The 72,089-nt window shown below is 40.7% G+C and overlaps 1 protein-coding gene and 1 pseudogene across 1 annotated transcript; both read left to right on the forward strand.

Annotated features, from left to right (window-relative positions):
- Window positions 1-11,004: 11,004 nt before the first annotated feature.
- Window positions 11,005-12,600, forward strand: LOC136131267 (52 kDa repressor of the inhibitor of the protein kinase pseudogene; annotated as a pseudogene).
- Window positions 12,601-17,045: 4,445 nt separating this feature from the next.
- On the forward strand, window positions 17,046-35,085 carry IL26 (interleukin 26). Its single transcript, XM_065887767.1, has 5 exons — window positions 17,046-17,250; window positions 17,336-17,392; window positions 17,566-17,700; window positions 34,534-34,599; window positions 34,687-35,085. Exons 1-5 carry the CDS (start codon window positions 17,080-17,082, stop codon window positions 34,771-34,773), a joined length of 516 nt encoding a protein of 171 aa, XP_065743839.1. The 5' UTR covers window positions 17,046-17,079; the 3' UTR covers window positions 34,774-35,085.
- The last annotated feature ends 37,004 nt before the right edge of the window (window positions 35,086-72,089 follow it).

The raw sequence follows: 72,089 nt of genomic DNA on the forward strand, positions 1-72,089 counted from the left end.
GTTCTTTGCTCAGACAGGACGGGGTTAAAGGAGCCGCTGATTCGGAGGCTCTGGCTCACTCAAGGCCGCGGGGGAGGGAGGGGCACGAAATGCGGGGCGGGCCTGCCGCGGCAGAGGCCGGCGTGACGTTGCACCAGCCCGAGGCGCGCCCTGCGTTCTCCCGGGGGAGTTGTCCCTGGATCCCGGGACCCTGGCAGTGGCGGGCTGCACAGGCTCCCCGGAAGGGGGCATGGATAGTGACCTGTGCTCGCACACAGGCTTCTTGGTGGCGGTAGCAGCGGACTTAGCGTCTCATGTCTGTCTCTGGGGTCCGCACTTTTTGCCGCGGCTCGCGCCCGTCTCTGGAGCTCCTTCAAGCAGCGTTCTTAATCCCCTCTCCTCGCGCACCAGGAAATAAAGAGGTCAGAAAAAGTCTCTTGCCTCTTCGGCAGGTCCAGACTTTTCCCCGGACTCCTTCCCAGCTAGCCGCGGCGCACTAACGCCCTGCAGGCTGTGTTCACGCCGCCAACCCCAGTCCTCCTCCGGTGCTCCGACTGAAGCCCGAGCCTCAGCTCCCAGCCCCGCCCGCCCCGGCGGGTGAGAAGACAAGCCTCTCGGCTGGTGAGTGCCGGTCGGCCCTGATCCTCTGTGCTGGAATCTCTCCGCTTTTCTCTCCGCACCCCTCTTGCTGTGCTCTCCTCCGCGGCTACGAAGCTCCCCCGCTCCGCCACCCGCAGTCTCCGCCCGCGAAGGGGCTTCCTAGTGTGTGGACACTTTTCCTCCTTCACAGCTCCCTCCCGCTGGTGCAGGACCCGTCCCTATCCTTCCGTCTCTGTTTATTCTTTTTTCTTTTGCCCTACCCAGTTACGTGGGGGGTTTCTTGCGTTTTGGGAGGTCTGAGGTCTTCTGCCAGCGTTCAGTAGGTGTTCTGTAGGAGTTGTTCCACGTGTAGATGTATTTCTGGTGTATCTGTGGGGAGGAAGGTGATCTCTGCGTCTTACTCTTCCGCCATCTTCCCGGAAGTCCCCTATAGACTTGTTATGTTGATTCAGCATGTGATTCTGAAAGGAAAAAGGTAAGACATTGTAAAGAATCCATCTGCCTTACTAGCAGTTTGCTAAAAGGAAGGAGTAATGCTGCTGGGGGAGAGATATACGTCGCCTCTATTGCTGTAGATGAACTGCTTTTAGTTCTATGTTGAGCTTGTTAGGAAGGGCATCCTCCAGTTTTCCTGTAAGTCAGGGAGGTAAAGGGGAAGCTGACTGAGTCTGGGGAGTCTTATCTGCTAGTGGAGTTTAGCCCTGATAGAGAAGTCTGTGAGTGGAAGATGAGCAAGATATCATGAAGCACACATGAGGGGGGAAAGCTGGATGTCTTCAAGATTTGTACGGTGGTACAGAGAAGAGAGAGGAGAGATAGAGATAAAAGTTGGACTAGTTCTGTCTAGAATAATGGACAAATGACACCAGCACTGAAGCATGTATAGGTCTTTCCATAAAAGGCGAAAGCCAGTGGTCAGCTGTCTAAAGTGTTTCCTTCTCCATAAAATCAGGAACCCTGGGACTATTCTACAGGTCACTCACCAATTATTTGCCAAGTTCCTGCAGGATGAGGTCAAGACTGGTGATGATTAAGTTATAGAGAACAAACAAGTGGTAACCCGTGGGGAGGGGGAAGAGGGGAGGGGCAATGTAGGTGTAAGGGAGTAAGAGGTGCAGACTGTTAGGTATAAAATAAGCTACAAGGATATATTGTACAACATGGGAAACGGTGAATATTTTATAATAACTATAAATGGAGTATAACCTTTTAAAAATCCTGAATCACTAGATTGTACGTCTGTAATGTATATAATATTGCACAGCAACTATCCATCAATTAAAAAAGACTGGTGGTGATTGTGAGCACAAATGTAAATTGCAGATTCACTCGTGGATAAAGCGGAGTTAATACTTTTGGGTATGGGCTCCAAATGCTTAAAGGTACCAAAGCTAAGCTTCAGGGTTGATGGGATGAGAATTATTTCTGGGATAAGCTGAGGTTTAGGATTCTTTCCGCTCTTCTTCCAAATGAGTCTCAGTGTAATGATTTGAGAAAAATTTGGTATCGTACTTATTTTTGACCAGTCTTCTAGAAATCGAGCCATAAGTGGAAGAAGACCTTTAAAATTGGATTCACAAACACTTCCGTCCTAGGACAAGGAGTCTGAAATAAAGAGATTTAAAAGTTCCGAATGCCAATGGACATAAGTCATGAGGTGCCAGGATCCTCTTCAAGTCTGGAGGGAAGTGCTGATAAATTTGGCAGCGACATGAAATAGTTCAAATTCCTCATAGGGAGTCTCTACGTAATCATTGGCAGCTGTTTGGCATCCGTGGCAGTGGCTAGCATTTGGCTGGCACTGTCAGCACTGCTCTTGTTCTTGGCAGTGGCAGAAGCCTTGGATGCCTCCTCCCCCAGCGCCAGATGGTAACACCCAGGTATTTCAGAAGACTAATTTGTGAGCTTGTGTGAGACCCAAGCCCCCTGAGACACAAACCAGCATTTAGGACTGAAGAGAAGCCATTGGAGGGTTTCAAGTGTGGGAAAGACTTGATATGACTCATGTTCCATAAATATCACTCTGGCTGCTGGGTGGAGAATAGGTCTATAGAAGGGGTAAGAATAGAAGCAAGGCCAATGCAATCGTCCAAGGAGAAAGTGGTGATTGTACTGAAGTACATGGGGGTAGAGCCAGAGAAAACTCATTGTGACTATGACACTCGGCTTGGTTGCCTGGGACATATGAGCTACGTATGGAGCCGATTCACTAACAGGAAAAGTGTTAGTTTTTCTCCTGGTTTTTCATTTATACTATAGTATTCATTCATATACAGTGCTTCATATAGGAATGAAAGTAAAGACAGTGATTTTGCCCTGAAAGCAGGTTAAAATGTTAAGATTTGAGTGCAGACAGTTAAACGAGGAGAATGCAGTGATACCAAGGGTTGAAAGCTGAGGTCCTGTGTCCTAGAGGCAACCATCAATATAGTGACTTTATCTTTAAAATCGACTTCAAAGAATGTTTATTGTTGAAAAAAACAGGTAGGCAAGGCTGAGATGACTGATCCTAATTGCCTAATTGTATTACTGCTACACCCTGAGGGCTAGGTAGACTGTAACTGGACCAAAGGGGTTCACTGGATTGTCTTGTCAACTTGCTCAACAGTCTCATCAATGAAAAATTGCATCAACCCAAGAGAGACAGGATCCTCAAGAACTCCATTTCTATAGGAATGAGGTTTAGTCACTTTACCAGGTGAAGGACTCCATCCAGTGAAGGTGCAGGCAGGAGGTAAGAGGAAAACGGAATGGGTGGTGGAAGAAGGAATTCATGATTATTATTTTAGGTCCTGTGAACAGCTATAAAAATAGGAACTATAGCAGATATGGTTTCTGTTATTCATTCTTTGTCCTTGTTTCTCCTCCTCCTCCCTCCCCTCTTACATGAAGAGTGCTAATGGGGACTGATATTTCAGTTTTCAGGTGGAACTATGACCACATTTACATCATCCCTACAGTGTAGTTGATGAGATTCTGAGTAGTTCCTGTGCTGGAAACAAGCATTTTTCACCTGCACAAAGAAAAGAGTGGGTGCTGAGGACAGAAAGAACGGATTATGCCAATCTGGCCCTCTACATCCATCCTCTGTTCTTTCCCACTCTACTTTGTCCCCAGAGAAGCTGACATACACGAATTGCCCCCTATATGTGCTGGCTGTCTGGCTTTTGATTGCATTTGGCAAGTGAAAAGAAGTTAGCAGGAAATTGAAAGAAGAGAATAAAGTTAGGATATGTATTCCTCTGGAATCCTCTGGCTAAGTTGCCATGCAGGTTGGTTGTATATTCTACCCAAAACCTCAGCTCCTTGCAGACAGCCCTGTTCCATATAGTTCTCTTTCCTGGTTCCGGAAATTGCTCTCCACCCTGTTCACTAGCAGGCTTCCATCTATTCTTAGCTTCAGGGCATCCCATTACTTCTTTATAGGGTTCCTTAAACTCTTTCCACACCTTAAAAAAAGCCAATCCCTTATTAAACTTTTTCAAATGCAATATTGTAAATCAACTATACTTTAATAAAAAAAAATTTTAAACATAAGTTGGTGCAGCCACTATAGAAAACAGTATGAGGTTCCTTACAAAACTTAAAATAGAGCTGCCGTATGATCCAGCAATCCCACTCCTCGACATTTACCCAGAAGCGATGAAAACTCTAATTTGAAAAGATACATGCACCCCAATATTCATAGCAGCATTACTTACAATAGCCAAGACATGGAAACAACCCAAGTCCCCATCAACAGACGACTGGTTTAAGAAGATGCAGTATATACATACAATGGAATGTTACTCAGCCATAAAGAGAGTGAAATATTGCCATTTACACCAACATGGATGGACCTAGAGATTACCATATTAAGTGAAGTAAATCAGGCAGAGAAAGACAAACATTATATGATATCACTTATATGTGGAATGTAAAAAATAAAACAAATGAATCTGTATACAAAACAGAATCACAGACATAGAAAACACACTTTGGGTTACCGAAGGGGAAAGGGAGGGGGAGGAGGGACAAATTAGGAGCATGGGATTAACAGGTACACACTACTATACATAAAATAGATAAGCAAAAAGGATTTACTGTATAACTCAGGGAACTGTATCCAATATCTTATAATAACCTATAATGGAAAATAATCTGAAAAAATATATATATAACTGAATCACTTTGCTGTATACCTTAAACTAACACGATGTTGTAAATCAGCTATACTTCCATTAAAAAAACAACTCTTTTCCATTATCCAGTTTGAATGTAACTTATGTTTTCTGCTGGGATTCTGGCCTATATATCTCTGTTCTCTCTTCCATTCTCCTCCCAGCTCCCACCTAGTAGTGGGATGGAGTAGTAGGATGGAGTCTGCTAGTTTAGATATTGTTTACGGACAATAAATAAAGCCAGTTTTTGGCATATCTAAGTTGTGTGCAAATGTTTGACCCTGTAATGAAGCAAAATCAGTGGTATTTTGGTTTCTAAAATCAAAATAGTTTTCTTTTTGTTTGTTTGTTTTTTTTGCGGTATGCGGGCCTGTCACTGTTGTGGCCTCTCCCGTTGCGGAGCACAGGCTCCGGACGCGCAGGCTCAGCGCCCATGGCTCACGGGCCCGGCCGCTCCGCGGCATGTGGGATCTTCCCGGACCAGGGCACGAACCCGTGTCCCCTGCATCGGCAGGCGGACTCTCAACCACTGCGCCACCAGGGAAGCCCTGAAATGCTTTTTTGAGTTGTTGTTTCACCTGTGACATTTTCATCTTGCCATCGCTGCAGATGCTATTTTTTGGGCACCATGAGTGCGCAGGAACTTTATGAATCTCACATGGCTGCTTGACTCACTGACACCCTTAGGCATTTCAATTCAATGTAGTTAATTAAGCAACTATTTAAATCATAGGGTATGCAAGATCTTCTGCTCATACAGCTTAATATCAGAAAAGCAAATAACCCAATCAAAAAATGGGCAGAAGACCTAAATAGACATTTCTCTAAAGAAGACATACAGATGGCCAACAGGCACATGAAAAGATGCTCAATATCTCTAATTATTAGAGAAATGTAAATGAAAACTGCATTGAGGTATCACCTCACACCAGTCAGAATGGCCATCATTAAAAAGTCTACAAATAATAAACGCTGGAGAGGGTGTGGAGAAAAGGGAACCCTCTTGCACTGTTGGTGGGAATGTAAATTGATACAACCACTATGGAGAACAGTATGGAGGTTCCTTAAAAAACTAAAAATAGAGTTGCCGTATGATCCTGCAATCCCACTCCTGGGAATATATCTGGAGAAAGCTCTAATTTGAAAAGATACATGCATACCAATATTCATAACAACACTAATTACAATAGCCAAAACATGGAAGCAACCTAAATGTCCACCAACAGATGAATAGATAAAGAAGATGTGGTATATAAATACAGTGGAATATTACTCAACCATAAAAAAAGAATGAAATAATGTAATTTGTAGCAACATGGATGGACCTAGAGATTATAATACTAAGTGAAGTAAGTCAGACAGATAAAGACAAATACCATATATCATTTATATGTGGAATCTAAAAAAAAGAAACAAATGAACATATTTACAGAACAGAAAGAGACTCACAGACATAGAAAACAAACTTATGGTTACCAAAGGGGATAATGGTGGATGGGGGAGATAAATTAGGAGTTTGGGATTAACATATACACAATACTATGCATAAAACAGGTAAACAACAAGGACCTACTGTACAGCACAGGGAACTATACTCAACATGTTATAATAACCTATAATGGAAAAGAATCTGAAAAAAATATATAGATAGCTAGATATAGATATGTATAGATATAGATATATACATATATGTATGTATGTAACTGAATCAATTTGCTGTACACTTGAAACTAACACATTGTAAATTAACTATATTTCAATTTTTTAAAATGTCTTCTCTGTGAAATTTTCTCTTTTTCTTCCCTTTTACAACCTAGTCATAGTTAATTGCTCCATCTTCAGGACTGGCCAAGCATAATCTATATCTCTCTCTTAGCATTTATCACACCAAAGTTTAATTATTTACGTGTCTATGTTGAGAACGTTTCAAGGACAGGAACTATTGTTCATCTTTGTATTCCCGGAGCTAAAAATGCCTGGCACTTTACAGGTGCTTGGTAAATGTTTAGTACATGAATGCATAGAGGATGGGATAGGATTCTGGGCCCAAGGACCTGGAAAAGCAAAGGGTTGGAGACATGAAAGGGGACAGAGGGCTCAGGGGAAGGTCAGATGTCCAGTGTGGCTAGAACTTAGGTTGCGTGGGCAGATGTATGAGGCACCTGGGCTAAGGCAATTCCTTACTAGAATCTAAGCTCCGTGAGGTTAAGGGTTTTGGTTTGTTTTGCTTACCAACTGGAGTATTGCCTGGAACATAGGAGGTGCTCAATATATATAAGGTCTGCATATATGTATATATATCTCCTATCTTATTGATAAGATCTGCTATGAACAGTAGAATGGTGAGTGTGTGTGTGTGTATAATTTTGAAGGAATTAACAAATATACTGATTCAGAGCAGAATCACGGAAGACATTAGCACCAAAACAAATCTGTAAGAAGGATAAGAGACCTCTCATTAGCTGGTTCCTGTCATCAGAGAACACCCAGGCCTGTAATACAAAAACACGGATACATTTAAAAGCAGTAAAGTGAACAGCTGGTGTGTAGGAAGTTATGAGAGAAAGATACAGAACAAAAAGTAGCCAGCACTCCCTGACTGCCTTTTGGTCTTCTCTCACCTCACAGGGCATTCCATGGTGATGATGGAGGTGCAATCAGTAATCCAACAGTATTTACTGAGCACATACCATGGGCTAGTCTGTTTGGAACCATGGCAGCAGCAATGACCAAGCAGAAAAAAATTCCTGCCCTGATAGAGCTTAGATTTTAGCAAAGGGAGATAAGCAGTAAACAAAATGCATAAGTGAAAGATATGTAAGATAATGGTAAGGAGTTTGGAAAAATATAAAACAGAAAAAGGAAACAAAGGAGCAAGGAGTGAAGTTAATTCTCATTAGGGCACTGTATTAGTCTGCAAGGGCTGCCATAACAAAGTACCACACAGGCGGAGTGACATAGTTCTGGAGGCTAGAAGTCTGACATCAAGATGTCAGCAGGATTGGGTTTTTTTTTTGTTTGTTTTTTTGCGGTACGCAGGCCTCTCACTGCTGTGGCCTCTCCTGTTGCAGAGCACAGGCTCCAGACACCCAGGCTCAGCGGCCATGGCTCATGGGCCCAGCCGCTCTGCGGCATGTGGGATCTTCCCGGACTGGGGCACGAACCCGTGTCCCCTGCATCAGCAGGCGGACTCTCAACCACTGCGCCACCAGGGAAGCCCCAGCAGGATTGGTTTCTTCTGAGGCCTCCCTCCTTGGCTTATAGATGGCCACTTTCTCTCTGTGTCCTCACATGGTTTTTCCTCTGTGTATGTCTGTGTCCTAATCTCTTCTTATGAGGGCATCAGTCACATTGAATCAGGGCCTGCCCAGATAGGTAATTAACTTGATTACCTCTTTAAAGACCCTACACCTCCAAACACAGCCACCTTCTGGGGCGCTGGGGGTTAGGACTTCAACATATGAATTTTGGAGGGACAACCTTCAGCCCATTAACAGGTATCCTAGGAAAGCCTAGCTGGGAAGGTTGTATTTAAGCAAAGACTTGAAAGACTTAAAAGAGCTGGCCGTGCAGATATCTGGGGTGGGGTGGTGTGGGGTGGGGTGGAGTGGGGAAACATTTCAGGTAGAGGGAACAGCCAATGCAAAGGCTCTGAGCTACAGGCATCTTAGTGAGTTTGAAGAGCAACAAGGAGGTATTGTGGCTAGAGGAGGTGAGCAAAGGGGAGAGCATGAGGAAAAGCCAAAAGGCAAGGAGAATAGCAAAATCAGACAGGCCCTTAGGCCATTGAAAGGATTTGGCTTTTACTCTGAGTGTGACAGGAAGTCCTTAAGGGAGAAATCATGCTTCTAGTGGCTGCAAGTTCAGGTTCAAGTGCATTGCTTAGTCTGAGTAGAGTCTAACAGACACTTATGCTGACTGCCCCAGAACCACAGGGCTAAAGAGATGGACCAATGATTAATACATTTTGACAGAAAAGATACATCTATTTCTAGGACTCTTGCTATTGTGATTTCTAAACTCTGTCTCGATTCTTGCAGTTATTACTGCCAAACTTCTTTTTGATGCACTTAGAAAATGAGGTAAAAAGCTATTTTTAAGTCACGTACTTGGATAAAATTTTGGAGGATGCTTGGATTGATTTATCCATTGTGTATCCTTTTCTTCTGTGGGGCTAAGAGTGAGGGGGACAGCAGCAGAGGTCTATTTCTGTCATCCATTGTGGTGGTTACTATGGGAAATCTGCTTCTGACTTCTTATTTTTTATTTTGAAATCATGGTTAGGGTACCATATTCTTTGCAGTTTTTAGGGATGACATGCCTTTCGTTGCCGGAGAATAAATGGCCAGTATGTACACTACCATCATGTCAAAACTGAAAATGCTAAGATAACTAAAAATCTACAAAGCTATGAAGAAGATCGGTACTGCATAATAGCTATTGGAATGGATAATACTTTTTTTGTATTTGTGTGTTGGTTTATTCTCACACTGCCCATCAGAAGATCTTGGACTCATACATACATAATGTTTATTTATTAACCCAGAGTCAAAATGGTACAGTGGAAATACCACTGGATTTGCCGTTCGAAGACATGGGTCAAACCCAGGTGTGCTACTTCCTGTTTTTGTGCCTTCAGACAGCCATTTAACCTCTTTCAGTCTCAGCTCTCTTACCTGTGAACTGAGAAAAACAAGGCCTTCTTTACCTTTTATAGAAATGTTGGGAAGACCAAGTAAAGGAAAATCTTTATGAAGAATTACATAAAATTAGATATTCCTGTAGTGAATATACAAGGGCTAAAAAATATCACAAAAAATTTCATTTTACTATTCCTTAGGTTTTTTTCTTTTTGCTCCTTTTTCCTTAAGTCTCTGTTTTCTGTGATCTCCACCACAGCCTCAGACACTCCTTGTATCCTGCTCTCCAGTGTGGAGGGAGGCTGCACAGGGAGTGGGAAACACATGGGCCTGGAGTCTTAAACACATGGATGGAATCCTCTGCCTTTTTGAGCTGAGTGTCACTGGGCATGTGATTCAACTTCCCCAGACCTCAGATTCTTCGTCTGTAAAATGGAACAGTACCAGATGCTCTAAGCTTAACTATATTCTCAAGTATAATGGGAAGCATTTAGTTATACCTCGAACTTTAGGATATAAAAACATTCTCCTCCCAACAAGCTCCAGTAAGCCCGGGAGATGACAAGCACTCAGTTTAAGTACTTGGTGACTGAGTCAATTCATGATGAAGGGTGAAAACACAGAGTACCAGCCACCCAGCACAGGGCTGGGAGCACAGGCTGAGACTGTCAGTGCATTTCCACGCATGTTTCCTCTTCATGCTGCTCATGCATCCAACCTCAGTAGCTCCCTCTTTTCCCGTGCAGACCATTGACAGCACTCTTCTTTCCCTCTCTAACCTGTTCTCATCCATCCCTCTGAGGCTGTAAACATGAGATAAACAGGTTTCCTGGGTGGAAGTGTTCAATAGAATGGGATCTACCATTTCTCAGGGGTCAAAAACCAAAGCTATCATTGTACTGGACGTATTTATCTATCTATGACTATTTCTTATCTATATCTTCTGGATCTATCCTGGGAAAAACATTGGATTTCAGTGGGTTTTGGGGTTGTTTTTTTTTTGGATGAGTGGTTTAAATAGATCCATCTGCTTCTTATTTACATCTGTGTTGATTTTAGGATTTATGATCCTGAGGAATTATACCAATCACTGAGGTCGTTAAACATCGTATTTCAACAAATTTAAGATACAATATATTGGAAGTTGCAGCATTATTTCATTTACCACTAAGAAAGGAAAAAAATGTTGCTGAATAAACTATGATGCAACGCTTTCTTAACATTGAGCACTTGGCTGTTGCTTTGCAAGAAAACATGTATTTTTGGTCATTCTTCCAAAGACAAATATTTGCTTCTCTAAAAGCAGATTTGCAGTCCACTGCTGTTCTGTGCCTTTCTGTGAACACATTAACTTTAGTTTCAATGCCAAATCATAGGGTGTCTTTCCAAAGGCATTTGAACAGTATGAAAACTCAACACCCACAGTAACAACCATGCACGCAGTTCAGCGGAAGTGATGACGTCATTAGGGACCGCCCAGAACGGACTCCTGACACGGTGATATAATTGTAAGACTCCATGGATTATAAAACAGGCTGGGGTCCCCTCCCCGGCCCCCGACGGGCTGGCGGGCCGCCCTGAGGAGGCGGGGAGGGGAGGGCTGGGCCGCCGGCTGGCTGACGGCGATGCCGAACTTCTGCGAGGACCCCAATTGCACGTGGAAGCGCACGCAGTCGGACCTGGCTTTTTTCAGGTTCCCGCGGGCTCCAGCCAGTTGCCAGAAGTGGGTGGAGAATTGTAGGAGAGCAGACTTAGAAGATAAAACCCCCGATCAACTAAATAAACATTATCGATTGTGTGCCAAACACTTTGAGACTTCTATGATCTGTAGAGCTAGTCCTTATAGGACAGTTCTTCGAGATAATGCAATACCAACAATATTTGATCTTACCAGCCATTTGAATAATCCACACAGTAGACACAGAAAACGAATAAAAGAATTGAGTGAAGATGAAATCAGGACACTGAAACAGAAAAAATTGATGAAACTTCTGAACAGGAACGAAAACATGAGGAAATAAACAACAGCAATGCTCAGAACCCCAGTGCAGAGGGGGGTGAAGAGCAGGAGGAAGACATTTTACCTTTAACCCTTGAAGAGAAGGAAAACAAAGAATACTTAAAATCTTTATTTGAAATTTTGATTCTTATGGGAAAACAGAACACACCTCTGGATGAACATGAAGCTGATGAAATCCCAGAAGGTCTCTTTACTCCTGATAACTTTCAAGCACTGCTGGAGTGCCAGATCATTTCTGGCGAAGAGGTTCTGAGAAAGTGCTTTGGGACAACAGCAGTGAACACATTGTTCTGTTTGAAAACACAGCAGAAACGGATGCTAGAGGTCTGTGAGAGCTGCGGTAACAGATTTTGATTTCATTGTTACCATTGTTGTTCTTAAAAATGTTCTATCTTTTACAAGAGCCTTTGGGAAAAATCTTCAGGGGCAAACTTCTGATGTCTTCTTTGCAGCCAGTAATTTGACTGCAGTGCTGCATTCACTAAATGAAGTGATGGAAAATACCGGTTTATCATGAATTTTGGTTTGAGGAACTCACAAATTTGGCAACCAAACTTTATATTCTGATAAAACTCCCAGGGAAATTTCGCAGAGCTCAGCACAGCTGGAATCTCAGCTAACCTCTGAGAGTTACTATAAAGAAACTCTAAGTGTTCCAACAGTGGAGCACATTATTCAGGAACTGAAAGATATATTCTCAGAACAGCACCTTAAAGCTCTTAAATGCTTATCTCTGGTACTCTCTGTCAGGGGACAGCTCAAATTCAACACATCAGAGGAGCATAGTGCTGACATGTACAGAAGTGATTTACCTAATCCTGACACGCTCTCTGCTGAGCTGCATTGTTGCAGAATCAAGTGTAAACACAGAGGGAAAGATATAGAACTTCCGTCCACTAATTATGAAGCCCTTCATCTGCCAGGCAACAAGATTTTTCCTAAAGTTAATGCATTGCTGAAGGTCCTATGTATTCTTCCTGTGATGAAGGTTGAGAATGAACGCTATGAAAATGGGTGAATGGGTCTCAAAGCATACCTGAGGAACACTTTGACAGACCAAAGGTCAAGGAACTTGGCTTCACTTAACACAAATTTTGATATAAAACACAATTTGGATTTAATGGTGGATACATATATTAAACTCTATACAAGTAAGTCAGAGCTTCCTACAGATAATTCAGAAACCACTGAAAATACCTAAGAGACTTTTAAAATAGGCTTTCTCTTATATTTGATATTTGAAAAAAATCTGTAAGAAATTTGACACTATCTTACAGAAAAGTTATAAGGTGTACGTAGGCCACTTAATCACTGAATATCTTGACCTGTAGGCCTCCCATTGAGTACATTAGTCATTGATAATCTGCCTGTTTAAATGGTCCGTTTGAAGTCCCATGCTTTGGAGACCTAACTCTTCTTCCAGAAGATAGCGTTGAAAGTACCACGTTACACTCTGTGTGATCTCTGCTAATGGCACTTTGGACTTGTATTAGTTAAGTCATTTTACACATAACATTTATCACTGTGGATCCAGCTGTCAGGTACTGAATTATCAGTTCTTTGAAGAAATAAATTTTGAGGAGGTATGGGAGCAAGGAATACATTTTATAAAACATTACAATGAAGCTCATGACTGACCTTTGAATAGTAGGAGTTTTAAGTATGCTGTTAAAAATCTGTAAGGGACAGTTAAGAAAATTATCAGACTGTAAGAGAAACGTGTGAGTTCGCCAAACAAGGATTTCAGTGTAGATTTTGTCTTTATCAAATGGAGTTAAAGGAACAAGTTATAGTTAAAGTTTGAAAGGAAGAGCCTGCCATTGTTGTTCCACATCTTGTTGTTGCTGTTTACATTCCTTTGTTGAGCCTCATCTTCATAAGCTTTTTGGCAGGTATATGTTGAACACTTCTGTTTCATGGTCAAGACAGGATCAGAGGCCATGGATACTGACAACCGGTTTGTCTGTTTTCTTCTGTCTTTTTCCATGACTGTATCTACTGCCTCATCTTGATTTACAAGCAAAACCTAGAAACTACAAAAATAAATGTTTTGTGGTTTATCTAGGAATAATACAGAAAATATTGCCATTATTTTTGGTGAATAAAATCAATTTGGTATAGCTTATTTCAACCTAAATAAAATGTGAATTTTGTTTTTTAAAAAAAAGAAACAGGCTGGGGTTTCAGAGATACTAACGTGTGGAAGGAATGCATCTTAGAGTCAACAAAATGGTTTAGCAAATTAAAAATCCCCAATTGTTTTTTCCTCCAACAGTGGGGCATCTGCAAAGTTGTATCATCGAGGACTCAAAGTGAGCTGTGATTCTCTGCGTGAGCTGGTGTGCTCATTTTGCTTATTGGACGTGCTTGACCGTCAGAGAGGGCTGCTAGCATTCTTCTGGGTGGGAGGGCAATGGCTGTCATGCTGGCGTTTGGGAACGGGGGCAGTCGGTTGTGCTTTGGGGCAGATAAAGCGTTTGAATGTTTTCCTGTATATTACATAGGAGTCGCAGCCCTGAAATACCCACTTAATTGGTTCTAGTCTGCCTTCTGGATGTGTGTGGGATAAATGGAACTCCTCATGCCCACACACTGTGACATGTCAGATCGTTGTCCGTCCTTCCCTTTTCTTGCTTTCTTCAACCATTTCCCAAAGCTTCTCAAGGATTGTAATGAACTTGAATATTATACAGGTATTACACATGCATTTTGCTATGGTCTGAATGTTTGTGTTTTTCTCCCTTGCCCCCAATTCATATGTTGAAACCTAGACCCCAAGGTGATGGTGTTTTGGAGAGGTGATTAGGTCATGAAGGCAGAGCGCTTATGAATGGGATTCGTGCCATTATGAAAGAGGCCCGACCACGTCAGGATGCTGTGAGAGGCTGGTGGTCTGCAACCCAGAAGAGAACCCTTCCTAGAATGTGACCATGCTGACATGTTGATCTTGGACTTCCCAGCCTCAAGAACTGTGAGAAATAAATTTCTGTTATTTGAAAGCTACCCAGTCTGGTATTTTGTTATAGCACCTAAACAGACTAAGACACATTTATTGTTTAAAAAATAAGAATGAAATAGCTACCACTTGCAGAGTGCTACTATAGCTGCCATCGTGCTAAGTGTTCTATTTATATTGCTGTATTTTTTGCTCATGACAACCCTCTGCAGTAGGTATAATTATTGTCCTGTTTAATGATGACAAAAACTGAGGCTTAGAGAGGATTAGTAACTTTCCCAAGGCCATACAACTAATGAGAAGTGGATTTGAGTTTCAAAACCAAATCTCCTTGTAATTAACAGCATTTTTTATACAGTTCTGTATAAGAAACTTGTGAACGTGGTATAATAAAAATCGATCCAAATGAGCAGAAACTTCTCTTTTAAATTGGTGCCCGAAGGACATTATGGACTTATTCCAATAGTTCTGTTATTCAGGACACTTTTGGAACCCCCTTTTGGAATTGTCTTCAGGGCCTGTGCTTTGAGTATCCTATTCAAAAGGATAATCCCTATTCATCCTGTGAGCTGAGATTTGACTGTTTAAAGGACCCTAACGAGGCAGCTCTGCTGACTAAGGCGTGGGATGACTGTGATCAACGGGGCGACATACTTTTCAGTCATTTAAGAAAAGACCACGGTTTTCTTGAGTTGGGTGTAAACTAAAGCAGAAACATCCTTGGGATATGTATGATCTTCCTTGGATTATGAGGATTTGAGGGATATAAGACATTTATGGAAATGCAACTATCAGAGGTGAAAAAACAGCACCCACACTGACTTTCTTTATCAATATTAGCAATTTGAGTTGCACTTACATTTTGTTGGTACATATCAGGGGCCCCCAAATTTTAGTTGCTCAAGGCAGTATATGGCTCCTGGAAGTATTCTGTGTGGTGCTTTTATTGTACCCACACAGTGTGTTAATAGGCTGTATAATTGGGCAGATTTTAGGTTTGGTTGCCATATAAGCAGTTTAGTCTCAATTGTCCTATGTCTACCCACTCAGGGTGCTTATATTAATCCCACGCCCACTGAAGGCATTTGGACTTTTGATTCCTGATGTTCACATTCTTTTGTCTAAAAGAACTCTGAATGGTAAGTATTACTCTGCTCAAAACAAAACAAAACAAAACAAAAAACCTTAGGATATTTCATGTCCCAGTTCCAACACCCTTTAAGCTAATCCCAGCTAAAAATAATTCTTCCTTTTCCTGAATTTCTATAAAACTTCAGTGATCCTCACTTTGCAGTCTTGATCAGCTGTCTTCTGTCGTAGCTCTTTAGGAAGGGTTCCTATCTTATTTCAGAGGGAGTGTCCTTTATCAGCGGAGGTGCTCCTGTGGAAATGACGCTTGGGCTTGCCAAAGAGATCCACTTATTATCTGAAACAGCCAAAAATACTTCCATGTGTTTGGACCTTTTACTTTATACTTTCTCTTTGCTCCTTTGCCAGCCCTGGTTGCCTTGATTTAGAAATCAGTCTTGGGTTCTGATGCTTTATTGACGCTGCCTAGTTTTGATGAATCACTTACTCACAACCAGAGTCCTCGTGTTAACTTGCCTGGGATGATGTTGGCTCCATTCATTCCAGGCTTTGGTGACTTAGCTCTGCTTCTCAGTATATGATCCTGAGCTGTGTCCACGTCTTATCCTGGGGATGCTACACGAAAGGAACCATATTTATCACCATGGGAAGAATTGGGACAGAGCTGAGGATGGGAGTCCTGCTTTCGTACGTAGTCCCCTGGTACAAAGCACTGTTCTTTGTAGACAGATCCTTGATAAAAATTTGTTAATGGAATAAATGAAAAAGCAAAGCAGTTATAGTAGCATCTCATGATGTGGGAAGGGAAGTACAATCATCTAGTGCTGAATATGCTTCTTTACATGAGGCATCATGGTAGGCACTGAGAATTCAAAGATGAAAAGGTAAGGAGCTGGCACTCTCCTGGAAGTCTAGAGTTAAAGAAAAAGTGTGGGTGGTCAGCTAGGACAGAGATGATAGAGAACCTATTAAATTGTAGGTCTTAATCCTGGGTCCAGGTTCAAAAAAGTCTTGAATATGTTGGGGGGGTTGCAGTTTCCGAGCTGGAAAAATTCTTGAGGACTTGGGTCTTGATGCCAGGCTGCAGCACGATGGCTTCTGAGGGAAGAGGGGGGCAGGTGAAGGATCTGGCAAAGGATAAATGTCAAACCCATTTGAGGTCGTGAGCAGGTTTCCCAGGGCTGTTCATTCTACCTTTTGGTCAAATTTTCCTGGGCTACTTGTTAGAAAAGGAGATTCTTTTCATATTAAAAAAAAAAAAATCACATGGCATCCTGGAGAACAAGTTCTCTTACTAGCATGACGTGACTTTTAAAATACTGAAATCTGCTGTGAAGTGCAGTGGAGGTTCTGAATTCTTTTTGGAAACAGGGCCCCAACCTTACTGGTAAATTTGTGCTTTTACTTACGAGCACAGATAATGTGGTCAGCGTTTTTTGATTATGAAGCAAGCTCTAAGAAAATAGAACAACTGAAGTGATCTTCCTCTCTCTAAACTGTAAGTTATCTTTCACAGCATCTCATTGGAGAGGCAATCTTGAGGGCTAAAGTAACTAGGTTATCTTCTCATCTAACCAACACGAGTAACTGTCTGGCTTCCGTGAGTGACATGAGCCCAGAGTGGGGTGGAGGGAAATGTGGATGAATTGCGTTTTGAGGTCTGGGTTGCTGTTTGTCACTCTGTCTCTTGCCATTGCCAAGCACAAGCAATCTTCCTTCGCCACAAGTTGCTACCCAAGGGGAACACTGTCCCAAGCTGTTGATACGCTCTATGTCAAGGCAACAAGGCTCAAAGCAACAATTCCAGTAAGTATTAGGCTCTGCTTAGAATGATGACCAAAGGGACGTTTGAAATTCTGGATAAATCTTATTTCTCTTTGTTTTATTGTAGGAAGATCGCATTAAAAAAGTACAGTTATTAAAAAAGAAAACAAAAAAGCTATTTATGGTAAGCCAGAGGGTCTTTTTCTTTCTCACGTTTCTACTTGTTGGATGCTTTTATTTCCTTGCATTTTATTTTTTCCAGATGGTCATGAAGTAATAATCGGGGGATGCTTCAGTGTCATTTTACGAAAGCTACTCACAGTTTACCTTATGCAATTTATTCTATCTTATTTATAGAAAAACTGCAGACTTCAAGAACAACTACTGTCCTTTTTCATGGAAGATGTTTTTGGTCAACTCCAATTACAAGTTTGCAAGGAAATACACTTTGTGGAAGACTTTCACAGCCTTAGGCAGAAATTGAGCCACTGTGCAAGTATGCATAGCAAATAAGGTGAATTTGATCCTAGACATCTATCCAGAAAACAGCATGTAGGAAGTTGTCTTTACTCAAAGAGTGGGTAAAGGGGTTTTCTAATTGTTGGCTTGTAGTCCAAATGGAGAGTCCATCACCAGGGAAACAGTATCAAATAACTCTGTATAACTTGTAATGCCACTATGTATTATTTCTTAAGGGAAACACCAGGGAAACAGTATCAAATAACTCTGTATAACTTGTAATGCCACTATGTATTATTTCTTAAGGAATGGCACAGAAAACATGTTGAAGAGAGCTAAAGTGACAGGAGGTGCTTCTCAAATGAATGTCTGTTTTTTCAAATCATTCTCTCTTTATGTGACTCCTAACTAATTCATTCATTCATTTAACAAATATTTCTTAAGCACCAACTATGTGCCAAATGCTATTCTAGGATATTTTCTTTCTCTCTTTCTTTCTTTCTTTCTTTCTTTCTTTCTTTCTTTCTTTCTTTCTTTCTTTCTTTCTTTCTTTCTTCCTTTCTTTCTTTCTTTCTCTCTCTCTCTCTTTCTTTCTTTCTTTCTCCTCCCTTCCTTCCTCCGTCTGTCTTTCTTTTCTTCTCTCTTCCTGTCACCTCCTCTCTTTCCCATATTGATAAGAGCTTTTAGATTGATTTTTTAATCTTATTTTCATATAAGTTGTTAGAGTTGTACCCTGTATAAGGCAAAGTCTCAATCAAAACAAAATGAAAAAAAGAAATGTGTCTTCTTTGGTACCTAAATTATTTGATGCCGCAGTGTGGTTGCTCTCACCCTAAGCAATGGGGAATTAATTAAGAAGGTAAAAGTGAACACACTTTTCTGTAAAAGCATCCACAATATTAAAGATTGGTACAGAAAAACAAAACAAAGCAAAACAACCAGGCCAGGGTCTGTGCAGTATTAGTTGGCTTGCTTGTGGGAAGTGTTGAATCTTTTCTGTGACATTGTTTGGGCTCCAAGTATGCTTTCTCAAGCCTCCTGTGGTTGTACTTGAAGGTGGTACAAACTGGGCTGTGGGCTGCTGATGACTATCACAGTCCTGGGGTTGCCAGAAGGAAACGAGCTTTCTACCCTTGGGCATCAGGGCTACAAGAACTTGAACTCTGGGCAGTTGCGAGTGGAGTTTTAGTTTTTAAGAGTTAGGGCATCATTTTCTTGTGGTCCATGAAAGTACTCAGTAACCCAAATTCCAGTCTATAGTGCAGAGGCATTTTTGTGAGGGTGAGCTGCTCAGTTAGGTAAAAAAATTCAACAAATTTATATTCTCTTTGGTTAGTCTGTGTTTAAGTTATGTCCTTGTTTGGGACTTGGGTCGCATAGTTTTCCATGAACTCTCCTATTCCATTAAGATAACAACAAGCATAAAAATTACAAACTGGTACCTCTTGGCAGAACACGGAGAGAATGCTCTGGGCCAGTTCCCTTGCCTGAAATAATGGAAAGGTCACCACTTATCTTTGGTGTATTCTATACATAACTTATAAGGTCATCTTATTAAGACAGTGAATAGTATAGTCTCTCTTTTTTTTAAATAGATCTCTATCGGAGTATAATTGCTTCACAGTACTGTGTTAGTTTCTACTGCACAACAAAGCAAATCAGCCATACGCATACACACGTCCCCATATACCTTCCCTCTTGAGCCTCACTCCCACCCTCCCTATCCCACCCCTCTAGGTCATCACAAAGCACCGAGCTGATCTCCCTGCGCTATGCGGCTGCTTCCCACCAGCCAGCTATTTTACATTTGGCATTTGGTAGTGTATATATGTTGATGCTACTCTCACTTCGCCCCAGCTTCGCCCTCCCACCCCATGTCCTCAAGTCCATTCTCTATGTCTACCTCTTTATTCCTGCCCTGCAACTAGGTTCATCAGTACCATTTTTTTTCTTTTTAGATTCCATATATATGCATTAGCATACGGTATTTGTTTTTCTCTTTCTGACTTACTTCACTCTGTATGACAGATTCTAGGTCCATCCACCTCACTACAAATAACTCAATTTTGTTTCTTTTTATGGCTGAGTAATATTCCATTGTATATATGTGCCACATCTTCTCTATCCATTCATCTGTCAGTGGACATTTAGGTTGGTTCCATGTCCTGGCTATTGTAAATAGTACTGCAATGAACATTGTGGTACATGAGTCTTTTTATTTGTTTTTTTTTTGTGTGTGTGTGGTACACAGGCCTCTCACCATTGTGGCTTCTCCCGTTGTGGAGCACAGGCTCCAGACGCGCAGGCTCAGTGGCCATGGCTCTGGGCCCAGCTGCTCCATGGCATGTGGGATCTTCCCGGACCGGGGCATGAACCCATGTCCCCTGCATTGGCAGGCGGACTCTCAACCACTGCGCCACCAGGAAAGCCCCCCATGACTCTTTTTGAATTATGGTTTTCTCAGGGTATATGTCCAGTAGTGAGATTGCTGGGTCATATGGTAATTCTATTTTCAGTTTTTTAAGGAACCTCCATACTGTTCTCCATAGTGGCTCTATCAATTTACATTCCCACCAACAGTGCAGGAGGGTTCCCTTTTCACCACACCCTTTCCAGCACTTATTGTTTCTAAATTTTTTGATAATGGCCATTCTGACCGGCGTGAGGTGATACCTCATTGCAGTTTTGATTTGCATTTCTCTAATAATTAGTGATGTTGAGCATCTTTTCATGTGCCTCTTGGCCATCTGTATGTCTTCCTTGGTGAAATGTCTGTTTAGGTCTTCCACCCATTTTTAAACTGGATTGTTTGTTTTTTTGATATTGAGCTCCATGAGCTGTTTGTATATTTTGGAGATTAATCCTTTGTCTGTTGTTTCATTGGCAAATCTTTTCTCCTATTCTGAGGACTGTCTTTTTGTCTTGTTTAGGGTTTCCTTTGCTGTGCAAAAGCTTTTAAGTTTAATTCAGTCCCATTTGTTTATTTTTGTTTTTATTTCTGTTACTCTAGGAGGTGGGTCAAAAAAGATCTTACTGTGGTTTATGTCAAAGAGTGTTCTTCTTATGTTTTCCTATGTTTAGAGTTTTATAGTGTCTGGTCTTACATTTAAGTTTTAAATCCACTTGGAGTTTATTTTTGTGTATGGTGTTAGGTAGTGTTCTAATTTCATTCTTTTACATGTACCTGTCCAGTTTTCCCAGCACCACTTTTTGAAGAAGCTGTCTTTTCTCCATTGTATACTCTTGCCTCCTTTATTAAAGATAAGGTGACCATATATGCATAGGTTTGTCCCTGGGCATTCTATCCTGTACCATTGATCTGTATTTCTGTCTTTGTGCCAGTACCATACTGTCTTGATTACTGCAGCTTTATGGTATAGTTTGAAGTCGGGGAGCCTGATTCCTCCAACTCCGTTTTTCTTTCTCAGGATTGCTTTGGCTATTTGAGGTCTTTTGTGTTTCCATACAAATTGTAAATTTTTTTGTTCTAATTCTGCGAAGAATGCCATTGGTAGTTTGATAGGGATTGCATTGAATCTGTAGATTGCTTTGGGTAGTATAGTCATTTTCACAATATTGATTCTTCCAATCCAAGAACATGGTATATTTCTCCATCTGTTTATGTCATCTTTGATTTCTTTCAGCAGTGTTTTATAGTTTTCTGAGTACAAGTCTTTCGCCTCCTTAGCCAGGTTTACTCCTAGGTATTTTATTCTTTTTGATGCAGTGGTAAATGGGAGTGTTTCCTTAATTTCTCTTTCTGATTTTTCATTGTTAGTGTGTAGGAATGCCAGAGATTTCTGTGCATTAATTTTGTATCCTGCAACCTTACCAAATTCATTGACTAGTTCTAGTAGTTTTCTGGTGGCATCTTTAGGATTTTCTATGTATAGTATCATGTCATCAGCAAACAGTGACAGTTTTACTTCTTCTTTTCCAATTTGTATTCCTTTTATTTCTTTTTCTTCTCTGATTGCCATGGCTATCTGCACTTTTGGTTGGAATGTTCTATAAATATCAATTAGATCTATCTGGTCTGTTGTGTCATTTAAAGTTTGTGTTTCCTTATTTATCTTCTGTTTGAATGATCTTTCCATTGGTGTAAGTGGGGTGTTAAAGTCCCCTATTATTAATGTGTTACTGTTGATTTCTCCTTTCATGCTTGTTAGCATTTGCCTTATGTATTGAGGTGCTCCTGTGTTGGGTGCATAAACATTTATAATTGTTATATCTTCTTCTTGGGTTGATCCTTTCATCATTATGTAGTGTCCCTCCTTATCTCTTGTAACAGTCTTTATTTTAAAGTCTATTTTATCTGATATGAGTATTGCTACTCCACAGTAGCATTTCTACTGTGGCCTGAGGTTCTCTGTTAGTCCAGTGGTTCGGACTTGGAGCTCCCACCACAGGAGCTTGGGCCCGACCCTGGCTCATGAACCAAGATCCCACAAGCTGCGTGGGGTGTGAAAAAAAAGAAAAAGAACAATAACAAAGTAAAAAATAAAATTAGACTAGAAAACTAATGTTATATGTTAGAAAGAGTATAAAAATAAAAATATAGATGAATCAACAACTGGAAGGTACATCAGTACCACAATAGTAAAAAAAGAGTAGGAGGGAAAAGAAAAAAAGGCGGGAGGGAAGGCCTTGGCTGTGGAGGGCAGGGCCTAAGCAAGGGTGAGGTTTGGGTGGTGGGCGGGGCCAATGCTCAGGACCCACAGGGCTGGAAAAGGACCTGGGGGATGTGCAGGGTGGGGCTTAGGCTCAAGGAACAGAAGGGGCCCAGGCGTGCCCCCCAGCCCTGGTCTCAGAGGGCAAGGGACCTCACCTGGGAGCCCAGCAGGCTTCCTGGGCTCGAGTGGGTGAGGCAAACATCTTCCTCTCCTCTCCTGCTCCTCTGGTCTGGGAGGGCCCCTCCCACCTGCCTCTCCTGATCTCCCTGGCCTCCCTTCTATGCCCCCAGGACTAGTGCAGCCTGGAGGGGGCTTTGTAGGGCAGGGGACTGTCCTGGGAGCTCAGCAGACTCCCCCTCCCGCTCCTCCTGGATGGCTCTTCCCGCCTGCCTCTCCAGATCTCCCTGGCCTCCCTCCTATGCCCTCAAGGACCCACGTGGCCTGGAGGGAGCTTTGGAGGGCAGGGAACCGGCCTGGGAGCTCAGCAGGCTCCCGGTACCCAAATCAGTATAGTCTCTTTATTTAAGTTGAACGATTATGTAATTTTATATTTCATTTTACCACCAGCTGATTAGGTCATTATCATCCCCAGTAAGAGTTTTCACCATGAAAAGACTTGAAGAGGAGAATAATCCATTGAAGCACTTGATATTGGGGTAAATAATGAGACCTATGGCAGTCACTGTAGGCCAAAATGGAGTCTTCCTAAGGAACAGTGAGCTGGTCTTGTTTCAGTATCTGGAGACGAGGATTGTCTTCAGAGACCCCATCCTCCCACTTTTTAAAGCACCTTCTGTTTTTCTTTTTGCTAGTGTCCTTCGTTCCTCTGTGCAGGTGCTGTCTCTTGCACTAGCCATACAATTTAATGTAATATTATTCTAAATGAACTTTGGTAATGATGACAAGGCACTAGAAATCCTTGCCTGATACAGTACAATATATCTGGACACCTGGAACCAACAAAAGCCATGTCTGTTTTGACCATTGATTTGATTCTTCAGTTCAAATAGCTAGAAAACACATAATAGTTATAACCTAAACCAAGCAATGTTCTAGATGAAAAACTTAGAAAACATAGAGCTATCTAGGAACTCTGGTTTTCCTTGATTTGTTTTGGGAGAAGTTATTTCCTGAAGGGACCTTAATCTGTCAAGAGATGCTTTTTTCAATGCCTTGGACCACAGCGCGATGGGAGCAGGCAGTACCTCTCAGGCTGGTCATGGAAGCTTTCCAAAGCGGCTGGCTCCCCCTTGCGGCCAAATATGAGCACAACCACCCCCAGCGCCATCTAACTGGGCTTTCCTTCCTACCTTCTCCCACTCCAAGACAACCCTTGTAATCTTCAGTTACTTTGTCTTACAAGCTAAGGCATTTATGTGCTGGAGTAAACCAATCACCTCTGTGAAACTGTAAAAAAAGAAGTCTAGGATTAGCCTGAGCTTTAGAAAGTCTCCACAGACATTGCTTTAGGGAAATAGGTTTAATTTTAGGCCTTGCATTTAATCGTTCTGCCAATTATAAGTTTATATTTTTGGCCACAGAAGCTTGTATCTGTTTAATATAAATTAACCGAGCATTTGCTCTGTGTGGAATTCTAAATTAGTGGTTGGGGCGGAGTTTAGGAGGGAGAAGTTATAAAATGTGAAGTAGGTGACATTAATTTACATGTGATATTTTCTTTTCTTCTTTTTTGACCACTTGCTTTAATTTGGGGAGACAGGGATCCAGGCAGCTTTCCTAAGCAGAAGCAGCTGTGCCTTCCACCAGATGTGTAAATGTCATATTGTTTCTCTTTTCTTTCTTCATTCCAGGGACCTCAGGCTATAATTAATTCTTGAATATGGCAATGAATCAAAGCTTTGCAAGTTACAGGAAACTTTTCTCCCCCTTCCCAATGGTTCTACTGGTTGCTTTAAAGCTCTCCTCTCTCATACTGGTTATCTGAAACTTGGGTGGACTTTCTAGGAATGGATTCCGAGACTAAATCCATGTCTTGATCTATAGAATTTGGAGTTGAAAAATAAAAATAAAACCAGAAATAGCATCTATAACCCAATCTGGGTCATCTCATTTTTTACTGGATGCAGACACCCCCCTAGATGTGCTGATTCTGAGTCAAGAATAACTGCACCGCAAAAGGCAAACAGGTCGCTCTCAGCAGTGGCTGTCATTTCCATTTTTTTTTTTCAACCTCTTCCCTTTGTTCCCTCCATCCTGCAGATGGTAACTGCTTCCTGCAGTTACTGCCTCTATGATGTCTCTCTTTACCCTTTTAGTTGCCTAGTTAACAACTTTATATCTAATTAACTGTTCTTTAAAAAAATGAATATAGTCATTGAATATATTTATATTCATGAAGCATGTTTCCATAAACAATATGTCAGGAAAAATAACTTATGAAATAATTTGAAAGATGTGTCCATGAAGAGTTTTTGAAAAAGAACATCTTAATAAGAAAACACTAATGAGGAAAATATTTTAAAACGATTAATGATGAAGAAAATATTCATGAGAATGTTGCTCATCTTCCCTCTCTCTGCTGCTCTGGTTGGACTGTTCTGAGATGTGATATTTTCTTAGTCAAAAAGGGACACTAGGGTTTCCCTGGTGGCGCAGTGGTTGAAAGTCCGCCTGCCGATTCAGGGGACACGGGTTCGTGCCCCGGTCCGGGAAGATCCCACATGCCGCGGAGCGGCTAGGCCCGTGAGCCATGGCCGCTGAGCCCGCACGTCCGGAGCCTGTGCTCCGCAACGGGAGAGGCCACAACAGTGAGAGGCCCGCGTACCGCAAAAAAAAAAAAAAAAAAAAAAAAAAAGGGACACTAAATATAGTCAATATAGAAACAGCCAATACATAGAAAATAATTAACACTTTTTGTATCTCCCCTGTTGCCCTTGCTATTTGGGGTATTGTGGGAAAAATGAGACTTTACCCTCTAGGAGTTCTGCACTGTGTGTGTGTGTTGGTAGAAGGGTTCTAGGCAGAAGGAAGGGGATGGCAAGGTAACTTCACAAACAATTATAAGAGGAAGAAAGGAAAAGCACCATAATATTAGTGCTAACAAAGCCCTGGGGTTTCAGAGCAGAAATACTAGAGTCTGGATGGAGCAGGTAAGTTTTCAAGAAGGAGGGACTTTGAGAGGGGCCCCGAGTTCTGCAGGTTCTATTTCTGCAGAACCTCGACACGTTTCAAAACTGGTCCAAGGCTTCTTCCATGATCTGGAAACAGGAGGAAATGGCCCAGGCCCTGTTTCCAAGACCCAGAATTCTAGAATAATGCTTTGGTTATGTGAGGCTTTAGGATAAATAGGATTCTGAGGGGTTGATTAAAAAACCAGTGTTGCATTTATGATGTTGCTTCCAGAGCTCTAGACAGTTAAGTTACATACAGAATTTTGGCATATAGTAATTTGTTTAATGTGTTCACTTGGGATTTGAATTTATGCCCGCCATAAGCATTGGTGTTCCCTCTTCTGAAAACCGCCCCCCCCAAAAAAACTTGTAAATAGCAAAAAACAGCAAAATCTATGATACAAATTGCTTTCTATAACTTAGAGAATCCAACAATTATTTATTTTGTATCTTAGTAATTGAAGAAAATATTAAGGAGTAAGGATTACTACAGCCTCTTTATAAATTGTATATAGTATTTTTAAAATACTCTGATTCTATGTGGATGTTTTATTTTTGGGGATACTTTTTTTTTTTTTTTGCCATACGCAGGCCTCTCACTGCTGTGGCCTCTCCCATTGCGGAGCATAGGCTCTGGCCGTGCAGGCTCAGCGGCCATGGCTCACGGGTCCAGCCGCTCTGCGGCATGTGGGATCCTCCCGGACCGGGGCACGAACCCGTATCCCCTGCATAGGCAGGTGGACTCTCAACCACTGCACCACCAGGGAAGCCCATCTGAGCACTTTTAAGGTAGGCTAAGCTAAGCTATGATGTTTGGAAGGTTAGGAGTATTAAATGCATTTTTGACTTACAATATTTTCAACTAGCAATAAGTTTATCGGGACTTAACCCACGTGTAAATTGAGGAAAATCTATGTATGTGTTATACTCTTTAATGTCTGACTTCTTCCACCCAGCATAATTATTTTGAGATTCATTCATGTTATTGAATGTATCAATGACTTCTCCCTTTTCACTGCCAAGTAGTATTCCATTGTAATGATATACCACAATTTATCTATTCATCTATTGATGTCTATTTAGTTTTTTTTTCCCAGTTTTTCACTATCACAAATAAAGCTGCTATTAATATTTATATACAAGTCTGTGTTTGAAGAGATATTTTCATTTCTCTTGGGTGAACACCTAGGAGTGGAATGGCTGGATCATAGGTTAGGTGTAGGTTTAACTATGTAAGAAACAGCTAAACTGTTTTCCAAAGTGGTTGAATCATTTTAAATTTCTACCAGTAGTGTGTGGGAGTTAAAATTGCTCAGTATCCTTGCTATCACTTCATATGGTCAGTGTTTAAAAATGTCAGCCAATCTAGCTGGAGTGTAGTGGTATTACATTGTGTTTTCAATTTGCACTTCCCCAATCATTAATGAGGTTGACCATCTCTTGATTTACCTATTTACCATCTATATATTGTCTTTGGTGAAGCGTCTGTTCAAATATTTCGCCCATTAAAAAAAATGGATTGTTTCCATGTCTTGGTTATTGTGAATAGTGCTGCTATGAACATAGGGGTTTATGTAGCTTTTCAAATTAGAGTTTTCTCCAGATATATGCCCAGGAGTGGGATGGCTGGATCGTATGGTAGTTCTATTTTTAGTTTTTGAGGAACCTCCATACTGTTCTCTGTAGTGGCTGCACCAATCTACGTTCCCACCAGCAGTGTAGGAGGTTCCCTTCTCTCCACACCCTCTCCAGCATTTGTCCTTTAACAGATCTTGTAGTACAGTTCTACTGGTGATGAATACATTCCGTTTTTTATGGCAGAAAAAAGCCTTTATTTCCTCTTTCTTTTTTAAATACATTTTTTCTGAATATAGAATTTGGGGTTGATAGGTTTTTTTTCCAATACGTTAATGGTGTTGCTTCATTGTCTCCAGGCTTGTTTCTGACAAGAAATCTTCTCCCATGCTTATCTTTGTTCTTATGTCATATCTTTTTTTTTTCTGGCTTTCTTTCTTTTTAAAGATTTTTCTCTTTATTACTTGTTTAAAGCAATTTAATGATAATGTGCATTGGTTTGTTTTCTTCATGCTTTTTGTGCTTGGAGTCAATTGAAATTCTTCCGTCTGTGAGTTTATAGTTTTCATCAAATTTGGAAGTTTTGGGCCATTATTTTTTCAGAAAAAAATTTTTTTCTGTACCTCCTTCTAGCTCTTCTATTCTTGAAATTCTAATTTCATATACATTAGGCCATTGGCAATTGTCCCACAGCTCCCTGATTCTGTGTTGTTTTCCGTGTTTTTCTGTGTTTCATTGTGGATAGTTTCTATTGCTACATCATCAAGTTTATAAACCTTTTATTCTGTAGTATCTAATCTGCTTTAGTCCCATTCAGTATATTTTTCAACTCAGCCATTGTAGTTTTTATCTCTAGAAGTCTGAATTTGGTCTTTTTAATATTTTCCCTTTTCCTACATAACATGATCAATCTTTCTTTTAGCTTCTAGAATGCACTATATGGCCTGTATTTCTATGTTAGCAGTCATTGATAATTATTGTTTTGATCTATTAATTCATAAAACTGAAAAATGATGCTTTTAAGATTCTATTATGCCTACTTTATTTATAAGTGGGGATAATTCTGTAAAGAGAACTTACCCCTTACTATTTGGCTGTCCTGAGGAACTTATCATATAAGACAGGCAGAATAAACATGTAATTCTTTTTCTTTATTTCCCACTTTTGAATATAAGGAATTGATTTTCTAACATTCTTCCAGGGTGATCAATGAGTTGTTATTTTCTCTTAGTTTCATTATTAACTCATGGATTTAAATTATTTTTTATTTTTGAGAAGTCTTTCTGATTCTATAAGCTACCTGCCTTTGGGATTTCTTTATAAGTCCACTAAGACTGACATCTTTTCGAGCCACTCTTAAGATACAAAACTACAGTGATTTTCGTGATAGACCCCAAGGTCTGGAATCCCAGTACCACTGTATTTGAATGTCATCTTATTGTTTCTGAGAACATTCTAAGAATTTTGCAGCACCTAATAAAATATTACATATTTCCACACTCCTAATGCAGGGTGCACAGGTTCGATCCCTGATTGGGGAACTAAGATCCCACATGCCACAGGCAGGGAGCAGCCAAAAAAATAAATATATAAAGTCACACAGATCTGTGCTTAAATGCTGGAAAAAAAAAAAAGAATAAAATGGATAACCTGTATAGCACAGGGAACTCTGCTCAATATTCTATAACAACCTAATTGGGAAAAGAATTTGAAAAAGAATAGACACATGTATAAGTGAATCACTTTGTTGTACACCTGAAACTAACACAACATTGTTAATCAACTATACTCCAATATAAAAGAAAAATTTTTTTAAAAATTAGTCTGATTTGGGTAATTCAGGTGTATAACTGTTTAAAGAAAAAAGTTATGGATAACATAAATATATTTATTTTTAATCTTTGTTAACCACGGTATTTGCCCTAATGGTATTTGGAAAGTTGGTATATGTTAGAAGACATTTTAAAGATTCTTATAGAACTCAATACTCTCAGACTTGAAAGGGAACTTAATAGTTGCTTAGTTGAATTCATAAAATAATTGGACTAATTGCTAGTGATCAAAGTTGAAACTGAAAAAAATTACATTAGCTTTCAAGATTTCATCATTTACTTTAATTAACATTTTAAGAGCCTGAATAGTAATTGGTAATTAAAGAGCTCCATTTCTTTACATTAATTGTATGTAATTAATTTTAAAGTCTGGTAAGTCTTGGCAAATAGAATATTTGTGTCTCCAATTCCTGTAGGATGTTTGATAAGTAATTTGTATCCTCAGTTGCAACTAGCTTATCAAGCTGTGAAGCACTGCCAATTATTTAGCCTTATAATTTCAAATATTTTAAAAATTGCAGTTGATTGAACTGATAAACAGAAGTAGGAAGTGTGACAAACTCTGTTTTCTTTCATTAAGTGCAAAGTCCTAAACCTGTTTTCAACAATACCAATAATCTCATCTTGTTGTTGTTAGAAGAATTAAGTAAGGTAATATATCAAAGCACCTAACAAGTAGTAGTTCTGTAAAATTGTTACTGTCTTTTCTTATTGTTTTCCATACACAGAACACTCATTTTCTTCCAATTACATTTTCTCAACAATTTTCAATGGAGTGGTTCTCTTAAACAATCAAATACATTTTTAGTGCCTAATGTTAGAGTTTTATTTACAGTGTTACTTTAACTGAAAGATAAAGAGATCATTTATGAATCATTGGTTTTAATCTGGGTAAGTATATTTTCTAATTATAATATTATAGAATCTCTTTTCTGACAAATTCATTCCTTGGTTAATGATATATAACTTTTCTGTCAAAATTATGGGGCTCTACCATTTCATGTGAAAAATGGCATGGATTCATTCTTTTTTTAAATTGAGGTAGAATTGACATATAAGGTTGGGGTTGGGGTATAATTGACATATGAGGTTGGGGACCATATCATAGATAATTGAATCTGAGGATTTCAGCTGAGACCCAAAGGGTGTGTAAATCATCTCTGCTCTCTCCAGCCTTGGCACATTTTGCCTCCTCTGCCTACTTGTCCCTTCTTTCTGCTTCTCCCACTCCATCTTAGTCACCCTTCAAGATGCAACTCACTTGTTTTCTCCTTCTGGACGTCTTCTGGCATCCCACAGTTGGGTTGCCTCTGCTCTGTTGCCAGAGCAGTTTGTTTGTTTGTTTTAAATCACAGTATTTATCACTTAGTATTGTAATTTTGCTTCACTGTCAGTAGATTATGAGCCATCCCTTGCGCCCCAAGGCAATTTTCACCATGAAAGTTACTTTTATAAATTAAATAAATCTCTGCTATGTGGGCAGAGAGAGTATTTCATGCCTAGCGTATAGTAAGCATGCAATAAAAATGTATTGACTTAATGATGAATGATTAGCCTGTTGCCTTGTGTTTGTTGTTCCATGACTATCTCACACTTTTTTTATTTTTTTTTTTGAACCTGTCTCTGGTTATTCCAGCCCTACTAATACATTGCCTCTAGTCTAGATCGTATCTGCTTTGGTTGGGTTTGTCAAATCATTCAGCCGTTCTTAGAATAAAACTGCTGCCCTTTGGTTGTGCATTCTGCTTTCAGACAATGGAACTGTATACGCTGAAATATAAGGTAAAGGAAATCATTCTTTCGTAAATTCCTCCTTCCAAGCAAAGCAATCTAGATTACAGCAGTAAAATCAGGCTGTCCTACTGGGTCTGTAGACATATTTACAAAAGTGAGGAAAATGAAAACCTCTTGCATCAGATCTTTACTAGGAGTCATTTATAGTAAATGGAGCTCAAGGTGCTAGAAAGCATCCCATAAACCCATGGAGCTCTGGTGGCAACACTGGCACTGTTAAGTGATTTTTTTTGTTGTTTTGATTTTGTTTGTTTGTTTGTTTGTTTTTTTGCCCGACCTTGTTTTTCTCCTTTTCTACTCTCCTTGCTCTTCTTGGGGTAGCTTGTACCTTAGATGAAGTCAGAAGCCTTTCTTGTACTTCCCACCATGCTATGGGAGACACTGCAGACCCAAGTTCTCTGGGCAGAGGGCCTAGTCAGCAGGAATGCCTTAATGTATTCACCTTCTGTAACGTCCAGAATTTGGTTGACTTCTTTGGTATCCCATTTTCCGTGTGAAATCTTTAAACCCCAACACAAGCATGTTTGATATTGTGCCCTGTGACTTGCTTATTTGGTACTTTGTGATTGATCTTTGCATCTAAGAACTTTGATCGAGTGTATTGGAATCAGCAAATATTGATTCTCTTTGTGAAGTCCTCTTTGTTTTCCCAGTTGCAAGATTTGGGCCAATTACTTTTTTTTTTTAGTATTTGACAGTTTATTAAAATAAACCTTTTTCCTCCATACGGATTTTTTTTTTTTACATCTTTGTTGGAGTATAATTGCTTTACAATGGTGTGTTAGTTTCTGCTTTATAACAAAGTGAATCAGTTGTACATATACATATGTTCCCATATCTCTTCCCTCTTGTGTCTCCCTCCCTCCCACCCTCCCTATCCCACCCCTCCAGGCGGTCACAAAGCACCGAGCTGATCTCCCTGTGCTATGCGGCTGCTCCCCACTAGCTATCTACCTTACGTTTGGTAGTGTATATATGTCCATGCCAATTACTTTTATATTAGATAATTTCTGCTAGAAGGATTTAGCATCTAATCAAACTCTCCATTTAAAATATAATGGGCAGAATTCTCTAAATTTTTTCCATAGCTACTCTACTTGGTTGGAACTAGACTTGGTATTTCTAGAATTTGCTTTTGCAGTTCCAATCTGAAAAACAAATGAACAAAGGGAAACACACGCACACACACAAACGCACAGAGGATTTGTTCTTTTGTTTATTATCACATTGTCCATTTTCAGGTTGAAATCTCTCTCTCTCTCTCTCTCTCTCTCTCTCTCTCTCTGCCAATCAGCTTAGTCTTTTGGAGGCATTTCCAACATTTCCCCTGGACTCTGGAGTCAGAATACTTCAGATCTCAGCTCTGCCACTTACTATGTGAAAATAGGCAGAATTTTAACTTCTATGCTTCGCCTTCCTAATCTATAAAATGAGGATAAAAATAGTACTTACCTCATAGGGTTGTTGTGAGGACTGAATGAGTTAATATCACTAAAGCCTTCAGATCAGTGCCTGATACATAACAAAATACATGTTGACTGCTATTATTTTTATCTAACAATCTTCTTAGTAGTTCTGTCGTCACATGAAGGGGAATTGGGATAAAAAGGAAAGCTCCTGGAACTGCTGGATTTTTTATCTTCTAATATGGATCTTGTATTTTGTTGATTTTCCTGTCCACCACTGTTCTATTTACTAACTCTGTTTTGCTCATTGTTATGTCTTGAGTGCCTAGCACACGATCGGACACTTAGTAGGCACTTCATGAATGCTTGTTTAATGAAGGAATGAATTCCTTCTGAAAGTATGCTCTGACACTGGCTGCCTGCGTTGTTTTTGCCTCACAGGATCTGGTGTGGGAGGAAGTGTCCTCTTAATTCACGACTCTTCATAAAAAGGAACGAAAGTGAGTGATTTGTAGTGAGGCGGATGGACCTAGAGTCTGTTGTACAGAGCTAAGAAAGTCAGAAAGAGAAAAACAAATACCATATGCTAACGCATATATATGGAATCTAAAAAAAAAAAAATGGTTCTGAAGAACCTAGGGGAAGGACAGGAATAAAGATGCAGATGTAGAGAATGGACTTGAGGACCCGGGGACGGGGGTAGGGGAAGCTGGGACGAAATGAGAGAGTGGCATGGACATATATATACTACCACATGTGAAATGGATGGCTAGTGGGAAGCAGCCACATAGCACAGGGAGATCAGCTCGGTGCTTTGTGACCACCTAGAGGGGTGGGATGGGGGGTGGGGGTGGGAGGGAGATGCAAGAGGGAGGAGATATGGAGATATATGTATATGTATAGCTGATTCACCTTGTTATAAAGCAGAAACTAACACACCATTGTAAAGCAATTATACTCCAATAAAGATGTTAAAAAAAAATCCACGGCTCTTATCACAGGGAGGTCCAGCACTTGTGAGTCCTGCAGACTAAACCTTCACCCGAATATTCTGTGTCTGCAGCTCTTCTGTGCCTCGTCATGAAAGCCCCTTTCACAAGAAGAATCTCTTCCTACGCGGGGTCTGACCTGAAGGTAGAGTCTCCACTTGGGTAGAGTCATGACAACATCACCACCTTTAGGCCCCTGCAACAGCATTCAGGAGATAACTGTCAAATTGTTTCACTTATTTCCTCTTGATAAGAGAAAGACCTGAATGTTGCCCCTCCCCTGTCCCCTCTTCTCCTCTGTGTTCTGGTCTAAAGGGACCTGTGGGTTGATGTTGGCCATGTTTTATTTGTTTTAATAGGTGTTGTCATTTAGCTGCTTCCATTTCTCGAGTTTTGATTACGTATTATCTTTATTGATGCACCGACACTATTTCATCGCTAGGTCAGGACATCCTGGGACACCTTGGGCCTTGGTTTCCTTTTATGTAAATTGAGAACAATTGAACCATATGATGTCCTTGGTCAATTCCAGCGCTAAGGTTTTATGAGTAAAAGCTAGGTAGATAAAAGCTAGGTAGATAAATTAGACACTTTCACCTTTTTCTTCCCTTCCCTTTTCTCTATTTAACCTTATGGAAATTTGTGGAGTAAAAAGGATGATGAAGAATTTCCTCCTACTTGACTCCTAAGCAATTCTTGTGCTCAGATGGGGTTTGAAAATTCACCTCCTCAAAGGAGACTGGCAGTTCCCCCCATGCCGAGGTACAAGCCATCTTCTCCAGACATTAGTTTGCTCCTCCTCCTAATTTAGAAACTAATATTAATTTCCTGGTGCTTTCTCCTGACAATCAACAGCTGAATATTGTACCGTGCAATGTATATAACAGCCAGGGTGATTTTTCAAAAAATAATTTTTTTTCTTGTCATTCTCACATCTCCTATGCTTCCCATATCTCTCCTGCTCCAGCCATGCTTTCTTTCTTTCAGTTTCTGGAAAGCACTAGGTCTTTCCTGCCTCAGGACATTTGCACACTTTTCACTCAGGTTACCTGAGTTATTCTCTCCTTTGCATCCTCCCCAAACCCCTATTTTCTTGCTTCACTTCCTCATATAGCTGGCTCCTTCTCCTTTTCCAGATCTTAATTTAAATTTCATTCCTTGAAAGAACCATCTCTGACCACCCAATTGAAAGCAGCTGTAAATTCCTAGCATAGAATTTATGCATTACAAACACAGCTTTAATTGTAATTTGGAAATTCTAATTTTTCATTTGTTTTCTTATTTATCATCTCTCTCCCCCATGAAACTATAAGCTCTGTGAGGACAGAGACAAGGTACTATATATTTGCCAGTGTATATCATGCCCAGCACATTATACCTGCTCAAAAAATGTTGGTTGAGTGAATGGAAGAGTATTATTAGCCCCTTTTCAACAATATTTTCTGTATTTACTTCTGATTTCTTAGATTTCCTGTGTTTCATCAGCTAGAGAAATGAAATCCATTACCAGGATGAAAAGAAAATTTTATGAGGTAAGTATTCCAAATTCTTGTCTTTGAATGCTTTGTTTTTTAAAATGTGAAATATTTCTGCTTCTCATATTTCCACTTTATCCACAGATTGGAAAGAAAGGAATCTACAAAGCCATCAGTGAACTGGCTATTCTTCTTTCCTGGATTAAACAATTTCTGGAAAGCGTTAAGTAATGCAAGAAGCCAAGTGGATTGATTTGACTGTTATTTTGAAATATAATGAGAACAACCAGAAATCAATTTAAAGCAGTGTATTTCCTTTTTAAAATTTTGTACATAATACTAACAGCAAATCAGATGATTCGGAATAGACTAGAGGACTTTAATGTAATAAAATTTTGGAGGTAAGTAAATTGTCACTAATATGCACATTTTCTGTATTTTCAAAGAATGTTTTCATCCTGAACATGTTTTGTCATTCCCAAGTACATTGCATGAGTTTAATCTAAAGGTGTATAACCAGAATTAAATCATGCAATATTGGTGCATAGAAAACGACAGATTTCTGGGATACAATATAATGTTATTGAGACTTACATAGATGCCGTGTATATGATTACTGTCTACTTAAGGGCTTGATGATTATTAATTAAGCCCAGTGTGAACTTAGCCCCTGATAGATTTTGATTTTAATGAAATAAGCTGTGTTTCTTTCTCCTGGATGTCCTTTTTAGGACGGTATGCTAGAATTTCATTGAGTACAATGGGTAACTACCAGATCAGATCAAATAGGACACACATGTAAACTAACTTCTTGGAATGGTTTACTAGAAACACCTTTGACAGATAACCCAAGCTACACAGACTACAATGAACCAAGTTGAAATGATGCCGAAGCCTGATTATGTTCCTTCCGGGTGCCATACAATTAAGAAGGTTGGTAGAGGCCAAATAGAAGTCTGAATAGCAGCTCAGAGTTCACCACAGGAAACTTTCCTTACTATCTAAAAACCTTACCCACACAGCTAGCCCTTCAGCTGAATGAGTCATATTGCCTGACCATTGTTTTGCATTAAACGGATCCTGCCTCGGCATTGTAGGCATGGGCAGTTTCAGACAGCAATTTGTGTGATGGCCAGTTTGCTTCCACAAAGCACCCATTGTGCCTCTGCCGCGCACAGCCAACACCAGGACTTGGTGTTTTGTGATATGAGTAGGCGGGGCTTCCCGAAGGCCTTTGTGGATTTCATCCTTGGAACCTCCTCTCTACTTTGCTTTCCCACCATCCAGTTCTTTTCAATTACATGGTCATTAGTCTGTTCACCTGGGACTATCCTCTCTTGGTTTATCTCATAGTCCAAAATTACCTCTTTGTTCTCTGCCCCTTCTCCATTCTGCCTTCCCCAGTAACACTCCGTGGCCCCATGTCTTATCCTACTGAGGACCTCATTGTTACACAAATCCACAGGCAGGGAAACGTGTGGTGAGTGGAGGGGATTGGCGGTGGGGAGACTGGGGGACTCTGTCTTCTTTTCGTACTGTTGATTTAGGGCTTCCCAGTGCAGGCTCCTAGGCCATCAGTAATGGGGCAGCCTTCTTTGTTGAGAAACATTTGGAAGAGCTGGCATCTTGGGGATCAGGAATCTACCCCCTGGCTCTCCCCTGGACCTGAGAGGAAGTGGTGCACCCATGGCCTCTCATTGCCCCACTTTCAGGGCCCTCGGTGGTTTCCAGGATCAGGCACCCTCACAGCTGAGTTTGTGCTGTACTTCCACAGAGCTGGGAGTCTCCATCTTGGTTACAAAGCATTCTTAGGTGCTCCATTACTTAGGGACGCCGGGTATTAGAGGGGCTGTGAAATGTTCATTTGCCAACTTTAGGTCCTTAGGGATAAAATTTTATCTGTGTTCCACAGTACTCTGGGGTGATTGAATTCAATGTTTTTATTTGCTGGATTGTTTCCCAAATTCTTCCGTTCGCCCAGAAGAGTCAAAAGGCTGCTGAAGCACAATAGGAATTTAAACATCATCACTGAGCAGAAAACCAACATCCACGTGCTGGTGCCTACTCACAAACGTTTTTCAGATACCAAAGGAAAAAGCGTGGTCTTAGTGTGTTTGAGTAAAGACTGGTATTCTGAAAAGGCAGTTAAGGAGGGAGAAGCTGTTGTCCTTGTGCACAGGGAGGAAACCGTGTTTGGTGGGGTCACTGTGGGCTCAGGGTGAAAGCTTCCCTCTGATTACAGGTCCCACTCTGGACGTTACCAGAGCCAGAGATGGCTGCATTTTGGGAAATGGCGGCATACCCCCAAACACCCACGAGATGCTCTGTAATCCCCAAGCCCTTCAGCATTCATAGCAGGAGATTTCTTCTAGCAGATCCCTCCTGGATCATACCTAGGAGACTATGTTTCCTATTAAAATGTTTTGTCTGACAGCATATAATTAGAGTTAAGGGCATTGAATCTGCTCTTAACACAGGGAGAGCAGAACGAGCCTGAGTACCCGTGAGTAGTCTGGAGTGGTGGACACAGCCCTCAGTGTGGTCCAGAGACCCGACTAGTCCCAGCTCCCTCCAGGTCATCCATACAAAACATCAACCTCCTCCCTCATCACTTTTCTCTAAAACACTTCTCTCGCACTGGCGTGCTTGTACTGACTTGTTTGTTTATGGACTGTCTCCGCCATGACAGAATATAGGCTCTGCGAGGCAGGACTTTTGTCTTTTCTGTTCTCTGGAGGGTCCCCAGCACCCAGATCAGGGTCTGAACGTGGGGCACTACATCAGCACATGGTGAACGTGTGAGCTCTTGAAAGAATGGACCGAGGCTTTGGCCCTGCTGCTCTTAGGATGTGTGACCAAAGTCAGGCTAATTCACTTCCTGGGCCTCCGTTTCTGGATGGATCCTGATTGAAATTAGCTAGCACGGGTGATCTGTACAGATATCTGCAGAGTGGGGGACTGAGGTCTTTCTTTACTCCAGACACGTGCCCTCAAAGGACCTCACACACTCTCTTCTCTCCCACCACCTGCCCCTACTACCCCGAGCCCTGCTCTGCCTGCTTCATTTCTCCTGAACCTTTATGATTTGATTGAAACATCGTCCTGTTGTTAATGGTCTCATACACTCTTTACTTCTTCACAGAACCTGTCGTAATTATAATTCTTCTGTAGATTTAATATCTGTTTCTCCCTCTAGGCTGTCCCTCTCGGATTCACTGCAGTTCTTCTCATACATGGTAAGTGCCCAATAAATATTTGTTAAGTGAATAAAGTAGTAAATTGGACTGGATAGCCTCCAAGATTTCTTTCAGCTCTGGCATTTCTGCTGCCATGATCTTCACTGGTTGGCATGAAACTTGAAGACTGTGATATAACAATGTTTTCCAACCCAAGTCCTCTAAGAACATCTATGTTATTATTTACATTAACGAAGAATTTAAATCAGCATACTTTTTTACTTGCCCCAAATAAGAGGTAACTGTAAATACATATATGACTATTCAAATAGGTCATTCAACTTAAACAAATATGTTCTCAACTAAAACATGTTCACAAGTGTACCATGTAGAATCATCTTGCAAAACCCAGGTGGAGTGTGCTTCAGACATTGGGAAACACTGCATTGTAATGAATTTCCACTGCCTCACTCTGGTCCAACTTAGAGAAATAGTTGGAAATTCGAACTTGATCATTTTAACCTACCCACAGAGACCAGTTTAGAAGAAGTCAAGCCACGATGTTTAGGTTTCAAACAGGTTTCAGAGCGCCTGTCATTGTTTCCAGAGATGGAGGTATGAAAGCACGCTCACCCAGTCAGTCATTCCATGGGGCCGATGACTATGGCTCTCCACAGGGGATGCTGGGATGGCAGTACAGCCCTGCTCCTGTCCTGTCAGCCCACCCTGTCCAGGTAGCCATGGTCCACGCGGCTTCCCAGGGAGGGAAGCTATGGGAGTCATGGTTAAGAAGGCTTCTCGAGAGGTTACACACGGTGGATGGAACAAAAAGCGAAAGCTCAGTCAGGCTGACGGGAAGGAACAGCAGAAACTCTCAAAAGCAGATGCGGAAATGTGCTGTGGATTACCACATACCCTAAGAAGTCAGGAGGATCGATTCCTTCACTAGGACTAAGAGTTGTTCACTAAAAACTAAAATGAAAACAAATCAATTCTGTAAACATTTACTGAATGCTTCCTATCTGCTAGTCGTGTGGTCATGGCTGAGGTCATAATTATCAATAAAACTCATAGTTTCTTTTAGCAATTTAGGATCTAGGAAGGTAAACAATCACACGGTAGAATATAAGCAGTAATGGAGCTATGTAGAAGGTGCAGTAGGGTGGAGGTCGGACACACTGCACTAAGGAGGTGAAGTTTGAGGTAATTTAGCCTTGAAGACTCTGCTCAGGTGTTGCCTCTTCCAGGAAGGCTTCCTTGATCTCTCCTCCCAGCCCCGACTCTCAGGCTGTGTTCTATGTCTCTTGCATAGCATAACATTTACCACATCGTATTGTAACTTTCTATTTGCTTCCTTATCTCTTCCTCGAAGACACAGACTGAGTCTTATTCAGCATCATGTCCTCAGTGCTTAGCATGGTGCTGTCATATAGCAAGCATTCAGGAAGTATTTTTGGAATGGAATGATGGAAAAAAAACAGTGGCCGTGAGGCTGGAGAAGGGAAATGGATTTGGGAGATGTTGAGGAGGTAAAACTGATAAAACTCAGTGAACAACTGGTTGAGGAGGGATTGGTGCTGAGGAAATAGCCTAGGATGACTCTAGGGTTTTACATTTTCTACGGATTTGTAGTAAACCAGGACTCAGAAAAATAAACTTCAGTGAGATTCTAGTATCTCCTTTGGGCCAACAGAAATGCCTTGAAATTTGGACTTCATAGGAGCATACAATCTCACAATTTGAAAGGACCAGTGAGAGCGCATTGTCAACTTTGCGTGTTATACTGGAACCTTCTTTATAACACTGTTCCCATCTACCATATGCTTGGGCACTTACAATTAAGGAAGACTACCTCCTGGAAAAGCCCCCTCTCTCTCCAAATAATCTTGCCTATCACACAATTATTTATATTGATCTGAAACCTACCCTCCTGAAATTTGTCAAATATTTTTCCTAGTTCCAAAATTTGGGGTTTAGAGTAATTGTGACCCATCTTCCATAGGACAGGTGGGTTACTTAGGAGGTATGTTGGGGGAGGGGAGACTCAAAGGTTCAAGCTGGAAGTTACATACACCCTGTGTGTGCACAGACCAGGGCCAGAACTTAGAGTCACACCCAACTGCAAAGAAGGTGGAAAATGCAGCCTTTATTTGGGGTAGCCATGCATCCAGCTAAAAACTGAGGGTTCCATACTGTGAATGGTGGGAGAATGGATATCAGGTGATGCAGCCACACATTAAATATTTGCAGACATCCATCATTTCCTTTTGTTTCCATCTCAGCTTCATCATCTCCTCCCACCTAATCTCTTCTCCAGTAAACAGCTTCGTTTTCCCACCTGTGCTCAAATGGCATGGTTTTGTGTGCTTACAATAGTTAAAACTTAGTCTCTTCCAGTTGAATCCGCAATTATTCATAATGAATCCTTGTTGGGTTCTTGGGGCCATGTTTTCTCGGCGTCATCCCCTTGCTTCTCTCTTTTATACTTTATTAGGGTTTTTAAAAATAGGGGCTGGAAGAAATTGCTGCTGCAGGAGGCCTGGGTTTAGGAAGAGCAGCGTTAAGTACATCACGGAAATTTTATCCCATGAAACAAAAACCTTGGTCTGAGTTCCTGTTAAGAGGAATTCCACAGAGAAGAAATTCCTGGAGCATTTTTTCAAAACAATGGTAACAGCCTCATTTTTATTGCAGAGGAAAGCCTTGGGTCATCCATTAAAAAAAGTCACACGGGCTTCCCTGGTGGCGCAGTGGTTGAGAGTCCGCCTGCCGATGCAGGGGCCGCGGATTCATGCCCCGGTCCCGGAAGATCCCACATGCCGCGGAGCGGCTGGGCCCGTGAGCCATGGCCGCTGAGCCTGCGCGTCCGGAGCCTGTGCTCCGCAACGGGAGAGGCCACAACAGTGAGAGGCCCGCGTACCGCAAAAAAAAAAAAAAAAAAAAAAGCCACACAACTATGACATGGGAGTATCCCACTCCCTGGAAACAGTCAATAAAATCAATTTGCAGGAAAAATTATATTCAAGGTGAAAAGTAGAGAGCGGCCATGATGGCAGAGTAGAAAGACCCGGAGCTCATCCCCTCTCACGAGCACACCAAAATCACCCCTATCTGCAGAACCACCATGGATGAAGAAGGTTGGAACCTACCAGAAAAGATCTCCTGCAACTAAAGACATAAAGAAGGAACCACAATGAGATGGGTAGGAGGGGCAGACTCGTGATATAATCAAATCCCATACCCACCCCCAAGGTGGGCAACCCACAAACTGGAGAATAATTATATTGCAGAGGTTCTCCCACAAGAATGAGAGTTCTGAGCCCCATGTCAGGCTCCCCAGCCTGGGGGTCCGGCACCGGGAAGATAAGCCCCCAGAGCATTTGGCTTTGAAGGCCAGTGGGCCTTAATTGTAGGAGCCCCATAAGACTGGGGGAAATAGAAACTTTGCTCTCAAAGGGCACACACAAAGCCTCATGCACGCTAGGACACAGGGCAAAAGCAGCAATTTGATAGGAGCCTGGGCTAGACCTGCCTGCTGGTCTTGGAGATTCTCCTGGAGAGGCAGAGGAGTGGCTGCTGTTCACCGTGGGGACATAGACACTGGTGGCAGACGTACCGGGGAACGTTCAGCCCTGTGAACACTGCTGCTGCTGGCGGCTGGGATCTTGGCTCATTACTGAAATACTAGCAAGGCGTATAAAGAAAAAACAATATGGTTCTACCTCTGTATCACCACCTTCCCAAGCGAGCCAATGGTGATGGTTTGCTAGAGCTCTTCCCACAATTTTTCTATTTTCATCAGCAACAACAATAATACATATTATGTACACACACACACACACATACATACATCTTCCCCTTTTTTAGAAATAAAAATGGTATCACACCATTTATTCTACATTTTAACTAGGTCTTTCCACTTAACACATCAGGGATGTCTTTCCAAGTATGTATATATTATATATAAGTTCATTTTAATTAGCTACAAAATCTTCCATGGAATGAGTACAGCATAATTGATTCAACCATTCCAGTTTGTTGTTTCATTTTTTTGTCCATATAAAACAGGCTGTGACAAGCATCCTTGTATGTATATCCTGGTCTGTGCTTTTATTTTTATAGGAATACTTTCTAAAAGCAAGATTGCGGGGTTAGAATATATGCTAAATACCGGCAAATTTTCCCCACAACTCTTCCATTGTTAATTTCTCCCACATTTTTGCTAGCACCGGATATCATCAATATTTTTCCATTTTTGCCAGCTGATGGCTGAAGATGGCATCACGTGGTTTTAGTTTGCATGCCTCTGACAACTTGTTCAATAGATCATCTTTTCCTATATACACTCCAACATTTTCTTTTTCTGAGATACATACCCCCAAAATGTCAGGCCATTTATTCAATAATAAATTTGAAGTCTTACCCAAACCTAACTAGAAATAATACATTTTGATTGGTTTTAGCATTTCAAATAATTTAGTAGACGCATGCCCTGGATAATACATTGTGCTTCCTCTCTACCCTGACAAAGTCCACATTGTCAGCAAGAGACTGCAATGTGGATGGCTTCTGCCTGTGTACCCCAGCTGAGACTGGGGAGTGCATCACCCCATCCCTCTGCTGCTCTGGGTGTGCAAGGGAGAGGGAAAAGCCCAGCCTAAATGTAGGTGTCTGCATTTGCTGTGGGAGGGTAGAGGTGGGGACTCAGAGTCCTCCAGGGGTAAGGAACTCCCCCAGCTTGCTTTTTCAGCTTCTGTCCAAAGCTTTGCCCAATTCCATCTGCTCCCCACCCCCCAAAACAAGACAGCCCATCGTGCCAGCCGATTTGGGATGAGTCATGCTGGTTCCTCTTTCCCAAGAATGAACTCTGATCCCTGCACTCCCAGAAGCCTTTGAAAACCAGGGCTGGTAAACTGGGGTCCTCCAGGGCCCCATGCCTCCCCCTCCATGAAATGTCTTCATGCATCACTGGTTTTATGTTTTTAATAATTAGGAAAAAATTCTTCCTAAGTAAAGGTAGTTGGTACAGAAAAAAAGTGTCTAAGAGAGGTGGCCAGCCTCTTTAAATTTCACACCTCCTACCATAGCCCTCCACATGTTTTTCCCCTCTCCATAGTACACTCTTATATAACTTACTTACATATTATTTTTACTTAGTGTCACCTGTCTCCCTCTACTAGAATTTAAGTTTCATGACAGGAGGGATTTTTGCATGATTCATTTACTGTTGTGTCTCTGGTACTTAAATGGTGCCTTATCCAAGTAGGTGCTCGATAAACTGTTGTTGAATGAATAAGTAAGTGAGAGAGTGAACGGTGCATTCAGAGAGAAAGGGAAGAAAACTGAAAACCCTTGTTGCCAAGGATGTTGAAAATCCTAACCATGACTGGTTCCTAACCTCACTTTCTATGACAGAAACTCTTCTATGATAGAAACTCTTGCAAGAGAGTGGGTGAAATGGCTTCCCAACCATGTGGTTACATTTCCTTTAAATAGAACTGTTTGCAAAGCAGTTGACATGAAATGAGGCTCTGGTGATTTTCTATTTTCCATTTACCCATATCATTTATGGTTGAGTCCTGCCCACTTGAGATCAGGCTTAGAGCGGCATAGACTGAGAAGGCATATTTGAGGGTTAGATATGGGCAACCATGAGTGTGGGCAGCCTTCGTATGGTAAAAAAATCTTTTGAGATTCTTTGGAACAGGTGAGAAAGAATTCTCTTCATAGAAATCAGGTCCCTCTAATACTTTACATCCATGGTAATTTTCAAAATTCTGGTGATAGTTTCACGCAAATTACAAGCTACAGTAGATGATGGAATCCCAGCTTTTCATCCGTATATCATGAATGGGACCCTACCTTCAAGCTCCCTAGTTGCAGTGATTGGTGTAGAATTGAGAAATGGGCCCATGATTTAAGAAGGTCCAGTCAGACAGAATCCCAGGACTTGCTTCCTGGGAAGAGTTTCTCTTTCCTTTGAGTATTAAGCTTGAAAGGCTATAGGCTGAACCACTGCATCCATGTTGCCACCATGAGGACAGAGCTTGGCTGAGAACAAGCCAATACTTTAAATTCTCAGTTTCTGGGAATCCGTGTTCCTCTGAGTTTCTTTCTACCTTGTTTGAATGCTGCTTCTCAGTCTTTCAAGTGAGTTTCTATCTGAAAACTACAAATTAGAGGACCCCAGGACTTGGTTTGGGGGTTCTTCTAAACTGTATTGGAGATTGCTATTAGATATATCCAATTCAAACCCATGGCTTTAAGTACTATCTGTGTGCTGATGACTCCATTAATGTCTCCAGCTTGACCTGTCCCCTGGCTTCCGTACTCACCCATCCAACTCTGTACCTGACGTTTCCATGTAAGGCATCTAAAACATAATATGTCAGAAACAGAAATTTTGTTTCACCTTCTAAAATCCATCCAACCTCTAGTCTTCAGCAACTTGGAAATACAAGATAGAATAATGTCATGGTTAAGCACACAAATTCTGGAATGAGTAGAGCCTGGGTTCAAACATAGGCTGAAATTTAAAAGCTTAATCTCTCTTCCTCCCTTCCCTTATCTGTATAATAGGGGTGATGGTAATAGTATCTATTTTTTAGTGTTGTTTGTAAGAATTAAATGAGGGAATATATGTAAAGTGTTTAGAGCTGTGACTGGGGCATAATAAAAACAATAAAGCATGAGTTATTATTATGATATGATAAATTAGCACATACTGAACTGCAAAAGCCAATAATCTAGGGTTATCTTTGATTTATTCTCTTCTCCCATACCCAAGCCAAGTTCACCAGCATGTCCTTTCAGTTCTGTCTCCCAAATACATCCCCAATCCTTCTGCTTCTCCTTCCCCTATTGGTATACACTGGCATCTCTGCAAAAGCCTCACATCTTACTGGTCTCAATGCCTCCACCCACTTCCTGCCCCCGAATCTAGCCCCAACATAGCTTCCAGAGAGAACTTAAAAACTGTAAGTCAAAGCATATCCCTTCCTGTTTGATACTTTTTAGTGGCTTCCCTTGCACTGAGAATAAACCTTATTATCTGGTGTAGAAAGTCCTACATGAACTCATTGACCTCATCTCTTTGCTGATCCTTCTGTTTCTGAAATATCCAAGTTCACTGTCTGGGGCCTTTGCACTTGCTACTTCCTCTCCCTGGAATGTTCTTCTCCGGTTCTTTGCACAGCCGACTCCTCTCATTCAGGTCTTAGCTCAAGTGTCCCTTCCTTCCAGAAGACATGCCTGACCATCTTCGTGAGAGCAGAGGTCTTCTCCAAATAGTTTGTGAGCTTACCCATCTATCCCATATTCTTACTCCCATTCCTAGCCTTGTTAGATTCCTCCCCTGGATTCTTGTTGCTGCCACAATACCTGCCAAATACAATATGTCACTTATCACAGCATACTGCAACCTTTGACTCCCTTGTCTATCTCTCTCACCGAATCAAAACTCATTAAGAGGAGGGCTTATGCCCCATTGTTCTTTGTTCTGCCAACCTTTAATGAGAGCCCAGCACATAGTAGGGGCTCAAAAATCACAGGGCTGAATTAATGAGGCATTTTCCATTACATGTAGCAAAGGTTTTGACAAGTTTGTCAGAATGAAAGAGGCATGATCAGTTCCTTGAGGATAAAAGTAATGAGATGTTTTGAGAAAAACGATTCTTGCTGTTAAACTGGTTAATTTGCGGCAGAAGAGTGCATTGAGGCACACGATGTAGGTTTGCTTTTTCTCTATTTTTCTAGTAGACGTTGGATCTTATAGACAGCGATCAGTTCCCTTTAGTCACTTGTAATTTTCCACCCAACAATTTTAAATGAGGTAACAGAAGAATGTTTTATTAGTTTCAGAACAGTGTTTTTTAAAGGTCTGGATCCATGCTGGGAAAGACTGAGTTTATCACTTAATTCTAGCAGTTTCTGTTCTTAAAGCGTGAAACAGGTCTGTTGATTGATGGTGCTTAATCTATTTTATGGCTTTTCTACTTTCCCCACAGCCATGCTTTCTAAATTCTGAAATACCATATGATCTTCAGAAATATACTGTCTCTGACCACCTGGTTAAATGTATGGTCTAACATGAGGTTTTCACTACATCAGTCTCCAGCTGGGTAACAATAGAGACGTATATCATCATAGAATGTAATGGCTTACAGAGCACCCTGAGTACACTATTTAGTTAACCTTGAAAATAACAATAACCCCATGGGCTAGCACAAACATCTTCCAAACTGTTAGTCTGATGTTCAAAGAGTTCATCATCAGGCCCTCAACTATCACCAGTCCTCACTCAAATCCGGCATGTAGTAGGTACTCAATAAGCATCTGTTGACTAAGTGACTGAATGAGTTTACAAATCCATCTCTCACTAGTCCTTGAAATGTATTCTTCCCTTGAAGACTAGTCCATTTTTTAAAAAGCCCCCCCTGTAAGGCAAGCTTATTCTGCTTTCATGATCTTGTATATGCTGCTTTGTCCAGCTGCAATGCCCTCTTTATTCTTCCATCTCCCACCCAATTCTATATTTTCTTCATGATCCCCTTGGGTCTACGGATTCTTCTGTGGCCACAGTAGCCCACAATGCCTATTTCCTATCAGTTAGTTTCCCAGTGTTATCAATGATTGGCTATAAATATATACTGAACTTTCATATGTACCTGATTTCATTGATATTGCAGTTGACCCTTGAGCAACATAGGGGTGCGGGTGGGGTTAAGGGTGCTGACCCTCCTGCAGAATGGAAAATCCCCCTATTATATTGTAGTTGGCCCTCCAAATTTGCTGTATCTCCGTAACCACAGTTCCTTGGTATATGCAGTTTCACATCTGCAGATTCAACCAAGTGTGGGATCCTGTAGTACTTCAGTATTTACTACTGAAAAAAAACCACATGTAAGCAGACTCATGCAATTCAAACCTGTGTTGGTCAAAGGTCAACTGTATTTCCAATTCTGCTGATTGAATCTAATATCACTTTCCAAGTGTTTCCATAAATTTGATCACTTAAAAATTTTATTTAGCCAACAAAGATTGATTTGTTTTACTTGTTATGTGTCAGGGTCTGTTTTAAAGTTTAAATAGATGAAAATATCATTCTAGTTGGGGAGATATGAACAATAAACAAATAAAGAAGTAAATATAAAGGCAACCTATCGAATGGGAGAAAACATTTGCAAGGCATATATCTGATAAGAGGTTAATTTCCAAAATATATAAAGAACTCACACAACTCAATAGCAAAAAAAAAAAAACCAAATAATTTGATTAAAAAATGGGCAAAGAACTTGAATAGAAGTTCTACAAATGGGCAATAGATACTTGAAAAGGTGCTCGACATTGCCGATCATCAGGAAATGCAAATCAAAATCACAGTGAGATATCACCTTATACCTGTTAGGATGGCTATTATCAACAAAACAAAACAAAATGAAACAAGAGATAACAAGTGCTGGTGAGGATGTGGAGAAATTGGAAGGTTTGTACCCTTTTGGTGGGAGTGCAAAATGGTGTAGTCACTTTGGAAAACAGTATGGAAATTCCTCAAAAAATTAAAAATAGAACTACCATATGATGCAGTCATCCCATTTCTGGGTATGTATTCCAAAGAACTTAAATCAGGATCTCAAATGGGTGGCACTCTTATGTTCACTGCAGCATTGTTAATCATAGCCAAGATATGGAAACAATATGTGTCCATCGATAGACGAATGTATAAAGGAAATGTGGTATACATATACAACGGAACATTATTCATCCATGAGAAAGAAGGAAATACTGTGATATGCAACCTCATGGATGATCTGGAGGACACCACGCTGAATGAAACAAGCCAGTCACAGAAGAACAAATACTGCGTGATTCCACTTATCTGAAATGTCTAAAAATAGCCCAGCTCTTAGAAGTGGAAAGTAGAGTGGTGGTTTCCGGGGGTTGAGTGGGGAGGGGGAATAAGGAGTTGCTATTCCATGGGTGTAAAGTTTCAGTTACACAAGGTGAATTAATTCTAGAGATCTGTACGACAGTGTACCTAAGGTTAATACTATATTGTACACTAAACATTTGTTGAGGGTAGATCTCATGTTAAATATTCTTACCAGAAAAAAATAATGTCAGATGATGACAAGCATTAAAAAGAGCAATCAAGCTGGGAGGGGGTTTAGGGCCAGGGGTCAGGGCAGGGGATGGTTCACTCTTTAAAGGTTATGGTCAGGAAAAGGCTCACTGATGAGGTAGCATTTTTGCACAGATCTGAAGGATCCTCACGATGACTGAGAAGTAGCAAAGGTAGTATTATTTTTGTTATTAATTTTGTTTTAATTTTTATTTTTTAATTATAGTTGATTTACAATGCTGTATTAGTTTTAGGTGAGCAAAGGTCTTACTGATTTTGTGTTTTCTGTGGCTATAGAAACTGGAGCTTGGGGATGTTAAATATTTTCAATAATATCACATAGTTATTAGGAAACAGATGAAAACCGTAACCTACGAAGTTTTACACTTCTCTGAGCTGCCTTTTGTGCCTTACTTTCTCTCATCTCAGTTACATGATGACTTTTAATAAACAGCAGAAACAATTTCTTAACTGTTGAAAACCATGTTCTCTTGACTGACCAAACTATTTTTTTAAATATATGTAGTGAATGTATTTTCTGAATCAAAAATTGGGCAACAAGTTCAGAAACATTTCTAAAGTACTTAGAGGGACAATGGACCAAGTAATTGAAGTTGACATCAAATCAAGAATATGTGGCCACCATAATAATACAGATCCTTTGGACCTGACAGAAAGCATTAAACACAAACTAGGGTGTACCTTGCTCCTAAGGAAAAAACAAATATGTGACTAAAACCAGAATTTCTCACTCTGTTCCATGGAATATTAGCATTTCCTCAATATAGTAGTAGTTTTTTTTAACTTACAAAAGTGTTTTCTTATTTAACAAGTTTGCGAAAGTGATGTAAACTATATTTTCTACCTCGGGAATTATATTACACATTGGAATATTAAAGGCTTGGAGAAGTTCTGCTTTAAAATAAATCTTTAACTTTGTTTAACCTGTTTTCAGAAGTTGTTTGACCAAGAACATGTTAGCTTTATCACTTAGCAACATCTGTGTCTTTCTTTCACAGAAAATAGTTTTGGAAACACTGGTCCACACAAATGATAATCTTTTTTTTTTTTTTTTTGCGGTACGCGGGCCTCTCACTGTTGTGGCCTCTCCCGTTGCGGAGCACAGGCTCCGGACGCGCAGGCTCAGCAGCCGTGGCTCACGGGCCCAGCCGCTCCGCGACATGTGGGATCTTCCCAGACCGGGGCACGAACCCGTGTCCCCTGCATCGGCAGGCGGACTCTCAACCACTGTGCCACCAGGGAAGCCCACAAATGATAATCTTTAGATGAAGCAGAGCTAGAAAAGATTTAGTATTTCTGACCTGACTCTAGATGTCACTCAAGGAAAATATGATAAGGATTAAAATTGCCTTGCCTTGCTTCTTGAAATAAGACATGGAAGCCAATTTGTTCCTCCGGTTACATTACATTAGGTGTGTGCAGTACATACTTCAAACTCTCCCCTCTCTGGATCTTTTTCCTCAGCATATAAATGTGTAGAAAACTCTCTTCTTACAGAAAGAAACCTTGCCTCAAGTTCACCTTCAGTCTCTAGCCCCAGCCTTATGTTCTTCTTCCATTTAGAGCTAACATTCCTGCAAGAGCAGTCTGCCTCTGCTTCCTCAATAGCCATTTACCACTCACACTACTACAGATCACCCATCCATCCATCCATCCATCCATTCATCCAACAAATAATTATTTATGTCAGGCACAGTTCTGGGCACAGGGAACAAAACAAAGTGTCTACCCCCATGGGACTTACATTATTCTAATGGCAAATAGGCAACGTATAAACAAACACAAGTATATAATAAGCTAAATGATCAGACCTATAGAGTAAAAATAAAGCAAGGTAAAAAGGATAAGGAGTGGGGAAAGATGAGGATAGAGTTGGTCAATGTCTTTGCCACAATGAATGGTTCAGTCAACACAGGACCAATGGAATTAACCTGACCATGGAGATTTATTCAGAGGGAGCCCAGTCATTTTGAGGTTTATAAATTTGGATCAATAATTGAAAGAAGGAGCACTATCTCTTCCTGATATGAATGAGAAATATTGTAACAGCAGTTACTATTGTGGGCCTCTCATTACCAGTAAGAAATTTAGCCTAAGAATGAAGCCAGTACAAGGAGGCCAAAGTTTAGAGAATCACCAAGAAGTGGAGCTGTATTTTAAATTAAACTGTGCCCCAAATCTTCCCTATGTTTTAGTCAGGTGGAATAATTAATCATTGTTTTAGGCCAAATTGAATAGAATTTTTTGTTATTTGCAACCAAAATCCTCCTAACTCTAGAGTTTAGATTTCCACCCACACAGACATGGGATCTCTGGGCCTAGGTACAATTGTTGGGATTCTGAGTTGTTCCTAGAGGTTCCTTTGTTGTTCCTATTTCCACATCATTGCCCTCTTTTTCTGACAGTTGTGGTGTCCCATCAATGTCCAGGTGCTGGGACCAGGTTTCAGAGGTTCTCTAGCTGCCCAGGACCACTCTTGGCTTAGGTGCTGGGATGCTGTGTACCCATGGATCCTGGGCTACATAAGTCCAAGGAGAGAGCTTTTAAAATCTGAATGGGCTGTGAGAGCTGGCTGTGGGCCACTGAAGCATACTTGGGCAAGTTTTCCCAGAATCCTCTGGAGCAGTGAATGATCAGGATTCCCAACCAGGCACTTGCTTCATATATAAGCACCATCAGCTGTCCACACTGGATCTTCTTGGCTAGCATCTTCCTTGTCTGGATAGCCAGGGAGAACTTTGCAAAGCACAAATACTATCATGACATCCACCTCCGTCACCCTTCGAAACATGGCTTTTCATTGTCCCTATCATAGAGAGCAAGCTCCATGAGCTGATCTCCGGCAGGGCTGGCACTAGGGTGAGGCCAGTGGGGCACCTGGTGTGCACACTTTAAGCAGGCGCTCACTGTCAGCATCGTGCAAATGGAACTTACCTGATGCTGATAGTGAGAGCCTCCTTACATTTTACGCTCTAGTCACCTAACTCTCCTCACCTTCAGTCCGGCCCTGGCTTCCAGGGTACTATGTGTCCTCATTCAACCTCATCTTGCAACACCCTTACCCTAATTGTCCTTCCTCTTTGAGATCTAGACCCCTAGTCTTTTCATTTCCTCTTGTTGGAAACATTTGCAAGGGTCAGAGTTGAAACATGGAACATGGGCTTCATCTGATCAGAATGGATGCCCAACCACTCAGAATGGATGGTGGCTTGAAAACAGGTGGCATGATGCTATTGGTGTGTGCGAGCATCAGCCCTGTGAGCCTGCACATTCTGTTCCCTCCCTGCGGAACATGTTTTTTCCCCCACTTTGAACATTAAAAAAAAAAAGTCCTTCCATGGTGCATATTATGGGCTGGACACTATTTTGAACACCTTACAAATATTAACCTATATAATCCACATAATAATACCATTATTATAAGTGGTTTAGGTGAAGTACACCAGTTCACACAGCGGCCGACCAGCGTTTCGTATTAGCATCTTGGCATTCCAGCTCCAGGGTCCATGCTCGTAGGCACCATACAGCCTTTGCAACAACTCCCAGTTTAATCAGATTTGTTTGTTATATGCTCTCAAACAGCTGTTCTCTTTCCTTCCTAGAATTTTATTATCAATCAATCAATCATCCATCTAACTAATCATCTAACATTTCCTTACCCACATTAGAATTAATGTCCAAAATGCAGGAACTTTTGCCTGACTCGTTCATACTACATCCCCAGCATGCTGAGTCAGACCTAGCGCTAGGAGGTATTCTGTAAATACTAGTTAAATATCGACTGAATTACATTCAGTAGTACATTTGATGACTATCTCAACTCTCTCTCCCCAGACTGTAAGGTCCTTGACAGCAGGAACTTTGCTCATGGTTGTATCACCAGCCTGGGCACAGTGCCTGGGACATGGTAGGTTCTCAACATCTGGGTGCTTAATTAATGAACCCAAAATATGGGAGGATTTCCTGGGATGGGGGCTCCTCTGTTACCCCTTAGTCTCCTTCTGGAGTAGGCATCTTCTGACTTCCTGAAACTCAGAGGATGTTAAAGTCCAAATAATGGCTGAAAGAATGCAATTTGCCTCACACGGAGTCACTGGGATTGTGGGGCTGGTCTTGATTTTTCTAGATTTGGTGATTTGAGCACATGCTTGAAAAAGGTATTTTCTTCCCTCTGAGATGCTCTTGATGACCCATGTTTTTCCTTCTCCCATGACATTGGTGACCTCTACTGGAGCAGCTTTTCAGGGATTTTGTTTTTCTTAAATGGTGGCAGGAGCCAGGATGCTGCCGAGATGCTGAGAAAGAGTAGACCAGACTGTTAACCTTCTAGATAAGGCCTTGGTCCTTCAAGAAGTTGTGTTACTAGAAAGGCCAAAACAGAAATATAAAAGATGAAAAGGGAAATCTGCATAATTTCACAAGTAACTAGGTATTTTTATTTGTTCTCAGGACTTCTAAGTCAAAATTTCCAGCACCTAACCTTGTACTCTATCAATATCTTAGCTGAGTAGAATGTGACCCATGAATTCCACCACTGTGTCCTCAAATACAAAACCTAAGAAATATAGATATTCCCAAAGAAGAACTTCTCTCCCCTTAATTGTAATAGCAGCAACGCACAAAGGCATAACCGTAGAAAACGTTCCAAATTTATATGAAGGAACTGAATATGTAAATAAATATGTTCCAGTCAAAATAGAGGTATTTAATTGATCTTAGGTTGATGACCAATTTTGCAAATACCAAAATAATAGGCAACACCATTAAGAATAGACCAATGTGTCTTATTATATCAAATTTTAAAAAATCATACGTGAAGAACAACTTTTAGCACATTTAAAAGATAAAAACCATGTTGGAAAAAGATTCTTTTAAAAATTATGACAAAGGTTTAATATCTTTAATGCTTAAATAGATATTATCAATAAGCAGGTATAAAAAGTGGTGTAGATAAATGACATGAGAATTTTCCTTTTGAAAAATGCAAGTAGGGATGTCTGCCAGTTTTTATGATCACAAAATTCTGTGTAACAAACATCCACCAAATCTCAGCATCAGACATAAGCAGTCTTTTGGCTCTCAGCTCTGCATGCCATTGGGGTCCATTTGCCAAGGTTTGACTTATCTGGATGGCATTGCTTATCTTGGCTTGGCTCTGCTTCCAGTTGTGCTCTCCTCCTTTGAGGATCTAAGGTGGTGGGTGTAAAAACGTAAGGTCTCTTAAGGTCTAAGCTCAGAACTGCTAAATTGGCATGTCCTCCTTATTGGATTGGCCAATGCGAGTCAAATTCAGAGACAAGTGGCAAGGACATATTTCTGCCCCTTTAGTGGGAGGAATTGTAAAGTCCCATGACAAAGGGTGTCGATGAAAGGTAGGGTGAAGAATTAGGGCCAGTAACATAATCAACAATAGGAAGTAATAGCTTGGAAGCTGCTTCTGAGAAGTAAACTGTGAACTTGGAGTAGGGTCAGTGGCTTGTCTCCATTTACAAGGGCTGCAGGAGCAGTGGGCTGGAGGAGACCACTACAGAACAGAGATGGCATGAGGGTTTTACATTTTGAGTCAAATTTGACATGGATACAAAGCATCAACTTACTAGAAGGTTAGAAAAAGCTTGAATGTAACATTGCTTTGAAGTTATTGGAATATCAGTGAGAATTTGCTGTGAGGCCATCAAAAATATTCTTGATCAGGTGAACTAGGGGTAGTGTGGGTCAATTTTCCAGATCTTTTCCTCATGTGAAAACAGTAGTAACTCCTAAAGGAAAAGGACATAGTTCTCTTTTGACAGAGTTTTATAGCCTGCATTACTTTGTATAATTGGGGAATTTTCATTGGGTCATCAGACCATGGTGTGAGGCTGATGTGCTGAAACCTTCTGATGTGACTGAAACCTTCCTCAATTGAGAAAACAACAAAGACCAGTTCATTAATGAAGAGGACAGAAGGAATCACTTCACTGAGCTTTGATTTTTGAAGTTCTGTGTGAGGATGAATATGTTCTGTGATAATGCCGTGTAACAGATAACCCCCAAATCTCAGTGTTAAGACAGTGCCTTGTTCCTGGGTATCTGGGTCAGCTGGGGCTGTTCTGGTGCAGCCTTCAAGCTGTTGGTCTAGATTCAGGTACACTCTACACATCTTTCATTCTGTAACCTAGGGCACGTCCTTCTCACGCAGATGGCAGAAGTGCAAGAGGCCAAGCCAAATCATGCAAGCATATTGTAAGCTTCTGTTTTCGTAACGTCTGTTAAGATTCCGTTGGCCAAATTCAGTTAGGTGGCCAATGCCGATGTCACTGGGGTGGGAAAATAAACTCTGTCTAATCTAGTGGTTGTGATATGGCAAAGAGGCATGGATGAATAGTTCTAATATAAAGATAAAGTGAAAAATTGAAGCAATAATCGAATCTACTTTAAGGGCCTCACTGAGTTTATATCCACTCAACTAGAGTTTATGTCCACTCACTTGCATATTATCTGATGGGACTGACCTGCGATGTGTAAACCTTTGGTGACTTGGGTGATAGTTTTGACTCCGATTTACTGTGCTAGCACCATCTGTGAACCTTGCCAAGGTTGTGCTGCCTGACATAAGTGTGCCAGAGCTGTCCAGCCAGCTTGTGATCTTGGGAAAGGCATTCTTAGAGCAGGGAGCCAGAAAAACTATTGTCTTATCAGGACTGTGACCCTGTCATCATTCTCAAGTGAGGAACCTGGGCCCCGGGTAAGAAGACATTCTCAAATTTAGAACTGAGACCAGTTTTTTTTGGAATAAATCAATAAGGAGCTTTTGATGTGGGTCCTCTTAACCCTAAATATCACCCAGTAGTATTTGTAGGGCTAAAAAGAACAGGAGTTATTGCTGTGTTAATGTAATGATGCTTTCTCTCGCTCCGTCCTCTCCTGATGTACCAGTTTGCTTTGAGGAGTTCAGGTGTCCATGAATCTTGGTCTCTCGGAGACCTGAAATTTCACGCACATTTAAGAGGGGTGAGGTTGGGGAGAGACAAGTGATGCAAGTTCAGTCACGCTCTGCCTCCTGAAGCACCTTGTGAACTGCTGAAATGACCGGGCAAGTATTTATATATTTAGATACCATCTACTAGCCTCATGGTGACCCCCCTACTCTGGAAATTCTGGATTTCATTAGACAACAGTCACCTCTGAGCCAAATGAGAGGAACAGTTTTGAATATTCTGAGGCAGTGTTCCTGCCTCATTTCAATCCAGGAAATCTGAGTCATACTCCACTTCTGACTGTCTAGGTGTTTAGTTTCAAACAGGACTCAATTGATTAGCTAATTCAAGCTCTCTGATATCAGTTCTTTGTCCTGGTTGTTTGTTCATTTTTAATACACTATTTGTTTATTCAACATATATGTATTGAGTGCTTATTGCATGCTAGGTGCTGTTCTCATACCGGGGAACAGCCATGAAAAGAGACTACACCCCTGCCTTTAAGGTCCTTACAATCTAACGGGGAAGCAGAAAGCAAAGAGCCATACAACGACAATGACAACAAAACCGATAATTTCAGAATGTGGTAAGTGCTATGAAGGAAATTACTGGGGTAATAGGATAAAAAAACAATTAGCTGGGGGTGGGTGGGTGAGTATGTAGAGGGTTATTTTAGCTAGGGTACTCAGGGCAGATTTCTGAGATGAAATGACATTGATATTTAAGCTGAGACTTGAAAGATCAAAGTTGAGACAGCTATGTGAGTTGCTGGAGAAAGAGCATCTGAGGCAGAGGAAACAGCAAGTGCAAAGACCCTGAAGTGGGAAAGACCTTGGAGTATTCAAGAAACAGAAAAGGAGTCAGTGTAGCCCTAGCACAATAAGCAGTGAGAATGGGACAAGATAGGGTAGGAGAAGCACGCAGGAACTAGATGATGTAGGACTAGGAGGACAGGGCAAGGAGTTTGAATTTTATTCTGAGAGTAAAAGGACATCTTTCTATTAATATCTTCATCTTTTTACTATAAAATCTTGAAGCTTACAAAAAAGTAGAGAGGCTATTACTTAAAAAAATAAAAAAAAGACAGACCCTAATATACTCAGCATTCAGCTTAAAAAATTCTTAACATCTGGCAATCTTGATTCACCTGTACCTCCTACTCCTCCAGCCCAGACTATTTTAAAGAAAATTCTAAGTTTTATCCATAAATACTTCAGAATGTCTAAGAAATGAAGACTAAAAAAACCCATCACCATTGAAATATTGTCATGACACGTGAGTTGAAAATCATTTATTAATATAAAATTAAACATCTCACAAATATCTTTTTTATAGTTGGTTTGGTTGAATCAGAATACAAAACAAATGGGTAGATATATTTCTTAGATCTATAACAGTACCCACATGCTTCTCTTTCCCTCTCTCTCTCAGTCTTAATATTTATTGGTTGGAGAAACCAGATTACTTGTCCTATAAGATTTTCCAACTTTGCATTTTGCTGTTGGTATCCCCACAGTGGCACTTAACATGCCCCTCTCATCCATGGAATTTCCTGTAAATTGGTTATTAGATGCAGAGGCATGGTCAGATTCAGTTTTGATGTTCTGGCAAGAATACTTCACAGTGGTGCTATGGATTGCCTATTGCGTCTCTTCAGATAGCACATAATGCCTGATTGTTTCTCTTTTCTTGATGTTAAGATAGATCAGTGGTTTCAGATGTTGTCAGCCAGATAAAATCATCATAATCAGGGGAGTGGCAAGCCACGGTAAAGATCACTCTGGCTGGTACGTGGCCAAAAAACGTTGTGGGCAGGGATGGTAATAAAAATATTTAACAAACTGTATGACATGGGTTTTGACCAACCACAGGGAAAGCAAACTTACTCATGGATTCTCATCCCTCATTGTAGGAGTGGGAGCTTGGGAAGCAGTTAAAGGGCACTTGCAGTGGCACATGTGACAGACGGTGGCAACTTAGACCAGGGAGGAGGTAGCAGAGATGGAGAATGGTGGATTCAAGGAAGCTTTGGAAAGGTCCAGAGGTGCCCAGTGTGCGGGTTTTCCAAACTGGAGTCGTCATTTCTGTCTAAAAACCACGTATCGTGAGGCTCCTTATTTGAAGGTCGCCCAACTTATTATTGTTAGGTTCTCCTATCATAGCCCTAGAACAAACCCTGGTTCTAGAAACAACGATGTTAGCTCTCATTGTTCTTTGAGACACCAACTGAGTAGGAAACTAGAAGAATCGATGTACCATTGATGGAGCAGAAAAAAATCTGTTGGACTTCTTTTCAAAGAAAAAAGAGAAACATTTAAGAAAGCAAAACATTAATATGGTATGTGTTGTGAGGCGATTCAAGGGAGAAAGGTTAATAAGTATATAGAAATAATTTTTATATTTGCTATTTGTATTAGTAAAACAAAGTGAATCACGTAAGTGTCAAATTCACTGATGATACATCTCATGTTGCTGCTTCCTGCATAACTCATCTCTTAATGAAAAAATGGTGTCACCACAGTTATTTACCTTTAACCACAAGTGAAGAACTAAGTTTTATTTCCTAGACAAAAATGTAAGAAGCCAATATTATTCACTTTTTTTTCTGTTCAGGTGTAACATCTTGGGGATGACCAATGACACTTTCCTACTGAGAAAGAAAATTTTCATGGCAGTGGTAACCACAGGTTTGGTTGATTACTCACATTACTACATTAGTAACATCTTTTACTCTATACTCCACACAAGGAAAAAAGTGCTGAATGCAAAACCACAACCTCAGCTGTTGGTGGAAATGATAGTTAACGGCACCTTTCTGCTGCATCAGTGGGCCAATTCTCAGTAAAGAGGATTAGTTTGAATATGGTTTCCAAATCAATGGATAAGAGTGAGTTGTGGCAAAAGTTAAATGATCCATGGAAGTAACCTAAGTGTCCATCGACAGACGAATGGATAAAGAAGATGTGGCACATATACACAATTGAATATTACTCAGCCATAAAGAGAAATGAAATTGAGTTATTTGTAGTGAGGTGGATGGACCTAGAGTCTGTCATACAGAGTGAAGTAAGTCAGAAAAAGAAAAACAAATACCATATGCTAACACATATATGGAATCTAAAAAAAAAAAAATGGTTCTGACAAACCTAGGGGCAGGACAGGAATAAAGATGTAGACGTAGAGAATGGACTTGTAGACACAGGGAGGGGGAAGGGTAAGCTGGGACGAAGTGAGAGTGACATGGACATATATACACTACCAAATATAATATAGATAGCTAGTGGGAAGCAGCCGCATAGCACAGGGAGATCAGCTCAGTGCTTTGTGACCACCTAGAGGGGTGGGATAGGGAGGGTGGGAGGGAGACGCAAGAGGGAGGAGATATGGGGATATATGTATATGTATAACTGATTAACTTTGTTATAAAGCAGAAACTAACACACCATTGTAAAACAGTTATACTCCAATAAAGATGATAAAAAAAAAACCAAACATATGTCATATCATTTCACTGTCTTGCTCAAAACCCAGTGGAGACTACCCATTTGTTTACTAGAATAAAATCTACTTTTTGTTTTCCTATGACTGAATGAGCTGGTCCCTGGCTATTTCTCTAACCTCACTACCTGCTCCTCAGGTCCAGCCACACCAGCTTTCTTGCTCTAACCCAGCCCCGGCTCACGATGCTTCCATGTTTGATGTTTCTATTTTGTTATTTTCTCTGCCTGGTCACTCTCCTCCCAGCCATGACCCTGACCCCCTCCTTCCCTTCAGTCAGGTCTCTGCTCAAATGTTCTTTCCTCAGAAAAGCTTTCTTTGACCCGTCTGTTTAAAGTAGCACTGTCCCTTGTTCACTGCAGCATTAGTCACAATAGCCAAGACATGGAAACAATCTAAATGTTCGTCAGTGGATGAATGGATGAAGAAAATGTGATATATGTAGATAGATATGTAATTATCTACATATAATGAAATATTATTCAGCTTTTAAAAAAAGGAAATCCTGCCATCTGTGATAACATAGATGACCTTGGAGGACATTATGTCACAAGTGAAATAAGCCAGATGTAAGACAAATATTGCATGATCTCACTTACGTGTGAAATTTAAAAAAAAATAAAAAGGTCAAACTCACAGTAACAGTAGAGTGTTGGTTAACTGAAGCTGGGATGTGGGGGGAAAGGGGAAGTTTCAAAAAAAAAAGGAAAGTAGAATGGAGGTTGCCAGGGGCTAGAGGGAGGGGGTCATGGAGAGATATTGTTTAATAGGTACAGAATTTCAGTTTTGTAAGATGAAAAGTGTTCTGTAGGTGGATGGTGGTGATGTTTGCACAACCATATGGATGTACTTCATACTACTGAACTGTACACTTAAAACTGGCTAAGATAGTAAGCTTTATGTTATGTTTATTTTGCCACAATAAAAAAAAAGGTACCAGCCCTTCTCCTACTTACTTTTTCATACAATAGTCCCTTCCTGACATTATATTACATAACTGTTTGTTTCTGTATTGTCAGTTTCTTCCACCAGAATGTAAGATCCATGGGGACAGGGGTTTTGTCTCTTTTTAAAATTATTGCTGTATCCCCAGTGCTTAAAAGGATGTCTAGGGCTTCCCTGGTGGCGCAGTGGTTGAGAGTCCGCCTGCCGATGCAGGGGACACGGGTTTGTGTACCGGTCTGGGAAGATCCCACATGCCGCGGAGCGGCTGAGCCCGTGAGCCATGGCCGCTGAGCCTGCGCATCCGGAGCCTGTGCTCCGCAACGGGAGAGGCCACAGCAGGGAGAGGCCCGCGTACCGCAAAGCAAAAACAAACAAACAAACAAACAAAAAAGGATGTCTAGCACATCGACAAGTATTTAATGAATTAGTACAATGTTTCAAACTGGAATTGAAAAAAATGTTAGTCTACCTCTGGGGGCAAAAATCTGCGAAATATGAAGCTTTGGAGGAATGTTTTGACAGCCAAGTTTCCTCCCAAGTGGAGGATGCTGCTCTGTGGTAGGTGAGATTGAAATTGTCTCACCAAGAGAAGCAGAGATGAGAGCCAGGGAGACGAGTCCTTGTCAGCGGGGCTCCCTGGTTCCAGATGTCCCTGAGGTTCTCCCTCTGTTACCCGCGATTTCTCAGATTGCTTCCAATAAACACTCCTCTCTGATTAAAATAGTGTAGCTGGGATTTCCATCACTTGCTGCCCAGAGAGTCCGGACAAATGCAACTTGTCAGTGTACTGTTATTATGACTGAAAAATAAAAAGAGGATAATAAAAATGGGAAAAATTATTAGGGAATAATTAACAGAGTGGTAACAGAATTGACCACAGTAAATGCTGCTGGTGTCTTGCCCTTGTCGTTTCAGCAGCCTCCCTTCCTGTCCTTACCCACTGCGTTAAACGTTAAAGGGTAACAACTTACTATTCCTTGGCCTGAGGGTTTCTCTCTGTCTGCGCGTGGGGAAGGCTGGAAGTGCTAGGAGGTTAGTGTCCCTGCGAGCAGCCCTCAGACAATGATGAAGAGAGTCAGAGGATAAATAGCCCAGCTTCCTCGCCCCTTGTGTAGGATGTCTTTTAGGTATGATCTATACCCTGGCGCAGAGGTCTTTTGTGGGTTGAGTCCCAGTTGCATACGGTGGTTCCTGTCTGTTAACCTCCCTCTATGGACCTTCTCTCTCCCTTGAGTCACCTCATTGCTTCCTGCCTGTGCTTCCGGGCATCATCACCCAAATGATCCTTGGCTTAGACTCTGCTTCTGTTGTAACCCAACATAAGGCAGTTTCTCTATATAAAAGTTTCCATTGACGTGAACAAATAAATTAAGAATGAGGAAATGCATAAATATAAGTTTTGTAAATCAGTTTACAAATAAAAAAAGATGAAAATGAAATAAAAATAGCGAACATGTTTAGGGCTTACAATATGCCAAGCGTTGTTTCCACAAGGTTCATTTGTTTGATTCTCACAAAACCCCTGTGAAGTAGTTGCCATGATTAGCAGCTAAATTCAGAGTTTACGAAACTCTCCTAGGTTCACACAGCCGGAGACAGGAATCAAACTCAGTCTGGCTTCTTTGTCTGTGCTATTAACCGTGATAGTATGTTGAAGAAATAATTTAAAAAATTAATTTTTATTAATCCTATGCCATCAAGCAAGTACTATATACAATTAAATTGTTTGTATATGTAGTATATATGAATAACATAGAAAACTAATGACATTTGAGATGACTGTATGCTCAAGGAAGAGAGGGTCACCATATAAAGAGGAGCCGTTATGACACGAACACTTTTTTAAATCCCACATTAGTCAGTCATCGTTCATGAGAGTGGTTTGTTAACAATATGTACTAGTGAAAGACCATTAGCAGCAGCTTCTGTGATTGGCGGTAACACAGCTCTTAGGAAAATAGAGGGCAAGTATAGAGTAAAGCTAAAATCAGCAAGGTATAATGAGGTATCACCCTATTCCCTGTATGGATTTGGCACTAAACTACAGCTAAAAAATTGAGGTCTCTTTGAGCTTGCAGCCCTGGTCAAGTGGCCTTGACGGCTTTGTCCTCCAGGCTGGTGGTCAAGAGTTATAGGACATTACTGGACACCCATGCAAAGTTGGCACTTTGAGAGAGATAAAGGAGACTCAGATACAGTGTACTCCCTCTAGGACCTTAAAATCTAATGGGTGAGGCAGGCATGTGAGGATAACTTGGATTTTTTCTTTTATGAGCAAAACTTCCAGTGAGGTTATCTAGAGCATTCCACTTCATATGGATTTAGACACTTTTGCCCAGTTTCTACTCCTCGGCCTCAGCTGTTGCAGCTGTAATAGTGGGCGTGGTTACCTCAGCAGGGGGAAGATGCAAAACCAACTGTTGCAGCCCTGGGAGCTCTGTAGGTGGTTTTCTTATAGTTCTTCAAATAAGAGGAAGTCAGCCTCATGACTCTGCTACAGAGAACACTGCCGAACAACGCTGTCACCAAAAGCCTTTGTCCTCTTGCAGAGGCTGAAATATCTGAGGGCACCAAGATGCTGTGCCAGAGAAGGAAGTATGACATCAAGCCAGGTGGGGAGATAAGAGCAATTTCCTTCTTTCCCAGCGTGACCCACAGGAAGGAGAAGGGAAGTCAAGTTAAATTGGCTTGACACCTCTGTCCTGGGAAATCCTATCGGGTGACTGAAAAGAAAACTTAACTAGCCAAGTCACTGCTTATTGCCAAGAGATGGAAGGCAGCTTGGGGGAAACCCCCGACCACAGGCCAATAGAAGAGAGTGGAGCTAGTCTTGCTGAGAAAGCAGACTAGAAAAGTACTTCTTCAAATTACATCTGGAGTGACAAGAAATATTTCCGTCTTGAGTCTTTTCATTTTCCTAATGGAAGCATAGACTGAATGCTTTGTAATATGTCATTTAGATTTCCCCTCTTGAGATTGACTTTTTTTTTTTTCTTCTTTGAAAGAAGATGATCTGAGAGGATGCAGGGCGTGCTTTTTCTTGGTGTGGGTTTAATAAATTTCCCAATGAAATCAGAAGTGTGACCAGAATATAAGTCATGATCAATGATTCTAAGTAGCAAATGATGTTTCTAATTTTCAAGAAGGGCATATCATACATCATCAAGTTTGAGGATGCTGAATCTTAATTAAAGACATTGACATATGCTTAGCGTTGTCTGGAGTAATAAATCTGCTATAATTGGAAAGAAGCAAGACTACTTGAAGAAAAAAGATGAGAACTTTAGTTTTCTGACTTGGCAGTGTGGTACCCATTGCCTTTCAAAATGATAAGAATCGGCAGAACCTTTAAATGTCAGTCACCTCAAATCCTTTGTGGAACTAGGAAAATTCTGTTAAAACAAGCAAGCAATCAAACAAAAACAGGAAAAAAAGAAAAAATATCAGAATGTGAAAAAACAAAATTAGAAAGTGTGTTGAGTAACAAATGAACAGAATGGCCTGATAGGCTTCTCAAATTGAAAAAGTCCTAGAAGATATTCCTAAGAGGAAAGTATATTAGCAAATATCTTTCAGCATTACTATAAATATGAAGAGAATGGTTTTTAAGAGCCAAACGAGTCTGAACAGGCAGTAAGTGTTTGCTTTAAAGCCTTTAAAACACATTAAAATGTTTATTTTAAAGGATGAAATACACATTCCTTTATTTAGGTAAAAGCTGTAGTCAAGATACAGGGCTTCAGAAGCTATGTTAGTTGATGTAATGCGAATGCCTACCAAACGTATAATGGCTAAAACCTAAGAGAAGTTTATTTCTTACTCATGTAAATACCAAAATGTATGTATCAGAGCAGCAGGTATCTTTCTTCTTGCAGGACTGGGATCCTTTCATTCTGTGACTCTGCCGTCTTCAGTATTTGGACTGTGAGATCACTGTGTGCATTTGTATCGGGCTGGTAAACAGAGAAGGATAATGGAGGACTGAACATGGAGGGTGGAAAACATCACTTTTACTCATATTCTATGGGCTAGAATTCTGTCATATGTCCACACACAACTGAAAGGAAAGCTTGGAAATGTAGGTGAGCTCTGCACCAGGAAGAAGAAACAGGTGTGGTGTTTGTCAAGTCAGTCTTAGCTCCAGAAGCCTTCCCAGGTGGAAGGTACATAAGCTGATTCAGTATCTGAGCAGCCACTGCAATGATGAGCTTCTTTGCTGTTGCTTATTCAAGTGCTAAAAGTTTCAAGGATTGTCCTAGAATGTCAAAAAGAAAGATAGTTCATAAATTCCACTGAAGGTTTTGCCATTCCATGAGGTCCTCTGAAAATCCCTGTAGAGGTCATTTTTCCCCTTTTGACAATCAAATATCTTCTCTCTTCCTAATGGCGATTTTGCTTTCTTTTGGAGAATCTCATCATCCTTAATATGTGTAGTCAGGCTGGTAAATCTGGGTTTCTTGCACTCCCGCCATGGAATGCAAAGGAGTACCTGGAAGATCCTTCTACCATATTTCTTTTTTTTCCTCATGACTAAGGATTGACTACCAAAGGACAGGCAGCTGACACAAGATCAATCAATTTGACTCACTCCCTCTGGGTTTGATTCTGGAGCAGGAATGCCAAGATGGGAACAGAAGCATTAGAGTTTCCAGATTCATTCCTTCACGGTGCCGTGCAAAAGTATTGAGTAGTTTCTGGGGCTGAGACCTGGGATTGCCAGGTACAGCTTACCTGTTTTGAACATGGTTCTTCAGCTTTGTCATCCATCCATGAACTCCTCCTTATACCTTCAATAAGTGTTGTCTTTTAACATATTAGTCAGAGTTGTTTTTTAATACATATGAACAAACAACCCTAAATGATATAATTTTTTTTTTTTTGGCGGTATGCGGGCTTTTCACTGTTGTGACCTCTCCCGTTGCAGAGCACAGGCTCCGGATGCACAGGCTCAGTGGCCATGGCTCACAGGCCCAGCCGCTCTGTGGCATGTGGGATCTTCCCGGACCGGGGCACGAACCCGTGTCCCCTGCATCGGCAGGTGGACTCTCAACCACTGCACCACCAGGGAAGCCCAAAATGATATAATATTGAGTGCCTCAAGCTTTCAGGACCAAATTAGAGATTAGTAGACATTCCATGATCAATTTCTAGCTTCATTGGAGCAGGATGGTTAAGAGCCCCAGCAGTGGATTCAGCCACAACTGGCTTTGTCACTTATTAACGCTGTCACTTTGGACTAGAAAAGGTTCACTTTTCTCCTCTATAGAATGAAAATAAATTTATCTTTCTTAAATGGTTGTCATAATTAAAGGAGTTGATGTACATAAAGCACTTACTGTGGGTAGCTCTTACTTACTATTAGGTACCATTATTTTACTCACAGAAATATTTGGCTGTACAAAGTTTTATCTCTAAGGTACATTTCCCTGACGCTAAATACAGATTTGCTGAGATTTTCTTGGATTTTGCAGTCTTCACATTGAGGCTAGAAGCCTTCAATTTACATACTGTTCTGCTTATAATGACCTCAGCTAAATTGGGAAATTATAACATATACGTGAGGCTCACCCTTAATAACCACAACAAAGTAGCAATAATGACTACATCTATCATTTAAAGAATAGTTTTTAAAATGATTTTACTTTTATCAAAGTAAGACATGTAAAGGTATTGCTGCTTTAACACTTTATATTTTCTTGAAAAACCTCACGTTCTAAAAAATCTCAAACGAAAAATAACAGGGCCTTTGGGGACAATAAGGTTTGGGACAGTCCATTCAATACTTACTGAACTTTATAATCAGAGTATCAACAAAACAAATAAAAATTCTAATTAAAATACAAGCATTGTTAAATCTCTGGGGAAGTTTCCATCTATCATCACAGTGAATCAATCCTTTGTAACCTTACAACTTGGGCTGGAGCTTCCTCCTTTGAGACGTGGGACATTTGCCTTTGATAGAGAACATTTTCATCCCAATTCGAAATGCTATCTGGGATGCAACCATTTTTATTAACCCATTGTTTTTTAACAGGAGGGAAAATCTTTTCAGCTTCTTCACCTGCACTTGCCTCTTCCCAAGTAGTGTAAAGTTTAGCACTATTTGCATTAAAGTAAAACACTTCTCTAACTTTTGACTTTTTCCTTAAGGTCTTCAAATATTGCTAAGGCTTTCTCCTAATGGTGAGAAAACTTGTACTTGATTGTACTTGATTAACATGCTGGGAAAACTCCAGTATGAACCAAAATGAATTCCACATTTTATCAACATCATTTTCCTATTTGTCATTTGGGTATGAGGAAATAATATAAAAAGAAAACACATGTTACAGCAGAACAAACTGTATAAAACAAAAAAAATCAAATAATATTGTGCAGTAATGGATTAACCTTGTTTGCAGAGAGATGTGGTCTTTGCTCTCAGCAGCAGGGAGGTAGCACCAAAGCCTTTGGACTGTCCTTCCTGATAAAAGTATCATTGTTTACTGGGGCCTTGGGCCGTGTCAGATAGTCTCTACTACCAATGTGATTTACGGCAGGGGCCTTGGGCTACAAGGTATCTTGGGAACTATAAAACTTTGTAAATACTATAAAGCTTATGACAAAAAGTCAGCAGCTCTCTGATCCATGCATTTCTATTTCTGAAGCACACTTCCAAGATAATCACTTTCAATTCATTTAGCTTCCATTCTTAGCTCAATTTCTACTTAGCTCTGTATCACTAAAAATTGCGTACAGCGCATTTCCCCCACTTTAGATAGCATCTGTATACTTCCTACCACAGAAAATTGTGATTGACTTACTTTACCCTATATACATACACTCAGCCTCCCGTCTCTCCTATCTTCCCATTATAGCTATACTACATTTTTCAGAGTAAAGTTTATATTATTATGATTAGGTAAATTTTGTTCTTGCAAAACATTTGTTTTTCTTGGAGTTAATCATTGGTGTAATAATGAAGTCCTAATTATTGGAAGGTGTCTTATATGCATAGATGGAGCTTTTTTTTTTTTTAAACATCTTTATTGGGGTATAATTGCTTTACAATGGTTTGTTAGTTTCTGCTTTATAACAAAGTGAATCAGCTATACATATACATATGTTCCCATATGTCTTCCCTCTTGCGTCTCCCTCCCTCCCACTCTCCCCATCCCACCCTTCCAGGCTGTCACAAAGCACCGAGCTAATATCCCTGTGCCTTGCGGCTGCTTTCCCCCAGCTATCTACCTTACTACGTTTGTTAGTGTGTATATGTCCATGACTCTCTCTCACCCTGTCAAAACTCACCCTGATGGAGCTTTTTTTAAAAATTTTTTTAAAGAAGATGTTGGGGGTAGGAGTTTAGTAATTTATTTATTTATTTTTGCTGTGTTGCATCTTCGTTTCCTTGCGAGGGCTTTCTCTAGTTGTGGCAAGTGGGGGCCACTCTTCATCGCAGTGCGCGGGCCTCTTACTATCGCGGCCTCTCTTGTTGCGGAGCACAGGCTCCAGACGCGCAGGCTCAGTAGTTGTGGCTCATGGGCCTAGCTGCTCCGCGGCATGTGGGATCCTCCCAGACCGGGGCTCGAACCCGTGTCCCCTGCATTAGCAGACAGATTCTCAACCACTGCGCCACCAGGGAAGCCCCAGATGGAGCTTCTTGACTTACATGCGTTCTCATAGGGTAAGACTTGAAACTAGTGTGCTTTTTTGAAGGATACATCAAATGTCAGTATATCTTTTCCTTTGGGCTGGGCAGTTTTTCAAGAGGGGAATCTTCTAGTCACCTGCCTGGGGGATGTAAGTCTAATAGAGTAAGCATTTTGGAAGCCTAGTGGTCTCACTGTTCAGTATGATGACTTTTAATTAAATCCTAATCTTATCAAGATACTTCACTTCTTCCTTGGCTGTGTTAGATATCTAGAACCTTGCTGAAAAACAAACTTTCAATCTTCAAACAAAGTGTGGCATGGGTAGTGGCCTGGCTGGATTAGCTAGAAGGGATCTAACTACATCTTATGTGTATGTATTTTCAAGGTTGTTCTATTTTCAATCTTACCTTGAGCTTCTTCTTTCAAAGGTGATTGATAGCCCAATTTTTGAATCTTCTTCAAATCTACCATGTGAACTGATTTTCAGATTGTTGAGTTCCTCTCAGCTTGTTGTGGTACTTGTCACAGAGAAATCTAAAGTTGAGGTCAGTTATCAGTCGCTCACTCTCTTTCCATCTTTCATAACTTTATTGACATTTATCACCTACTGTTGTCTTATTCTCTTTCTCTTTGAGGCATTATAACCTTTTTGTCTCTTTACGGATTCTGAAAGAAAGTGGAGGTAACATATGTATTCCATCTCGCATGTTTCATGCTCTCAAAACCTATGACCTCGACCGTCGCTCCAGCAAGGGAGGAGAGAACTGGAAGGTTTCCCAGGGGCTTTACTTAGTCTTGGCCCAGAAGTGACACACATTACTTAGACTCCAACTAGACTGGCCAGAAAATGTCCCAAGATCCCATTTAACTGCAAGAGGCTGTGAAATGTTTTATTCCATGTGCCAGGAAGTTGAGATCTGTATATTGGAAGGCACTAGTTATGTTGACCACACATTTGAGCTCTTATTATATGTCAGGCATTGCGTCGTTGCACATATTAACCTAATTTATACTCATGTAGTCCTTTGAGACAGCTACTGTTTATATCGCCTTTTTATGTATGAGAAAACTGAAGCACAGAGAAGTTAAGTATCTCACTTCAACTCAACAGTGTAGAGCAAAGTCATAACTGAATCCAAGAAGCCTGATTCCATAGTCTTTGGACATAATCAGTAGGCTACTTTTCTTCATACTTAATAAACACAGAAGTTTATTAAGGAATAATTTTGAGCTAGATACAGTATTAGAAAAAATATGACAGAATTTGGGTCAAAATGCTAAGAGTATTTACCCATAGATAGTGAAGTCATAGATTATTTTTTCTTTTCTTGTGCCCTTCTGGATAGTCTGATTTTTTATTTAAAAGCTCCTACATAATTTTATAACCTTTAAAAACAATTTCCATTTGAAAAACTAACAGATGGGAATTTGGTTCGAGTAGTTAATGAATTGGTTCAGGGATTAAGGACACAGTAATAATGACTTGTGAACCCTGGCTTAGAAAAAAAACTTATTATTTATTGGATGTTTATGGTTTCAGAATTCTTCCTCCAGTTAACCTGGGGAAAATCTAAATCTGCCAGTCTGTTGTATGGAACTTTTACGATGGGAGATAGAATGGTTAATTCTCCTTTGGATGCACACGTTTTCAAAGCTTAGTGCCACTTCAGGGGCCACCCAGAGGGCAACTCGCTTTTTGACATCATTGCAAAAAGAAGCATGTGGCCCCGGAGTTAAGCACAAATGGTGAACCTTACATTTGACCTTACAGATTCCATACATCTTTCAAGGCTCAATTAAAGTTAAAAGCTCAAATTCAACTGAAATTAAAATTCAATCCATTCACGAAATTCCTCAACTTTTCTATCTTTCAGACAATTACAATTGGCCCTCTATACTATTCGTGGAAGTTGATTGAATGCACAGATGTGGAACCCGCACATACGTAGGGCCCACTGAACTATGCAACTTTATAAAATGGACTTGAGCATCTGTGGATTTTAGTATCCACTAAGGTTCTGGAACCAGTCCCCTGTGATACCAAGGGACAACTGTATTTCTCTTTGAATTCCTAAGCCTGTTGGACTCTCTATCTCATATAATATTAGTTCTCAGTAATATATTCCTCATAAATCACAGTCATAGAAACATAGAATGTTAGAAATGGCAGGAAACAGTTCATTGGATCCAACTCTTCTTTTTAAGATGTTGAGATGTAAAGCATGGGTAAAGGCTTTGCTCAAAATCCCACATACCAGTGGTAGATTCTAGGACCAGAATTTGGGACTCCTTCCTCTCAGGCCAGAGGTCTTTCCCCTATATTACTTCATGAATTGTAATTTTTCTTCTCTAATACTAATGTTCTTGGAGGAAGAGATCATACTTTTTACTTCTTTGTAATTTGTAAGAACTCATCTCGCTATGAGGCACAGCAACAAGTAAACCTTTGCCCCAAGGGGACAAATAGATAATGAAACACATAATGAATTGGTAGATTTCAGTGTTGAAAAGGATTCAGAGTCTACATCTAAACTTAGTAGGAAGGAACACCATGGCTAACTAGTGATGCCTGCCATGGGTATAGGAGGAGGGAATGCAATATATATGTCAGGTATGTGTTTTACTCTCCATGCAATAATCAGTCCTCTTCACTTATATGAACACCCTGGGAAGGATGTACATATGTGGAGAAAAAGGGAGAGTATGGATACCTACCCAGTAATCAGAACAGTGGAATCAATCCTAGCTACCAATGTGGTGACATATGCTCCTGCCAGATTGCCTCACTGTTAACTTCTTTGTAACCTCTAGGGCTATAGGCATGGAATAGGTGCTCAACAAAGACTTACTAATTGAGTGATATTAGGATATAAACAAATATTTTCCCAACAAAACTGTCCCATCCTTCTTTAATAACCCTGTGTCAATCACAGTACTTAGCACTTAGTAGATGCTTTAAAATTCCTTGTGCACTAAAAATATGACCTTCAAAGCATGACATGAATCCCTAGATGAACAGTATACAACCCCATTTGACATAAACTTGAAAATATTGTAAGCTGATAACGGTACTACATAAGTATAATGTCTTCTATATTCTTTGACTCAAGTCTCAAAGTTGTCCAGATGGCATGAAAGAAAAAGGGGGATTCAGAAAACTCTCCTCTAACATATGGGAGTTTTGAGTCAAATTTCGGGGAAAATCTGACTCCGCGTGGATTTCCACTCTGAATATCATTTTATTCCGTAGGCTCAGCTTGCATGATGTCAGGAGTTCCCAGGGTCAAGGCAGCGTGGGGCACAGATCCAATATTGACTCATACTCGGTGGAAGAAACCTACCCCAAAGTCTGGATGTGATAATTTGGTTGTGAGCGGTAGGGATAGGACTGCTGACCACAGAGGAAAAAGGGCAACAAAGGTGTAAGTTTTGTCTTACGACTGCCTACTCAGCGAGGGCTGAGGATAGCATGAGATACGATCGAAAATCTTGCTGACGCTTAATGCATAACCATCACCAGTTTTCAGAAAGAAGTCTGGCTGAAGGGAAAAAAGAAAGTTTTCAGTCCCTTCGTTTTAGTAATTTGCTCACACTTTGGCTCCTGGTGGGTTTGAAAAACTTTTAAAGGATATCTTGGTGGTGAATGATTCTGCAGCCTCAGTGTTGGCTGAACCAACAAAGTGTGAAACCTCTAGTTTGCATGTGCAACAGAAGGTGTTTTACAGGCAGAAAAGAGAGAGAAACATCTTTTTTTGTAAACTTGACAAGACAGGAAAAGATCAGAAAATATACTATTGTAGTGACAACATTCTGAACCCCAAAATCGTATGTTGAAAGATGAAAATCTCATAGGATGTGATTCACTTCCAGCCTGGGATGCAAGACCAGTTACAGGATTTGCAGGAACTGGTGCAAAATGAAAATGGGAGCCGCTTGTTTAAAAATTATTAGGAATTTCAACAACGTAACAACAAAACATTAAACCAAATGTGGGCTCCTCTAAGTGTGGGGTCCTGATAGACTGTACAGGTCTTATGTCCACGAAGTTGGGCCTGCTGGGATGTCTAACCAATAATTTCAAAACTTTTATTTGCAGTCTTACTATTTTTTAAGGAATTAAAGAGTGACTATTATCTCACAAAGTCTACAGAAAAAAAAAAAAGTCCCAGAATCAAAGCCTGATAGGATGTAATTACTTGAATTCACATGTTTAACACAGTTATTGGTACATACAGTAGTTTTGATGGCTATCGACTGGGGACAGGTAGATTAAGGAAAAGGTCTTGGCTCTAGACTGAGCTCTACATTGTCCAGTTGAATGAATTTAAGCACAGCAACTTGTTTTTTTTCCTGGGTCTTGATTTACAAATCTAAAAAAAAATGAGAGAATAGGCCATAGATAGTCTCTGTAATTCCCTAATTCTGTGCTGTGCTTGGTCATGCCATCAAGAGCTATTAGAGCTTGAATTTTAGCCATGTATTTATTAATTCTATACATCTGGCCATGTTGTAAACATATCCCTAATGTGTGTGTGTGTATATATATATGCATATGATTTTGAATAGGGATTTGCAATTTACAAACCCCCAGACAAAGTGTAATTCCCAATTATGGACCTCGCTATTCTTAACTCCTCACCCCCAACACCATATTCCAGTGGATAGATCAAGGGATGAGCAGAACAAATTTTTACTTCTTTCCAGAACGTTGGTAACATTCCTTACAGTATCTTGGAGTTTGGTCATAGGTTTCCTGGATAGTATTGAGTGCCTGCACTTGTCTCAAGGCTTTGGAAAGGGTTTCTTGTCACAGTGTCACCCTGTAAGCACTTTATCTGGGCTGTCTTTTTCCTTGAGGAGCGATACAATAGAGCTTTGTGGGCAGCAGTGTAATTTGACACTCCTCACTTGCTTGATGTGAGGCTTTGGTCCCACAAACACTTTTTGATTTTGTTTATTCTTTGGGAAGATAACCCCTCAAACAGCTTTCAGGCCTTTTTCACATAAAATAATACATGGAATTGCCCCAGTAAGCAGGGGTTGGCTACAGAGACATAGCATCAGGTTTCCAACATTAATCATGAACCCTCTTTAATTAAAAACGAGTTTCCTACAGGTTAGTTCTGATAGCATTGGGATTAGAACTTGAAGAAAATTAGCTTGAGGGAAGAGTAGGCCCTGAATTAAGCATTCA

Source organism: Phocoena phocoena, chromosome 11, assembly GCF_963924675.1.
Source record: "Phocoena phocoena chromosome 11, mPhoPho1.1, whole genome shotgun sequence".
Lineage (NCBI taxonomy): Eukaryota > Metazoa > Chordata > Mammalia > Artiodactyla > Phocoenidae > Phocoena > Phocoena phocoena.

Excerpts from the sequence above, each read along its gene's own strand:
- IL26 (XM_065887767.1), top strand. The coding sequence starts at position 17,080 with ATGTGGATGAATTGCGTTTTGAGGTCTGGGTTGCTGTTTGTCACTCTG. Across the intron at positions 17,251-17,335 it reads GGCTCAAAGCAACAATTCCA|GAAGATCGCATTAAAAAAGT; the intron begins GTAAGTATTAGG and ends GTTTTATTGTAG. Across the intron at positions 17,701-34,533 it reads GGCAGAAATTGAGCCACTGT|ATTTCCTGTGTTTCATCAGC; the intron begins GCAAGTATGCAT and ends CTGATTTCTTAG.